This window comes from Caloenas nicobarica, chromosome 11, assembly GCF_036013445.1.
Source record: "Caloenas nicobarica isolate bCalNic1 chromosome 11, bCalNic1.hap1, whole genome shotgun sequence".
Taxonomy (NCBI): Eukaryota; Metazoa; Chordata; class Aves; order Columbiformes; family Columbidae; genus Caloenas; species Caloenas nicobarica.
Window position 1 is genome coordinate 12,626,939 of NC_088255.1, and position 71,235 is coordinate 12,698,173.

Genomic DNA, 71,235 nt, shown 5'->3' on the forward strand with positions numbered 1-71,235 from the left:
ATCATCCTCACACAAACACAGGATTATTATTTTTTTTTTTTAATGACACACCAGTAAACAACATTCAGAAACTTTAGGACAGGCTTTCTCTTCACCGGGTGATCTCTTGATTTCTGCCTACTCTATTAGCGCTGTGATGACTGCCTAAAATTAACTTGGACTTCACAGCTTCCCTGTGCCCTTGCAAGACTAGCTTTGAACTTGAAAGCCTCCTACACAAAGTGCTTTGCGCTATCAACCTGGTCACGGTAGAGGTGAAAAATGTGGCACTGAGAAAGTGGCTTTCCGATAAATACATCCACAGTACAACCATGCATGACTCAAAAGATCAAAGACAGAGAGCAAGAACTGAGGTCATTAAACATGAATAGAAATACAGAAATGCAACAGCTTGCATTAAAGGCTTAGCTTGACTTTAAAGCTAAGTGATGAAAGCTTATGTAGTCAGCAATTGTTCACTCGTGATAATGCTCTGCTCTTGCCACCAGTAGTTCTGTGCTTTACAAAGGTAAGAATAATTAATCATTTTTCAGATAAAGTACAGGGGTGTGGGGCAGTTAATGACTTGTAACAAGTGAAAATAGGCCCAGAGATGCTCGGTATCATCAGCTCTAGGGAAAGTTAGAGTGCCGCAGATGTCAGGCCTGTTGGTAAATCAGCTCTTGGTCACCAGTTCTAGAGCTGATGGGTGAGTAAGGATTTACCCCATACAAGATCCTTAATGAATTAAATAGCATCGGAGGTCAGCAGCATAAAAGGAGGTTTGGGGTAAGACTTCCATCAGAACAGCCTCAGCTTTTAAGAGACCGTCCTCATTGTCGATCTTTCTGTGATGGCTTCATTCCTTCAAGATGTCCTATACTTTATAATACTTTGAAGCTTAAGGACACCATAGCAGGGGAGATGTTTTCTGATTCATATCACAATAGAGTTAATTGTAGCCTGTGCAGTGATTGAGGATTTTAGGGGACCTCTATTAGAAAACAGCACCCCTGCCGTGTTTCTAATAATTTTTTTATTTGCAGCATAACTATCTAATAAAGTTTCTGGGGCATTCTGATACTGTGCAGAATCATCTAATCTTCAACCTTAGTTAATGAAGTGCCTCGAAATACTTAATATCGTGTTCTGTCAAGATGTGTTTATTACTCTGACCAGAGTCACTTCTCTCGGGGTGCTTTGTTGGCAATTCTGAGCAAGCGCAGGTGGTACAAAGGAGCAAGGTGCTGTACTTTATGGTGTAGGGCAAGTGGCAGAGGTCCAGCCAAACTCCACACATCCTTTGCTGGGAAGGGTGGGGAAATGCCAGCTTTGCTCTCCTCTGAGCTCAGCACGACATGTCCCAGGGCAGTCCAGCAGCATGTGGCAGAGCAGCCTTCTGGAGGTGTAGCTGTAACACATCCAGGTAGACCCCCAGGAAAGAATTGTTGCTGTCAAACTAGGCTAAATCCCTGCCCTTTTCCTCAAGGCTACTGGCTTCACACCATTCTGAGGGGCAGCTTTGTCTCCCCTGGTGCAGACCTGGTACTGGAAAAGCAAATGATGACAGCTTGTGGGCTATGCATCCCCTTGCTCATCCTCCACCTCTAGCACGACCACCGAATGAGACCTCTACCCAATGAGATAATTTGTCTGGGACGAAATATTTCAGTCCCTTTCCTAGAAAACTCTTTCCAAATCTAACAGCAGAGCTAGAAGCACCCCACAGTACTCCAAGCATTGAATGTTGTAAATCAGAGATCACCCCAGCCACTACTTCTTGAGATTTCAGACCAGTGTCATTTTTCAAGCTGGTGTGACACTTAAGTTTATGCTAAAACTCCTCACAGACTTCTAGATTTTGACTGGGGAAGTTTGCAAGGAATGTGTTAAATACCTGATGAGTGAGTAAAGATGCCAGCAGCAATCAAGATTTTTTTCCAGAGCAGCTATCAGTGCAACTGCAATTCTTCACCACAACTATGCAAAAGCAAGCACACTGTGACCTCTGAGCCAGATGGCAGAGAATCTCTGGGGGAGATGATGTTGGTATTTCCTGTGACACTCAGCACTCCTGTTGCCCAGAATATGGAAAATTTTCAGACATCTGCCTGGAGGGGTATAGAGAAGACTGAATCTATATTCTAGTCAAGCACAGGTAGATGGAAGAGCTGGGAGAGCCCCGCTACCATGCGGCTCATCAAACCCTCCAAGTACTTTGCATTTTGGTCAGTGGGGATGGGGAGAGGGGTTCAGATCATCTGAGTTTTCCCAAGTGAGTCCAGGACTTGCACAACAAGCTGCAATAGCTGCTCACATGGATGTGGGAGGTAATTATTAACACCCAGCTCTCAGTGAGTCTCAGCCATTAGCACTTTTGAGTGAGACCAGCTGCACTCTGGTTTTGGATGGGCACTGGGAGCATGGAGGCTTATAGCCACCCCTCACAGGTCCCAGCGGCATCAGGGATGGCTCCCCATTCTCCCTAACGTTATTTCTCTAATTTTGTTATCCAGAGCAGGTTTTCATCCTCTCTGACACCCCTTCTCTGATCTTGGTCAAAGCATTTAATCTCTGTGACCTATTTTCCCCATATGCAGACTAAAGGATGCTGTGAGAACATGTTAATACTGTGCTTTGGAAATGCTTTTTTTTTTTTTTCCAACATTATCTTTTCTCAGATTTCAGAAGGAATATTTATCCTCTAGTGCCTCTCCAGCCCCTTCTGGTTTTTCATACTTTCTTGGTGCACTCTCAGCCAACAGGACAGACTTGCAAAGGGCCATTTCTTGGTGTGCCACCACCAAGTACTGGTTCATTTTCTGCCATGTGTCTGTCCTTGATACTTAGTTCCATGTTTTCTGGAATAAAGCCCTATTGTTCAACACCCATCTTAACCCTGAATTAAAGCTACTGGAGTTCCTTCTCTTTTGTACTAGCGTGGCCAGGATTATAATCTGCCTGATAATACAAGTACCTAAAATACAAAATTAACTTCAAACAGTGCTGATTCTGCCCTCAGAGGACATCAGAAGTCCCAAACAGTCCTGAAAGCTACATGCAAGCAAAAGGCACAGTACACAGATAACCATTTTTAACTTTTTTGGTATTCTTTTGCTGTAGCAAGGCCAGAACTGGTTGCCACTGATGGGTGATAGCAAAGCATCCATTATTTTCAGTGGGTAAGAACCAGACTCTCCCATCTAGCGAGGGCATCCCTGAGATGGTAGATGCCTATGCACAAAGACTGGCATTCAATGCAGTAGTGCAGCTTGACAAGTCTAAATAAAACCATCAGGTCACTCAAAGGTGATTTTTCATCCCTCTTCTATATGATTGACTATACAACTTGTGCTTCATTTTTCTAGAAGTGAAAAATCTGGTCCTTGCAGCTTTTAAGGAGGTTTTAAAATAACTATTCTCCCATCTCTGTGGTTTAAATAGAATCATAACCATACTACTTATAGCCTGGAAGAGAGATAGGATGCCAAAATATCAGGCATTTTTAATAGACTAAAAGAAAACATTGGCTTGGGTACCAGCAGGATTAGGAAAAAGAAGGCAAGATTTGAGTTCTAGGCCTCTACATAGAAAGCTTCTTAAGCTTTAAGGAAATAGGATTCTGCAACAGTTGGAACCCTGCTGAAAAGACCTAATAGTAAACCAGGCTTGTAAGGTATACTTGGAACACAAATCCCAGCAACAGCATTGACATCTTGCCCCTAAGTTTTTGTATCACAACTCTATTATTCTCTAAGATGCATTAAGCTATGATCTGATATTCCAGGATGAATACATAATTAACACTGATAACCAACTTCTGCTGTGATCTGAAGTTCTTGACAGCTTTCCTTCTGTACCCGGATGTATTTTCAAACAGCTTGGGAAATTACAATCAAGTCTCGCTTTGTTTTCAGGGTACTCCATGGTCATATTTCTTAGTCCAGCTCTGGCAGTGCCAGCACAGCTCCATCCTCCTCCTGCCCACCTTCTCTGCACCTATACCCAAATTGCAAACTTCTCCTTGTGCACTCCAGAAATGTTGCCTCTCTGGTGTTCAAACCTGAGTTGGGGGTGGAAAGCAAGACATAAAACCAAACCAGAAGACTCCCCTAGTTTTATTCCCTGTCTAAATCTAGAGCTGCCACCTCAGCCCCCTTCTAATCTAACTGTCCAACATTTCTATGCTCACTTCAGTCAGGACAACTATTTCTCAATTCATGTCTAACAACTTTGGACTACTCTCTACAGAATTACTTTTAACAGACAGATTTCTTCATGGAAACTGAGCTTATTTCTCTCATTTTGTGTGCGACACTCTCCAGCACTGCGATGACCAATGTTTTTTAAATGTTATATGATACATCAGAAAGAAAGTGCATCAGGGACAGCTTCCTCTGAAAAGGCTAAAAAGTTGTGTCAGGATCTTGCCATCAGGCTGCCATTCAAGATACTTTCAGAGTAGTTTTTGTAGAACAACAAAGCAGGCTAAAATGCCATGCTTCATAAATGTAAATTACCCATTAAGAATAGTTTACAAATGAGTACAGTATTAACCAAGCCACCATGTTAAAAAACTGCCAACTAAAATTAGCGATCCATGATTACTCACTCTTTTCTATCATTAACAGAGGGGCAATTAGCTAAAGCAGAAATTTGGTTACAGTAGACACAAAAATTGTGCTATTTAAACCTGTTGCCCATCATGAACTTAAGTCTTCTTAAAAATCGCTTTAGTCACTTTTATTGGTATAAACACCTAAATTGAGAGCTAACAGCAAATAAGGATTGTGCTTGTCCATAATAACCTCAGCTGTGAAATCTACTCAGACACAAGACATACAACCTTCCACATACATGAGTTATTTGTCAGCAAAGCAGAATGGTGCCATTCTGAAACAATTACATACAGTGAAAGTTTTCAATATTTTATTAAAGAAAACAGTCAAAGTGTACAAGTATTACCCAGGTTTGTAGATAACTTCCTAGAAAGGCAGTAAAATATGAATTTCAATCTAGGTTTTAAAAACTGCTATAGTTGATAATTTTTAAAGTTGATATTTTAAAACCACATTTCACAAATAGTTCTGAAATATTACCAAATGAATAGTGCAACAAGAAAATTGAAATTAGTTCTACACTGTTTGCATGTCAAGCAAAAGTTATAAGTAACTGCTTCAAATACTCAAACCATTTGAGAATGAATGAACCCAACAGCTCCCACCAAAAACTGACTTCTGACCACATTAGGAACGTCCTCTTCTTGTTCTTCACTTAAAATCAAATGATAATAAAACAACACCTCTTGAGGTCATCAAAAATAACTTTAGTATAAAATTGTCTTGGCCCTTATCAAATATTACATGAGTAAAACTGTTAAGCCTTTATCAAAACAGACAGGAATAGGGAAACAAAAAAATGTCATGGCCTTAATCCGTATCTGTTGGAATCATGTTTAGAAACGTTAGAAGCAAGACCAGAAACTTGGAGCCCTGTTTTGTTTTTAAAAACCACACAATCACAAAGAAAACCAGCTTCTTACTGCCTAAGGTTTAGGGGTGTTCTGCTCAAGTACCTGTTCCCATAGACAGCAACTTCTTATGTTCTGAAGAGAGCATACGCAAAATATAGAAAAATAAATAAAATAGCTTCTTACAGCCTAAGGTTTGGGTGCTGGGTGGTGGTTTAGTATGTCCCCCACAGGTCACACTCTCGAGATCATATGCAGAAACATGGAAAATTATATCCATCTTTCTTTTTTAGAAAGAGAAAAGCCCCCCTACATCCCAAAGCTCTTGAGATCGCAAAGGATGGTGCCCTGGGTGCTCTGGATACTTTGGCAGCATGGGAAGTGGGCTCGGAGACAGACCCTGAGCTCCTTGTTGAAGATGAAGCAGAGGATGGGGTTGACCCCTGCCTGGGCAAACGTCATCCACACTGAGGTGGTCAGGTAGACCTGGGGGATGGAGCTGGCCTTAATGAAGACCCGCAGGTAGCAGGCCACAATGTAGGGGGACCAGAGGAGCAGGAAGAGCAAGGTGATCATGTAGAACATCTTGCAGAGCCTTTTCTCCATCTTAAACTCCTCCAGCACCAGCAGCCTCTTGATCTGGCTGTGGGTGGCCTGCCTTATGCCCACGAGGGTGGGCGGCGTGGGCCCCCTGCCAAAGCCAGCCGTCCAGTTTGCAGCTGCTTGGCCGGTGGCTCCTGGCCCGTGGAAAGTCCAGTTTTGGCTGATGGCCGGTACCAGCTGAGCTGGCTTCATCTTGCGGTGGCCGTGGATGAAGAAGAGCAGCTTGATGTAGACCAGGTGGGTGGCGGCGATGACAGCCGCCAGCATAAGCATGAAGCCCAGCGTGTCATTGGCCTTGACATAGCGGTGCTCAAAGATGCACTGCTCCTCTTCCCGGATGAACTTGTAGGTGCCCACATCGAAGACCGGGGGGAAGGCCATGGCCATGGAGAGAGTCCACACCATGCACACCACAGCCAGGCAGGTCCAGCCCGTCATGCGCTTGGCATAGAAGCGGTGGTGAGCGATAGCCATGTAGCGCGTGACCCCGACGCAGAAGAGCAGGAAGGCGGCGTGGAAGCAGAAAAGCACGGCCAGGAAGGCCAGCACCTTGCAGCTGAGGGGGCCGTGGGGCCAGGCAGCCCCGCTGCGCACCGACAGCATGACGAAGGGGAAGCAGGCCAGCGAGCGGAGCCCATCAGCCAGGCAGAGGTCCAGCAGCAGGTAGTACGGGGCGCGGTGCAGGTGCCGGTCCTTGAGGATGAGCCAGGCGAAGAGCACGTTCCCCGCCAGGCTCACGCAGAGGATCAAGCCCAGGGTGGCCAGCTTCAGCCCGGAGGCGCTCAGCAGGCCGCCGGCGCTGGGCAGGTGCGGGCTGCTGCTGCTCCCCAGCTCGCTGCTGTTCGCCATCGGGTCCTTCCTCCTCCTCCTTCTTCTCCTCCTCCTCCTCGGCGGCGCCGCGCAGGCAGGTTCGGGGGCTCAGCGCCGGGGCAGCGCGCCGGGGCCGAGGGCCGCACCGCCCGGCGCCCCCATGCCCGCCGCCGCCGACCTCCCCCCGCCGCCAACGCCGCCGCCGCCCCGGCCGCCCCGGCGACGCGGGGCGCTGCCGCCGCGCTCCCCGCGGGCCATGAGGCTCTCCCGCCCCGCGGCCGCGCTAGGGCCGCGCCCGGCGCCGCCGCCGCCCCATGGGGCTGGGGGATGCGCTGGGGGCGAGGCGCGGCGCGGAGCCACCCCCTTACCGCCGGCGAGCTGCTCCTCCGCGCCGGGCGAGGGGCCGGCCGAGCCTGCGCACAGCGGCGGCGGCGCTGCCCAGCTCCCGCCGAGGACAATGGGGTAAATCCCCCTCCCTCCTTCTTCCCGTCCTTCCCTCCTCCTCCTTCTTCCCTCCGCCCTGCCTCCGCCCCCCGCGCAGCCCGGCCCCTGCGGAGCGCGGGGCTGAGTCAGGCGCGCAGCGGCGCGGAGGTTCCGCTGCCGCAGCGGGGCTGGGAGCGGAGCCGAGCCGCCCGCAGCCGGGGGCCCCGCCGGCCCCCGCCCTTCTCCCGCTGCCTCCGCGGGGCGGGGCGGAGCGGGGGGGATGCAGCGGCGGGAGCGGGTGTCGCGATGGGGCTCGGAGGCACCCGGGATGAGCGCGGGGTCCCCGCGGCGCCGCTGCGGGGTGGGCTGACCGTCCGCTGCTGCTGTCCCGCTGCCGTGTGGCCTCGGAGAGCCCCCGCGTCCCCTTCTGGAGGAGGAGGGGTGAAGCCGTTTATAGCTTATGCAGGCGATGTGTGTATGTGCATGACAGAGGTGTGTATATGCCCATATGCACATGCATTGATACCTGCTGCATGTATGTATCAATCCAATATATCCATGCGTTAGTGATATACCTGTGTCGCATTCACCAGTGTACTTCTGTTTATAGTCATACCAAATAGCTATTTAACTCTGCACACAGGAGGCAAGTCCAGTAGTGCCTGTTGCAGCGGAGCGTCCAGGCACACGGTTCCTTGCTGGGTACGGAGGTTTGCAGGGGAAGGAGGTTTGCAGCAAGCTCGCGTGGTGAAACAGTGTGAACATCAAGGAAAAGCTACCTCTGCAAGTCAGGAGCCTGAGGTCTGAGGCCTGACATAGGGTTCCTAACAAGACAGAAGGAAAGGGGAGATGGCAAAATGTCCCTGAACCACATTGATGCTTTCTGCATTTCTGCATCATGCAGGTGCTTACCAGTCTCTAGACTCAGTTATATGAGGTCTGTGGAGGGCTGAGCAGGTTTTTGTGAGCTGGGTAAAATGCCTTTGGTCTGACTAGCACAGAGCTTCTGCTGATGGCACCCACACTGTTGGTGCAGGCTTATAAAATACAGTTTAATTAATGTAGGACAGTGGCATGCAGAGACTTGTCCTTTCTCTCTCCCACTTTGCCGTCCTGTATGTAGACTAAGGCCTCTCTCTGTGCCTTGTAAAGCACGCACCACCGTGCAGCCCTGGGCTTGCTGGAGATGCTAATGCAATTATCGTACTGTTACTGAGTTTCCTTCATGTCCTCTTGTGAAGGACACATCTGAAATCCTTTTTGAGCATTCTATTAAAAGACATCAGTAAATTCAGCATTATTGCAGAAACTATAGCAATTAAATGGTCCGCACCAGCCGCAAAAGTGGATGTCAGTGGACCAGATTTTTAGCGGATCTTTCTGGCTGGTTTCAGAAAGCGCCACCGCATCTGACAGGGACCAGGCACAAACCTCGGTTGTGCCACCAGACACCCAGAGCAGCTCTGCTGAACTCCTGGCATTTGAACAGTGGTGGCAGCAAAATCAGACTTTGTCCCAAAGATGTGTTGGGGGCAATCTGTATTACACACAGGATTTCATTTGCCTGTGGGTCTGGTTTGTATTTGTTATTTATTACTAGCGTTAGGAAAGCAAAGAAATCCAGAGAGGAAAAAAAAAAAAAAAAGTGGCAGATAATTGAGGCTGCTTTTTGCTTCCTACCAGTACATCTGAGCTGATTTCAGTTGTTAGGTTTCTCATTTGCACTGAAGTTTTACTGTGACAGAGAATTGCCCATGGGTTGTTCAGTGCTTTGTGCAATTTTCAAGGCGTTTCTCACATCTGTGCAGTGACCTGAGTGACGGGTGCGTGATGTCCCCTCGGCAGCCCCTGCACCGGCGTCAGGAGCGGTGCCTTTCTGGAGGAGCTGGGGATGTCACGTGCCTCGCTTACCCCCGGTGCAACACGGGACCCTGTTCAGGGACTGTCCCACGGCAGGGTGCCAGCAGCCAAAGCGCTTTGCCAAGCACAAGTACGAGAATCTGTTGTCCTTGGGGGCACCCAGCTTCTCAGAGGAGCAGAGGAGACCTTATGGCCCATGTTAGCTCTGTGATCTCTGCCATCAAGTGAGCAAAAGGGAATAACACACCTGCTTCCCTCCTCCGTGCCTGTGGGTAGGGTTTCTCCTCTCCCTGAATGCTCGCCAGCGCAGCTGAGCTGGCTCAGGAGCTGCCGTAATTCACTGCTATCTTGCCAGGCCAGCAGCAAATTGCTAGCTCATCTTTCTCCCACCTGTAGCAAGGGGAGAGCTGGCAGGGAATGGTGTTTCTTCCATCTTCCTGGGCCTGCTCCCCTGATGAGACTGCTATATAGTGCTGTAGGTGGTGTGAGCCAGGAATTTGAGGACAGCTTTACTTGCGGGGCTTGCTGAGAGGTGCATTGCTAAAGGAACAACTAGAGGCAACAGGGAAATAAAAGGCAGGTGTTGGCTTAACAGGCTTCAAACAAACTGGCTCCTTGCCTCCAACGTGGCTGACATGAGGTTAGACCCACCAGTGTAGTTCTCCCTGTAAGTGACACCCCAGCCCTTGTTCTGATCTCCCTGCCAGAGGAAGAGCCCTCCCTGCCCCAGCCGGGTGCCCCCGCGCCCGCACTTCGGGGTGCTGCACCTCCTCTTTGCGTCAGCCCCGTCGGGTTCAACCAAGATCCTTGCCCAGGCTCAGACTCAGTTTGGACATTAGAGCAGTGCCACATTTACAGTATTTGACTAAAAAATAAGAAATAGGATATTTAGTAACCCCTCTGCTGTCATGGAGCTGCTCAAGAAGCTTTTCTAGCCCGCCGACAGTGGTACCCTGGGGAGGGGTCCACCATGAATAGTCAAAAGGAGCTGCAGGGACTGCCCTGACAGCCCCACACCGAAGCTTTTACCCTTGGTGCTGCTTGGTTGTGCAGCATGCTACCGGGCATCCAGCCCACAGCATGGGTGTACCCCCGGGCACGGCACCAAAACACCAGGCTCCAACCTCCAGTGCCCAGGCAGGGGCTGGAAACGCTGGGTGTGCATGGATTTGGGCATAGCCAGACAAAAGCCAGATCCATCGCAGCAGTTGTGTGGAGCAGGTAATTTCCAGAGATCCTAATGAGTGTGTTAAGCTATTAATATTTCCCTTTCTCACTTCAATCACTTTCAGAAAATGAGTTTAATGAAGAGCTATTCTCTGCTTACAAAATGGTGCTGCAGCAGCTAGATGGATTCCTCTGACCTTTCAATGTGCTTTACTTGAATTGCCTGCCTCTTTGTGTTCTCCACTCGCTGCCTAGAATGGGAAAGACAGCTGAAATACGAATTCTTACAGCAAATACTGTGGTGTATTGCTTTCTTTCCACCAGCCAGCAGTATTCTTCCCAAAGCCTTAGCTATTTATTATTGGTGATGTTATTTGTGTTCTTGTGTCTGAGAGCTATGCATAACGTTTCATGAAAGAGAAGTATCTTGTATCCCATGGCACTACTGCAGTAGAAATCAACGTGTTATCCCCAATGTGACAGAAGAGAAGAAGAAGAAGTAGAAAATGTCTGGACGTGCCTGAAGGACAAACTCGGAGCCTCTCCATGGCAGAGACACCACCGAGAAGCAGGACGGGTGAGAGCAGTCAGCCCAAACAATTTTGCCATCGCACATAATTCAGGCAAGGAAAGGTTTTCAGGCTTACTTATCAAGGAGATGGAAATGTCAGTCTGGAGCAGAAAGGGATAACGGGGCCTTGAGTCGGATGCTGGCACAAAAAAGATTTGGATCCTCCTTCCCAGCTTCCTGTAATTCCCAGACAGCTCTCCGGATGACAGTCATTATTTGTGTTATCTTTGCACCTAACAGAGTGAGTCAGGGACCAGGGTGCTACATAAGCAAAACAAAAAGCTGTCCCTTTTCCAAGGGAACTTGAAATCCAACTGTGAGATGGGAGAGAGAGCCGATATGAACTCTAGAGAAGGGGGAGGAGGAGTGAACAGTCAGGCTGCAGCCTGGGGAATGGCATCGGTGTAACTCATCCCTGCAAAGGAGGGAGTGCAAGGAGATAATGAGGTAGGTTTGTGGGTGTTTACAAGGATCACAATAATACTTCGTGACAATGACAGAAGATGGCACATTAAGGTAATGTTTGAGCACTGGCTAACATGAATGTCCTTGCAGGGACAGGAGTTGGATTGGATGATCCTTGTGAGTGCCTTCCAATTCAGGACATTCTATGATTCCATGAAAACAGTGTGAGAAGTTTTAAGTCTGCAAAATTTACAGTACTACCCAAAATAACTGCATTGCACAGGACTCATGCTTGCCCTCTGTAACGGGGGCACAGTGCTGGTACATGTCAGTGAAATGAAGACAGGTTTAAACCAATGCTGGAAAATTCCCACCCTACCTCTCACTTCCAGAGGGTCCAGACATCAGGTCAGGGATGGGGCACTGGGGGCTGCCATCGGGCTGGGAAGAACATAAGCAAGCAGAGGCTGGATTTGTGCTCAGCAAAACGCTCATGAAGCATTTTGTATGTGGTTTTGTTCACAGAACTATTAGCACAGTTGTGAAAATGTACAGATGACACCGAAGTGGGTGAGAGTATTAATGTTGCTGTTGAATCCCGGTTTCCTGGATGGCAGCAGAGGATCTGCAGGCAAACAGTCACATAGCTGTATCTTTCTGCCAGAGAGGTATCTGACAGCTAGCTATCACATTTTCCAAGGGCTTGTTCCTAGCTGTTTAATACTTCATGTGCTCTCTTGGGGAGGGAGGAGGGAAGAACGGAGGAGTATATTTGGCACAGCAGGGAAGTGGACTCGGGTCTTTTCCATCCCTTAGTGCTGTGCTGTTGCAGAGGGAGAGAAAGCCTCCTTCCACAGCGGTACTAATCCTCCTCCACAGCAAGCTGAACGTTTTGAACTTGAACAACTCCTCTCATTTTTCCCCCATGTGATTGTGAGTCAGGCTGAGCTTCTCTATTCTTCTCCATAATTGAGTAGGAGATTATTTTGACTGGAAATAACCAGACACAGGTATCATGGCTGTGAATGCCTCCATGCACAGCGCTTGCTAAAAGTTCTGTAGCCTTCTGCAAAGGGAACTGGTCTTTAAAGACTTTGCTCAATGGAGAAGGAAGAAAAGCAGAGGGGAAGAATAGCTCCTTGTGCTCGCTTCTATCACTGGCTCTGCTAAACTAAACCAGCTGAATTGTTGGTGACATGCTGTTCTTCAGAAGCAGCTCTTTTGTGGAAGAGTTCCCCTGTGACATGGGGAATAGCCACAGTGAGACAGGAAATATCCCTGACAATGGCTTTCCACAGGAGCTGTAGCTGTGATCCAGTCCCACGGAGAAAGTTAGGAAAAGCCAGTTCTCTAAAAATCTCCAGGGGACCCTCCCTTGGCACGGATTTTCCTGTTTCTTCTCTTCCTTTCTCTGTAGCTCTCTCTCATGGGACACAGACCATCTGCTTGCCTTGCACTTCCCACCCCTCTGTCCTGGAGGCAGTGAGTGACTGGAGGAGTGCAGGGCAAGAGAGAAGTGGATGTGATTTTAGGCCACATCTGGACATGTGGCTTCCTCCGCTGCCGTGGCAGCTGATGCTGCAAGACACGGTGCCCTGCCAGGTCCCACTCCCATTGGGTACCAGAGAGGCAGGTGCAGCCCCTCCTCAGGGCTAAATTTTACCTACTTGCTCTCCTGCTAGCGAAGCTGGATACTAAGGAGCATTTCGCAAGATCAAGCTTTCTCCAGTTTATATGTAAGTGGGCTTGCTTCAGGCTATTGAACCAGCCTGCTACAGACTAGCCAACCCCAGAAGTGTTATCTGTACTGTAGCATCCTCAAGCCACTGCTGTTCTGCTTGTGCATCTAATGTCTCAGCTGCTTACTGAGGAGCTAATGAGCTTTTGGAGATCCATGGGTGCTATAAACTCTTTAGGCTGGAGATAAGCAGCTTATTGCCTTTAGGAGCACTGCCAGCCCTTGGCTCTGCCACTGTGGTGCTTCTCAGGCCCCAGGTTCTTCATTAGCAGGAAGGGTTATAACATCTTGCAATGAGCAAGCGTATTCCTAATTACCTGCATTCACGTGTGCGCTGCAGCCATCTCCACGGGCTGAGGTCAACCCTGGCAGCAGGACAAACAGGCAACAACAGGCTTTACATGCTGTGTTGTCATGTCTTGCTGCGTGACTTCAACCCTCGCGAACTGCCGTCCCTGCGCAGGGACTGCGCCCTGTCCCCGGGGTGAAACTACCACCCTCATCATGGTGAAACAGCCTTTGGCACCCAACAGCGAATTCACCGTGGGCAGATTTAGAACATAAGGTGGCTGGTTTGATTATGAAACAACTTATTTCCATTGCTATCCTTTCTCTGCTTTCGGATAGACCCATTATGAATGCCTGTTTAGAAAACTGGGGAAAAAAAAAAAAGAGGTAGTGCACAACTGAAAGCTCACTTTCAAAGTCACTGGGAAGCAGGTTTTTACTTCTTTAGTGTGAATTCAGCCCTTACTGTTCTCTACTTGCTCTCTGCAGTGTCTGCCATCGATCCTGGTCAACAGAATTTTTCATTTATTTCAATCCTGGTCAACAGTTGCTGCTCTTACTAAATGCTAAAGAGCCTTCGAATAAAATCTGCTTGGCTAGTCAAAACATCTTCATCTTTATTGTGTATTTTACTTTTTCTGTCACTTTTACATATTACCCTGGCATAAATTAGCCCAACAGCACTCTTTCAAGGTGTAACCAGGAACATAATTTGGTATGCAACTCGTAAATTTTTGTTTAGTTGCTCTCCTTGTAGCAGTTTTGGAATTCATCTAATCATCATGGAGAGTTATTTGAGATGCTCGAAGTACCTTCTGATACCATCTTTTAACTTGAGTCATTAAAATCTGAAATCTGGTTTCTTTGCTGCTCTATTGTCCTTATATATTAGCTTTCCTGTTGGTTTATACCTGTGCACAGCTTAGACTGAAGCCAGAATGACTCTGATTTTGGTGCTCTGTGCTAACAGATATCCCCTCGTTGCCTACAGCCCCTTTCCCTCCTCCACAGCTGGTTGAAATGAAGGGATGAGCAATGTAAAAACCTTCAATATGACTAAAACTCCAAGATTTAACAATATCAGAGTCCGTGAACTTGAATGCTAAATTCTTAATTAAATGGGTGTTTTCTGTTTGATAAAGCCCTTGCCAGGGTGTTGGAGCGGGATGATAATCCAGATAAACCGAGAGCAGTGGTTTGGAGGTCAGCTCGAGGCTCTGCACCGCTGAACAGTACAGACTGTTCAGTGCCATGTCTGGAACTCAAATCGAGCATCACCAGATTCATGTTCAAGGGCTGAAAGTCTCTAACTAACCCTTCTGTATTTAAATTACTTCTTCAACAAAGGCATTCTCTCGTCATTTAATTTTGAACTATAGAAACAGCACGTAAAAAGGTTTTGTAATTTAGAAGTGTTCATGGGTCTCAACCAACTTTGTAGGCTAAGTAAAGCATGATAAACGTTTTTTACCGTAGTATCCTATCAACTGAGCTTTTAAAGCAGGCTGATGAAAAAGAATCTATTATTTTAATAGCACTTTCTTTCTGGTAAAAGGTCTTGCTAACTTCCTGAAGCAGAGCTTGAAATAACAGATATAAACTGTCAGAAAATCTGTGATGTAGTCTGGAGTTGAGTGAAAATTGTGACCAAAATCCAAGCCTGCCCAAACCCTGAGTTAAATACCGAAATGCTCTGGGATCCCTCAGGTCATCATGCAAGCTATTGAGAGTAACAAACAGCTTATTTGTTTGGGTTGAGTTTTTTTTCCTAGTTGTTCCTTTTGTGCAAAGGGTTTTTCTTTGAGACAAGTGGCTGGTTTCATTTTTTATTTATTTGGCCTTTTGCTCTTGTATTTTATCTAATAAAGTTCACATCAATGATGCAGGGCTGATGAGGGAAAACCTCCCAGAGCTATGTTAAACCTAAAGTTTTCTTACCTGAGAGGAGCAGGCTTTTGGGAAGATCCAATAGGATTACACATTTTTTTGTGATCTTGAAAAACATATTGTGGTTAAATAAAAACAAACTTTAGGAAAAAACAAAACAAAACAAAACAAAACAAAAACCCAAAAAAGGACACTGGTCAGATGCATAGATGCATAGTACAAAAGCCTTGTAGAAAGCCTTTGAATATCATTTGGATGCCAGTTGAATTACGTTTACATTAAAGACACGATGACTGGGAGGATCGTGGAGAGCTCTATAAATTTCATCCGTGTAATCCTTGAGTCCAGCCTGGGGAACAAACCTCATGTACCAAGTTCTGTAGGGCCATTTCCAGCTTTTCTTCTCAAAGGAGGGACCTGGCTCGGCTGCCCATAAACTGGGAATTTTGACATTGATTTCAAAGGGAGCTAAACTGAGCTCCATGAAAAGGGAGCGCTAGTGTGCAATGCTGCTTTTCTTTTTTTTCTTATTAAAATGACTAATTAAATGTTTGTATTTTTAAAGCACTAACTGGTTTTTGATGGTTGTTTAGAGATTTTGAGAAAAGTCAATAATTTTGATGAAATAAGACTGTAGACTCCAGAACAAAGTCCACATGGAATCCGTGATGTTGCTAGGATACAGCTATTAGTATTTTCAGTGGCTAGGGTATTTTTCTTGGTGTGTGGTTGGTTTTTTTTTCAGTAGAGTTGCCCTAACCTCTCTTACAAACAGTAGAATACGTGACTGCCGCATCCCATTTACATGACGCTCCCTCAATTTACAGTAACAAAGCCAAACTTGACCCATTAGTTTCAGCCACTTTTATTTGTGAAGAAGAAACACAAAGAGTAATTTTGACCTGAGCTATAGGAAGCACATTTTATCTGAATCTTGATTTTTTTTTTTCAAATGCTCTGTAGGGTTTTCTCCCCGTGGATGTTACATTGCTGAAGTCAGTCTCCCTCTAGTGGTGTATTTCCAGAGGGGGCCTTGGCTTTACTGGCTTGGACGGGTACCGAATTTGATAGTATGATGCAGAAAGCTGAATGATCCTTATGAGCTGAACTGTAGAGCAGTGTTGAACTCGTAATTTGCAAGAGGTGAGCATAAAACAAATAAAAATACTATTTTGTGTGTGTTTTATACTTTAGAATTTTTCTGCTTTTTACAAGTAGATGAGGCTTTCCATCCCAGACTTGCTCTGCAGTACAGGCTAACATGGTTTGCTCAGTGTGTAGGATGTGATTCTTGCATATTGTTTCCTTCAGCTGTATACTGGGATGTCAGTAAAAAAAAAAAATCAGTATTTAAGCTCATATTCCACATCAAAGCTGATGCCAGATGCAGTGCCAATAACATTCTTTTTGCTTTAATGTAACACTGAATAGCACTGTGGATGATGCTATTTTGGGATTCCCATGTTTGGGGAAGCGATATCTAAGTGTAACACACTGCAGATATTTTTTTTCTGGGAAATAAGGAAAAGAAAGCTGTTTGGAGTTTGTTTCTAACATATAATTTAGATTTGAGGTCCATCAGGTTTCCTGTGTTTATGCCTCTGACCCTCACCTTTGCTGGGCATCTCTTTCTTTAGCACTTAATATAGCTGCAGTGCTTGCAAGCATGGGGAACGGGAAGGGGAAAGGATGAATGCAGAAGCCTTGTGTCCAAAGCTAAGTAAGAAATTCAAGTCTCCCAATACCTGATGCATGAATTGGATACTGAGTTATTTCAGCTCCCCGAAGATGCCTGGGTAAAGAATAAAGATCTAATCTAAAGCTTATTGCAGCCTATACATGCCTTTACTTAACTGTGAAGGGCTTGGCTGAGGCTCAGCCTTCCTTTCCAAGCGATGGTAACCAAAGGGAGCTGTTATTCTGACATGCATCAAGGATCCTGGAAAGACTGATGTCTTCACAGCTTGTACACTAATCTGAGGTAGGTAAAGGACTGGTACTGCCTTCTTCATGTTCACATCTGGCAAAAGTCCATCCTATTATTTGCTTTTTCGTATACTGGAGGAACTATTTGGCCTTGTTTTTTCCTTTATAAACTGTACTAGAGAGAAAGCTTAGAAAAAATTGAGATTACCTGCCCCAGAAGTGAGAAAGCTCCCATTCTGTTTTCACAGGACCCTGGACCCGAAGGTTATTAGATGCCATCACCTTGCCGTGAATCATTTTACAGTATGTTCAGTAATGTAACAACTTTAAGGGTAAGGTTTTACTTTCATTTGACTTTTACTAAGTGCTTGGCTTTTATTTGGCAATCAGGAATTTTGATGCTTTGGGAGACTGCTTAAAACACTTTCCTTTGGATGCTGCTCCATAAAAGCTGCACAGCGGTTCCCATGATAGTGATTTTGGAGCCAATTTTGTCTTTCATTTTTGTTTTCACTTTTCTGAAGTTTCTACAGTGTCCTGGCCCAAGCTGATTTGATTTGGGTTTATAACTTGAGCAAGAACTATTCCATTAATTTTATTTATATAAAAATAGGCATTTACTCCTGGCATGTGGAACAAAATTCCTGCACTTTTTAATGGCTACACAGCTGAAAAAGCAGATGTACAGATTCAGTATGCACATGGTCCACTCTGAGATTTGTTCTAGCATCACTCACAGGCAGTAAGTTAATAGGAGTCCTATGTTTACAAGGAGGTCATGGACACTTACATGATACCCATGGACGCATGAACTGGCTTTACTTTTAAGTCATTGTATCGATTTTTTTTTTAGACTTACACAAGGCAATGTAGGAGCTTTTTTTAGTAAGGAAGGAAAGGATCTAGTTGAACTGCACTTCTCTGTTGGACCAGTGAATGGTTGTGTCAGTTGTACAAGCTAAGGAACGGTTCCTTTGCTTGTCTGACTTTGGTAGGTTCGTGTATTTGAAGGCAGACTTCTCTGCACGGGAGCTTGCGGGACCCCACTGTGTGAGGAGCCTGTCCCACCGAGCGGTGCTCAGTGTTGTGCGCGGAACTTTCCGTCCCAGGCAGAGCTGGATGCAAGCCTGCCAGAAAAACAGGGGCAGCAAGCCAGTTTGTTTTTAACAAAACAAAGTTATGCAATATTATTTAGCTCTAACATGTTCCCAGTATGCAGCAAATGAAGAACTCACTAAATACAGTATATCTCTGGCCATATCATTTGAATATAACTTGTTTCCATGACAACCTCTGCTTAACAGCTTGGCTGATATGAAATCATTCCTGGATGAGGGAGCTTCTGCCAAAAGTATTGGGATTCAACACTTTAATATCATGTTTTATGTTTTAAAAACCATTTATTTAAGCCTCTGGAAGCAAATGTCAAATAAAATCCCTTCATCCTCACCTCTGCTTTGGCTTTCGGTTGATCAGTTTATCTTCCTGGGAACCTATCAGGAGCAGCTCTTGTGTTACTTAATATGCTTCTGAAGTCCCAGGCAGTGTTTCAAGAGCAAGTGATCGTGACACCAGCATTTGGTAGAGAAGTTACATTCCGTGGCTATTGGCTCAGCCTGCGAGGCAGTGGGGCAGCAGCTGGGCACAGCAGCCAAGGCTTGTGCTCGAGCCATCCCTCAAGTCTGTGACAGTTTATGCTCCAACTAGCTGTGCCTTGGAGTAAAAAAGCAGAGCTTTGGCTGGAGAGAGGTCTAGCCCAACATTTCACACAGTTTATTTTTTACCAGGAGCACTGAACAAACAAACCCAGCTTATCTAGTAGATGTTTTCTGAGGTGTGGTACCTGTCATCTCAGAAATAGCTGTGGAACACTTCCAAGGTGGAAATGCAATGTGACTGCTCATATGGTGCTTGTTCCCTTCCTCCCTTCCAGATGCTACATTGCATTAGAAAATTGCTAAAATAAGCCTAATGGTTTTCTCATATTTCTCATGTACACAGGCATTGCAGTTGCTACAGTGATGGTACACAACTGTCAGAGGGAGAAAGGATGCGCCTGGTGGTTTTAAGAAGCAGTGTGCCCCCTCAAACCACCATTGCTTTATATCCTGGGGATTCCCTGCACTACCACAACAGGCAAACCATAGTTCAAACACATGCAAGCTACCCATCGCTGTCAAGATTTTGGGGTCAGCAAGGATTGTAAAAAGTAGGGATTTAAATCTCAAGTAAAACCATGTTGTGAAGTATTCATTGCTTCTTCCCCCTATGCTGTGCCTACTTCAACTCTAATTAGCCACAATATGGAGTTACTTGAGCCTTTGCTGTGGCAAAGAGTTTCAGGTGCTTGAAACTGGGTGCAGGAAAGCAGTGCTAGGAGCACAGAGAATAGGGCTGAGCAGTATTTCCCCTCCACTTGCCCCCAGCCAAGTTGTTACCTGGGAAATTTTCAGCTGTTACCCATCTGAAATCAGCTGAGCTGATCTACCAGCTGATCCTGTTCTCGGCCACCCAGCCCTGCTTTATAAGGCCTTGGCAGAAAATTACCTGTTTACCTGGAGAATTCTGCAAGCAAAAGGAGGATGTGGCTGGGAAAGGGTGTATGGATAAAGCCAGGAGTCCCTTCTATCATGATGAGCTTTAAGAAACTCATCTCACCTTTGTACCATCTTGTAGCACTGGACTGCACCATAACACAGTTTCCTTATTGTAAATCTGCTTGAGAAGGTACAAAAGCACAGGAGGTGGCATCACTAGGATTTCTTTAAAAGGGAGCCTTCCAGATGTATAGCAAACATCAGTGAAATACATTCTTAATTAAAGCCCTATAAATATCTCTCTAAAAGTGCTAATAACTTCCTGGGATTTTTTTTAATCTCTGAATTTATTTTATTCAAGGTATGCTGGCAGTATGAGGCAGCTAAGCAGAATAAGGATGCTTTTCTCATGATCATTTTTCCTTGTGAGATCTATCTCAGGAGACTCAATTTTGCTTCTATGTCACGACTTCTTAGAAATCTCTGTAGGCAAAGGATGTGCTAATTTAATGCATCCTGTGATTGCCCTTCTTCCACAACCAGATTAATTTACTGTTACTTGAGATTCCCACAACGTACCTTGTGCCACTGTGAAGCCTGGTATTAACTGATGTAAACAAGAAATAAGCAGAGGCTTTGCTTGTCTCATTTGGAATAATGATACAGGCTCTGCTGCCTGGTGCTTGCTCCATGTCTCGGAGGCGTGGGGGTTGTACTTCTATATCGTTCCCTGCAGCTCAGGTTGTTTATAAGAGAATAATTTGTTTTCAACCTGACCTATCATGTTTTAAACGATGAGCAGCTCTCTGATAGTGGAATCTGGAGGTTTTCACTGAAGCACGTGTCTCCTGTCAGAGGCAGGTGCTGGATTCAGAGGAAGTTAGTTTTTGTAATATATTCTATTGATTTTAGCCTTTTTTCCAGACTGATGCTGCTGCCTGTCCAAAAATCAGCACTTCTCTGGCAACCTCAGCAGGAGGACACCCAAACGTAGTAAGTGTGGAGGCTGCCAATGGCAGTCATGGACAAGATGTGGCCCTTCAGGGTCGTAACAAATTAGTGCTCTCCTCCTGTCTTCTTCAGCTCTTCTGAGAAAATCGGTGCCTAGATACAGCCATTTTTTGTGGGTTGGGTTTTTTGGAGGGTTTGGGTTTGGTTTGGTTTAGTTTTGTTGGGTGGGCTCACCATTAAAATAGAGACAGAAATCTTGGAGTAGGCACACCAGTGAATTTTCAGATGCCAAGCTCTCCCAAACGGTCATTATCTTGCCTTCTATTTAAAGAGGAGTAAATTAAATTGCAAGAGAAGGTGCAACTGGTTTTCCAGATCTTATTTAATTTGGCTTAGCAGTTAACATTTTCCATCTGCACAACATAATCATTAACTTTTTTTGTTTCTTCATTATCACTGTACAGACTGCTTTTTATGGGTGATCTCTGCCCTTTCTTACTGTTGGATTTTTATTTCTTTATAGGAGTGTGTCTTTATTGATTTTTCTTTTAGGACGAAGTAGATATAAAATTATTCATCCTCCTAAATGTGCTTGCAAGGAAACCTATGTGATTCATGGTCCTTGATCCTGCTATCACTTATGTAGGTGTTTAACTTTACTACTGTGCATAGTCCCTCTGGGGAGAATCTTCATTTTTAAAATATTATTATAAAAATAATGTGAGGTTTTTAGCACATGTCCGTGCTGCATTATGAGGAACGTCTCCCTGTAAAATCAAGCATGTAAATTAAATAGGTTGTAGAAAATATGAGAAGACAGATAAATTTCCCACCCCCCACCCATTCTGTAAAGGTTCATTGTTGCATTATTGTCGCCATCTAGAAGACAGGATGTGTGACAACGGGACAAGGGGCAAAGGTTTTAAACTAGAAGAGAGGAGATTCAGGTTAGACATGAGGAAGAAATTTTTTACAATGAGGTTGGGAAAGTACTGGAACAGTTTGCCCAGGGAGGTGGTAGATGCCCCGTCCCTGGAGACATCGAAGGCCAGGCTGGATGAGACTGAGCAACCTGATTTAGTTGAAGATGTCCCTGCTCATGGCGGGGGGTTGGACCAGGTGACCTTTGAAGGTCCCTTCCAACCCTAAGTATTTTATGATTCTACGATTCTATGATCTATGGTCAGTTTACATGATACTCATCCTTCCACTTTGTGAATGTGCAAGAGTTTTGTGTCCTAAAACTTGGATTTTTAGGGAGATTTAGCTTTTTTGGCCAGCATTGCTAAGCCAAACTGGACACAAAGATTATTGCCTTCAGAAAGGCAGCTCCGGAGACTCATTAGCTGTCGTGCGATCTGTGGATGGGCAGAGAAGGGGCTGCTGGCAGCATGCTCTCTGCAGGACGGTGGCCTCAGGTACCCTGCCCGCCCAGCCGCCTGGAGGTGGTGGGTCCCTGGAAAGGTCCAAGGAAGCAGGTCAGCCCTTCCCCTTGCTGTGCCCCCCAGAAGGGGCTGAGATGTGGATGGGAGTGAGCACATGTGATGGGCCTGGCCCAGGGCCGCTTTCTGGTGCCCTCAGGTGGGCCCTTGGCCATGTCCATCGCTGTCACCATCGCTGCGGCTCCCTCCTCCCCTCACCCATCCGTCTGTCCTTCCCGCCGCCCCGTTGGCCCAATGGCCCCTTGTCGCCGCGTATCTGCCCTTCGCCGTGCCCGCGGGTGTGTCCCTCCCCTGTCCCCTTGCCCGGCTCGTCGTCTCCGTCCTCTCCGCCCCCCCACCCCGCAGAGTCCCTTGTCCCCTCCCTGCGTCCCGGCCCGCCCCCCCGGCCCGGCCAGGGCGATGGCGCTCAGCCCTCCCCAGCGCCGCGGCGGGCGGGCGGCGGCGGGCGGGCGGGCGGCCGGACCGGCGGGGCTGCCGCTCCACTCGCCCTGGACCTTCTGGCTGGACAAGTGAGTGGGCTCCGGGGGGTGGCGGGCGGGACGCAGCGAGCCGGGCGGGGAGCTTGAAGAGCGGGGAGGAACCCCAAAATCCGGCTGTGGGAAGCATCTCTGCTCTTCATCGGTTTCTCTCGTCGAACAGATTGGAGAACGGGAAATTAGTCTTGTGCTGCCTGTGGGAAAACTGCCGATGTGAGGGACCTCGGCAGCAACAGCCAGTGACGGCTCTTCCATCTGACGGGAGCGTTCGCGTTTTCTGGGAGTTAGTTCATTAAATCGTTCCGGAAACGGTTTCGGTTTTGTAATTCAGCAGACGGACATTGATTCAGGCAACATCGGTGGTTTTTTAAACTCTAAATTTAGACATGACTCTGGCCAGCCCCAGAAATAGAAGGGGAAAGGTTACACTTTGCTGCTGCGGGGTTTGTACGTGGCTGGGCGGTCCGTGATGCCCCAAACGAACCGAGGCCCAGCGAACCGGCTGTGGCATGTCAAATTTGTTAAGTCTTTAATAGTCAGGTTTGACTCCTGTGGATGATCAGTTCCTAAAATCTGAAGCGATCTGCTTCGAAGGATTAGCTAAAATTTATTAATTAACTGCAATGTTCATGCCACATGTCATGTGCTTGAAGTTTTAGTCTCTAATGGCCATGGCAAGCTGCTGCAAAGGGAGCTCACCCCCACGATGCATACAGCTAGGCAGTGGGAAAACGTACCAATGTCAAAACTGAAATAGAAAGTTTAAGACCAGAATTTAGTATTGTTTTTCAAGTGTGTATTTTCTGGCATCTTGCTTTTAATCATCTTCTACATCTCCCTTTTCTCAATTTTCTGTTGTATTTCTCCTCTCCCCCCACTCCAAAAGCAAAGCTCTTTCTGCCACTGAACGTACTGCCTCGTACAATTTGTAAAATTCTCCTTTTTTTTTTTTGGTAACTTTTCAACTCATGACAGAAATAGCAACAAAGCACACAAATATTCTAAGGTCCTGCAAATCAAATCTTAGAAATAACCCACAAATTATTTCTGGTTAATCCTTTTGAACTCATGATGTAGTTATGATCAGGATCTGAGTTGTGTTTTCTGTTTGTTTGTTTTTAAAAAGCACCATTTGTACTGCTGTTTAAGCAAGCTACAACCCAGATCTGTTTGTTTACATGAGCCAGGTGGAGATAAGCATGTCTATCTTTTATAATCAACATTGGAAGTTAAAATCCGTTTCAAGTTCCTGAGTTGCATCATGATTTTTTTTTCTCTCCTTGGTTCATTGCAATTTAGACTCTAAAAATTCAGTTATTCTATAGATTTTTTTATTATTATGTTTCTTCTTTCCCATTATGTATAAGTGCATTTAGGTGGTATTGCTGTTCCTTAGCTTACAAATGCATATATACACAAAACCGTGTGCTTTGTTTACCAGCAACAGGGATGGAATAATGGCAGGGAACAAGAATGACAGCAAACAAGGCATGCTGCATCCATTTAGAAGCCATTTAAGGCATTAAAAAGCACACAGGACATGCAACCATGAACTTCACTGCGCTGTGTGGAGGTTCATGTCTCTCTACAGAGTCCTGCAAAGTGGCTGTGACATTTGTGGATACACCCATGCAGGTTTGCTGGAAGGTATAGGATGGACTTTCTATAGACAATAACTGTGGGCACTTTTTAAACTTACTTTAGTAACACCTTGTGTGGAACAGTGATGTTTCCTCATGAGATAGGATTTTTTACTGCTACTACATTTTACCCTGTACTTGGACTCAGAAGCAGGAAGAAGTGATGATTAAGGATAAATAGATGTTGAGATGGATATGTACTTATCTTTTTCTATTAAATTACTGTGAGAGAGATCCATGTCACACATTTTAACATCTCCAAAATTTATCTTTTTATTAAGTCACACTGTTAAATTAAATATCCATCAGCTAAGCAGACTTTATGTAGCAACTAGTGATATGCTATTGAGTAATTCCCTTGGGGTTCATGACCTTGCTTTTATCATAGTGTCACTCAATACATCTCCTGCTTTAGAAGTAAATGTCTTTTATTTATTTATTTTTTTTTCTGTCTACATCAGCACTTGTTTCTGTGAATGCCTTGGCACAGGCTTAACATCTGGAGACTGAGATCCTGTGACCAGGTTCTGGTTCATTGCCATTACCTCACACACGTGTCACAGGGCATCTGCGTTTCCCGTAAGCGCTAAGCCTTTCTTGGTATGCGTGTCTGAAATAGTAACCATCTGATATCGCTCTTATATCTTACCCTGTATATGCTTTAGGAAAGTGAGCATGATGAAAGCGTTTGGGAGAATATTATTCACCAGTTTGACGAATAAGATCCCATCTATGGTCTTCAAATGCTTGCAGGTCAGCAGTTTCATAGACAAAGGCAGAGAAGCTGTCAGATGTTTTTTCTTTTAAGAGAAATGTGATTTCTGTTTTAACTGTTAAAATGCTTTAAGATCATGTGCTAAAAGTTTTGAAACCAGGAATTTAGATCTGCAATTTCATTTGTCCATTCTGCAGGTTTCGAAGTTCATACCTACCTGTCTTATTTGTAGTACGTTTGCATGCAGTGATGTTATGGGGCATGGGGAATTTCAGCAAGTCTTGCAGATGCCTTTGGTGCCACCTTGGGAAGCTGATTCATGCTGGTGGCTCTTCACACTTGTGTTTACCTTGGTGAAGCTCTGGCTTGGTGCAGGGTTCTGCTTATAGTGGCCTCAGGCTTTGAAATGAAATGTTGCCTTTCTAGATTTTCTACACTGTGTAGTATTTCAATTTTTTTTACAACAAACTGTCAATATGTATCACTGGATATAACAAATTGAAAACGAACATTACAAATCTGGTCACTATATTTCTGTTGTGTAGCACATTCAACACAGGGATTGCACAAAAGGAGAAGTAAAGGGAAATTACTATCAAAGGCTGGATGTCCTGGATCCACGTTAGGCACTTGAAACCATCCCTCAATGGGATTCAGGGTTGTGGATCTGGGTGCCATCTTTGTGTAAATACGAAGCTGTGAAGCTGATTATGCTTTTTGATATACATATGGACATGATGCAAATGTCCTGCTTTGTAAACCTTGCAAATCATGGCTGTTGTTTAGCCTGGGTATTGTATGTCATCTTATGTTTAATGCTACACCGAGTATGCCTTTCTCTACCAAAATAATGGGGAACGTACTAGTAGCTGTCCGATTTTTCAGCCTCACAATGAGCAGCTGTTTTTGTCAGTGGTAACAATTTTTGGTCCAATGTGCGTGCACATGCAATAATGAAGGTGTTGTACATCCCTGCAAAAAGCCATCTTTTGAAGACCTAACTGCATCCAAGCTGCCAGTGTTGCTGACGGACCACTTCCAGTCAACAGCGAGGAAAATCCCAGTACCCTTCTATACAAATCAGCGCTCTCAGAAATTGAGCACACATGAGACAAAAGCCTCATACAAAAGTCGCATTCCTACATAAACCTCATCAAAGATGGGCTCGCTTCCGTGAAAGTCTGAGTGTGCAGCAGGGCAGATGGCGTTGCAGGATCGTGGCCCGCCTGCCTGGTCTTCTTGCCTGGCTTCTAACAGTGCTTTTTAGGTAATTTTGTTTCTATTGCAAGAACAGTTTTAACTCATCTGTGTCTTTGCGAGAGGAACAATATGCTTATAAATATTGTCAAAAGTAATGCAATGTTGTGAGTCTACTCCAGGACAGTGAAAATATTCTTACAGAAATTTATTATCCTCTTGTGCTGATTTTTCTCTCTGCATGCTATATTAATGACTTATATATGAATAAAGTTTAGTAAATAAATTCTGATAACTGAACCATTTTCATAATAATGTGATTTTTCATAATAATGCAAATCTTCATAACTGAACACATCAGATATTTGAAATTAAACTTAATTTCCCTTCTTCCCTATAGCAAAATCTTATTTATCCAGGATCATCTATTTCATCTATTAAAGCTTATGAGTAGGTGGCTTACAAAGAAAAATGATGGTTAATATTATAAGAATGTTCAGCCCGGTAAATGCATTTTGACAGGCTTTGATGGCTTGAAATCAGTCTTTGTATTCAGAATGGATTACCAGATGTATTGAGTTGCCGCAGCATGTTTTTGAGTTTATACTTTGTAAGTAAATATTTTGCTTGTTTATACCAAAAGCAGTTGTAGCAAAGTACTTACAGGGGTATTTTCAGTAGCGCTTGACAGCTTTTAAAGCTCCCGCTAAAGCTGTGATGAGATTCCCACTGGGAAACAAAGGCCAGTGTGAGCACATATGAAAAAAACTTCTATCCTTAATTCTTTGCAGGAAAACAGAAGAGCTACAGTTCAGCATCAGACATTAACATAAGTGCAACCACCTGGAGGTTTATTCATGAATAAAACAATGGAATTTATCTTTGTATCCTTTGTTCTTTATTCGTGCTGGAATAATGAAGGAGTAGTGAAGCCAGCTGGCATTAGGATTCAGTTCGCGTAGATTATTCCTGTTTCCATGTTGCCCTTTTAGCTGACGCCCGTGCGGTTTGCCATGAGATGCTGTACAGTGGGTCTGGCCTGATCAGGCAACTTGATTATTCCTGATATTGCACTAAAATTTCTCCCATAAAGAATCCGAAGATGCAGAGAATTGGCATCACAAGACGCAGAACAGGCAGACCAGAAGAACTGTTGACTGTTTTATGTGCAGGGTCTCCATGGGGAACCCAGATGTGCATTTATTTATAGCTGGTGTGGTGACAGACCAACTATCTCTATGCCCAGAAGAGCTGTCGGTGCCTGACTGGTGCTGTGCCCCATGTCCCCTACTCTTAGTGTGCTCATGGGGATTTGCAGGGCCTGTTGAGTTATTAATACTTGGAAATGAGCTGTTCATCATGGCAATAACTGACAGTTCGGTATGGCATATCAGATTAATTTTACTGTTGACGATATTAAAATTATCTGAAGGAGAGGAATCCTGTAATAGCTTCATTTTAAGGGTCAGTATTTGCAGGGTTCCTGTTTTGTAATAGGATGTGTATTGTGTTTTTTAAGCAAAGTACACAACCATTTTACTACTCCTAGCTTAGAGTGTGTTTGCTGGAAGAGTTACAGAAGTAGGAATTTCTACAGATTCCTTCACTTAGAAGTCATCTGCCATTTCTGTTAATTTAAACTTATTCTGTTTACTGAGTTAAAAAAAAATAACCACAATTTCATGGGTTTCAAGGCACAAAATGTCCTCAGTTGTCATCTTTGCTGATCTGCTGGGTTTATGGGTGGCTATTGCAGAAACACTGAGGTTCAGATTTGTCAGCAGCAGTAATTTTACAGGAAAATCTGGGCTTTTTCCTTCTGTCTGTCTGTGATTAAAATATTGCCTCTACTTTATACTCATCCATTAAATCAAATTTATGCAGGTGTAACTTCTGCAGCAAATGATCCTGAGCTTTTAGATTGACGGATGTCATCATTTTTGCACTTGCAGTCTCTTCAATAGTTTATTGTTGTTTTGGGGGTGGTTTTGTGGGGTGGTGGTTGTTGGTTTGGTTTGGGGGTTTTGCTTTGTTTGGTTTTGTCTATTTTAAATAAAATGTTTGGGGCTTCGTGCTCACCTGTAAATCACTGACACTTTCCAGAGCTGGGTGAAAGGCTCAACTAATACTGTGTAATCTCGTGGGCATGGAGCACTTGCCAGGCAGGTTACCAGAAATAAACGTTCACTTACCTTAACTTTTAAAACAGATAATTTGCTGGTTGGTTGGTGTTTTCTGCCAGCTGGTCACATAGCTTCTCTGGAAAATGTTACTTGCAACTATCAAAATGAACCATTTTATAACCTCGGAGTGGAAAATTCTGTCTATTTGTTGTAGCTGCTCTTTTAAATGGCATTGAATTTGCTAAATGGCTACCATGATTATCTAAATGACCTTTGGAGGCTGTCATTAGAGAACAATTTTTAATCTTTTATTTCAATAGACCTTACCATTGCAGCATCTCCATGGTAATATCAGTGTGAGTATAGGGAGCAATGATACTATATGTTGTACAACACGTTTAATCCCATATGCATTGGTGACTGCTGAGTTAGCAAACTGGCAGAAGTGCCTAAGACAAGTGATTCTTGGACAGTGGTGTGAGACAAGAGGCAAAGTTATCTCAGGTTTTGCCTGTTTGTGCTCTATTATACATGAGACAAACCGTTAGTAAGAGGTGCTACTTCTGTCAGCAACAAGGGAAAAACAACGGGTAGTTTGTAAATCCACTGTTCCCTGCTGTCAAACACAGTTAAATCACCTGTGAAGTTTTCTGTCTGTTTTAACTTACTACTCTTTTTTTTGTACATTCAAAAGTTACCTGACTCTGTTTCCATTAAACACTGCGAATTTCTCTTTTTGCTCCTTAATGCTGAGATGCGGAGTGTAGAGTGTTTAAAAAATAATTTTAAAAAAAAAAAAAAAAACAACACAAAAACCCCAAAAAACAACTTGCTATGATAACTCCTTTTAAGCACATTGATGAAAATTTTGTCTGCTGTTGTTTTGAAGTCATCAGTTTTTTCATGGGAGTTTTCATAGTTTGTGAGCTAAAGGAGTAGAACCTGTGCCGTAGTGATTTATTGGGATTTTTTTGTTTGTTTTTATAACCTTTAAAGTGATTTTTGAGATTTGGACATGTAACACTGTTTTCTCATAATTTCCACTGTTGCATTATGCTCATGTCTAGTGATTAACAGGCAAATAGTTAAGTAGATGCTAGTTTGTCTGTTCTATGCTGAAAAAACTGGGAGGGATTTCTCTATGTGTTTTGTGTGTATTTATAAAGTAACTTATTTTGATAGGAGTCTTCAAACCTTGGAGCTATTATTAAAGTTTTGAAGATGTGATGCTGTTTCAGTAGTTTTGCCTATTAAACTTCATCCATTACATGAGTTTCTAGGTTTTACCCCAGAGCCTAAATTATATCTGTAACAACTGAGAGTAACTTTGGTGTTTTCCCGGACGTAGTTCATGCTGATGTGATGTATCAGGGCAAACACCACACTGGTGGGAAGGCTACTGAGATCCAGTTTGCTCTTGTCCTTTTTTCAGCAGGTACCAGAGCAACAACTGTGTTTTCTTCTCTTTCCTTAAATCTGCCCTGTTGCTTCTGTTTCCAGACTTAGCCATTTTACACATTTTTCTTTCCTCTTCTGAGATGCAATGGGAAGTTGCTTTGTCTTCGATATTCAGTTTTCATTAGAAATTCTACTGCAGCTTCTGGGAGGGGCCGGGGGGGAATGTTTCCAGTTCTAACAAATCGAATGTGCCTTAGCGATTTTGACCTCATTCCCCCCCAAATTGTGCCTGTGGGGGCGCGTGCTGGGAGTTGCAGGATGGGTGTTAATGTGCTGGTGGTGCGGTGACAGTGATGTCCAAGGGCACGGACGCCCTGTCCCACGTCACGTGTGGTGAAGGTTATAAACCGAACCATGGAGTCCTTTAGGTTGGAAAAGACCTTTAAGATGCGGGGCGGGGGGGGGCAGCCGGTGATGTGTTGCGCCTAAAGGGAGCGGCTCCGGACGGGAATTGGGAACAGGAGCTTGTCGCAGGTGCGACCGGTCCTGTCCCCGCCGTGCTGGGGCGGGGAGGGAGGGGACGCGCCGGCGCTGCCCGGCGCTGCCACCGTGCGGCCGGTGCTCGGGGCGGCCGCTGGGGAAATAGTTACAGCTCGTTATAGAAACTCTGCGGATGGCTTCTCGTCTTACACGCGTGAAATACCGAGAGTAGCTTAAAACGCTCAGGGAGGGTTGTGGGTTATAGTAAACAGAATTAGGAGGAAGCCCGGGCTCGTTCTGCTGGCAGCCCGGCGCTTGGGAGCGCAGAGCTGGTGTCGGTGTGGGGTGGCTGTGAAAAGAAGCACCGTTATTCATGGTTTAAAACGCCTAATTCACCTGTTTAATCAAAATATTTTACAAAACACCTGGTGAATCTTAATTTATTCAAAAATATGAAAGCACTTGAATTCCTATCTTTGAATCAGAGAGTGGTTTGGGTTGGAAGTGACCTTCAAAGGTCATGTAGTCCAACCCCGCTGCCACGGCATCCACCACCTCTCTGGGCAACCTGGGCCAGTGTTTCACCACCCTCATTGTAAAAAAATTCTTCCTCATGTCTAGCCTGAATCTCCCCTCTCCCAGTTTAAAACATCACCTCCTGTCCTGTCGTAACAGGTCCTCCTGAAAAGTCTGTCCTCATTGTTCTTATAGGCTCCTTTTAAGTATGGAAAGGTGGCAACAAGGTCTCCCTGGAGCCTTTTTTTCTCCAGGCTCGACACCCCCAACTCTCTCAGCCTGTCCTCCCAGCAGAGCTGGTCGAGCCCGCCGATCATTGTTGTGGCCCTTCTCTGGACCCTCTCTGACAGGTCCATGTCTGTCCTGAATGCTTCACAAGAACTGGAATTGGAGTTTATTATGCAACTTTGACATGTCACTATTTCAACCTGACACTTGTATGATTCACTTTCTTCATCCATCTGCCTTCTCTCACCTCGCTAAGATAAATATTTTTATTAATCTCTACTTTGTTTTCAAGGTCACTTCCTGGTACGACAGCAGCTGAATGTGCATCAAATTTGAAGAAGATCTATACCGTACAAACAGTGCAGGTAGAGTGTCTGGCTGTGCTATAGCAGTTGCCATACTTGGAAAATGAAACTGAAGGTGTGAAGTAACATTAGTGCTGGTACAGATGAGTCACAGTTGCGGCTTTGCTTACCTGTGGTATGAAACTTGTTATTGGTTGTGTGTGGTATTACTTAGTCATTGTTTGAATTTCATTTGGCTTTTCAGACCAGGAAAGGAGGAAGCATATTGGATTCATCAGGCAAGTCCCCTCTTAAACTTTCCTGAGCTTCCGCTTGTGCCTCCATTGGAATTACACTTTATGTATCTTAAATATTTTTCCTGCCTTTTCTCCATTTTTTTTTCCGGTAAGGATAATCACTACACAAAGACTAAAAATAACAGCTTGTGGGTTTTTTTGTTTCTTCTTTCTCTGCTTAAGCATGAATATATAAAACAAAAAAAATCCAGCCAACTGACTGGAATTAAAGTTCTTTTAAATCACGCAATACTTGCAGCAACAAGAATTCTGCATGTGTCTGAATTGTCTGCCAGTGCCAAGCAGCGGGAATCTATTGCAAGTAAAATTACATTTTTGTTTCAATACCAGAGTTAGCATAAAATATAGTGAATTGGTATTTGGCTCACCTTAATGCTAAGCTGACTCTAGTTCACTAAATCTCTGAAATTCTAAGGTAAAGCAAACACCGTCTATTTGAAGGAGCCCAGCCGTAGTGATCTACTGAAGTTTTAAATACGGCTTTCTCATTTACATCCGCACTATTTGGTACATTGCGTGGAATGGAAGTACTTTGGCATAAAGGATGCAAGTGTCCTGCAGACCCCTGGAAGAGGTTCCCTCTCACCTCTCCCTGTTAGCAAAATGTCCCTATCGATCATGCAATGAAGTGACACTTTAAATGTAAAGTTGACAACAGAAGTTCATTTGTTTCAAAATGGGCTGCAATGGTTCTTTTTGAAAAAAGGACAGCTTAAGATCGTGTCTGGTGTACAGAGTATCTGGTGGTGTTTGTTTTCCCACTCTGAATCTAGGTTTCATTATTTAAATTACTAGGTTTTATTGGCTGAAAAACTTGAGGTTTTCTTCTCATTGATTTGGGGTTTAAAATACAAAAATCTCCTTCAGGTCCTCTGGGAAGAATCTTGAGCTGGATGAAGTTATCAGAAGCTAGCAGCATGGCCCATAATGTGTTTTACTGTGCTATCTGTGCTGTCATATGTATAATATGACCTTCCTTTGGGCAAGCAAAACCAGAATCTGCATTGACCATCCTTCATGGGCAGGAGCTAGTCAATAGGAATGCCAGTCTGCACTGCCTGAAGGATGGTTCAAAACCAGAACCTTCCAAACTAAGTCCCTGGTCCAGGATATAAGAGCTCTCAAATCTTTCCACAGTCATCTGCTGGCATTGCTGTGCTGCTTCTGCTTCTGTAGGTAGCTTTAGAGTTTGGGCACACAGCCACATAAGAGTAAGATGAAAGTTGAAACAGGTGTTTCATACCAATTTTTTTACATTTTTTAATAGCCTTCCATCTCTTCTTGTGATTGGGTAATGGTAATGGCTGGCAGGTAGAATTGCCAAGGGCCATAAAATTTTATCACAGAGTGTTGCAATCTTTGTTTCTTAAGTTGTGGTAATGATAAAGTATTAGGTAATACTTAATGAATTTTACTAATGCTTAATAGTGCATCACTGCATACTGATGCAACATAAGTCTTTTAAAATCTTTTCTTATTCCCAGCTGTTGGAAAAAGAAGAAAGGGGATTGGGATCTTTTCAGTCATCCCTCCCCATTGTTCACCTCTGCTTTTGAGTGAACAAACATGCATGACAGCTTTTGCTTTTACCAGCAGAAAACGCTGGGAAGGAATCCGATGGCTCCTGGTAACCCGGATCTTCTGATTTCTCCTGCATTTCTGTATTAATATGTGCATCTCAGGCTTTTTGCATCTGGTTCAAACTTTTCACTGGAATCTAGAAAAAGCAGTTGGCTTGCTAGTTAGGCATTTAGTTCCACAGTATTATTTTTGTGGTGTTTTTGTAGCTCAGGATATTCATATTGAAGTTTTAGACCAGTCTTAAGTGAAACAAGGCAGATATTTGATATAAATATGTATTTTTAATATGCTAAGAAAGTTTTATGTACTGGTTTGTTCTGACATACTTGGTGTGACTCTGATTTTGACGATTTTTTTTCTCTGTTCCTCAGGACCTTGATTCTAAAGTAATCCACAGTTCAACTGCTTCTCTTCTTTTTACCTCCAGCTTATGCAGAAATGTCATCTAAAAAAAAGTAGAAGTGATACTGCAACATGTTCTTTTCAGAGTGTTTTTTTATAATGTAGAAGGTGACAGTTCTCTAGGAGGAGAACATGTAATAGTTTTAGAGAAAATTAACAAGGAAGTAAATCTGCATGAAACTCTCTTCTGTTAATGCAACTGGTATTTTTTCTTTTTTAAGGATTTCTGGAGTGTCTACAACAACATTCCTCCTGTGACAAAATTGCCTCTGAGATGCAGTTACCATTTAATGCGGGGAGAAAGACGGCCGCTTTGGTATGTGTGTTATCATTAGACATTTCTGGGAATGGGCAGTGAAAAAACCTGAGGTGCTGAAAGGAGGCAGGTGTGGGACGGGAATGTCTTGTTTCTGTTGCCTCCAAACACCTGAACTTGAGACCCACTAAAGTAATATCCTAAGGATCTTGTTAAGCTTACAAATTACTTGTACTAAAGAGTGTCTATTAAAAACACAGACTGTCATTTAATTGTCCACCTGTGAACATAAATGTAAGAAAGAAATTCAATTATGAAATAGTAATTAAGAAATTAAAATATGTTTTTGAATTTCAATTCAAGAATACAAAGAATATATTACTTTATTTGAATTATTTTTAACTTGCAAATTTTTTTCTTTCCACTAAAGCTATTGTAATAGTGATACAGATGACTGATGGCCACAAAACTGAAATGAAGTGCTGTCATGTTCTTTTGTTAGACTGGCTAAACTCGAGAGTAATAAGCTGCTTATGTGAAAATATGGAAGAGTTTTTCCAAAATAGAAAGTTACCATAGTAAAACATGAAATTGCTTTGTGGCTCGTTCTCATATAGTGCACAGCCACTTCAAAGATGGCCTGTAGTCAGGGAAATTGTAAGTATTTTCCAACACACAAAACTTAGGAAAAGGGATTAAGTGTTGAGAGATACACTTCAGGTGAACAATGAAAGAATTATCTCTGATGTCAGAAGTCATAGCTTGAGTCATGCTACCTGGAGTTCATAATTGCCTTCCAAATGGGATTTTTCCGGGAAAATTAAACCCCAAACATAGGTTTATCTAGATCTGGATTTGAATGTTTCTTTTACTGATCTATTTCCCATAACCAGGGAAGACGAAAGCAATGCCAAAGGAGGTATATGGAAGATGAAGGTCCCTAAAGAAAGTACGGTATGTTACATTGACTTTTTACTTAGACATTGTTCAGTAAGGGAGTTTCTTTAAACTCTATCTAATAAAGCTGTTGTAAAACTTCTTAGTTCTGACATCACCCAACACAACAACCGGACATAATTTTGAAGTCTATAATCTTTTATTTTAAGACAATGAGCAAAAGTTTCTTTTCAGGTAATTCCAACTCTCTTGCTTTTGATAACACTTGCTGCCGTGTTATCAAACAAACGAAGGTTGCAGTATTATACTCGATTTCCCTTTGGAAACACGGTATTTTATAATCATGTTTGTTGTCAAGACTGTTTACTTCCAGGCATGCAAAGAAAAATATAAAAATGTTTTCCTGATAACATTAGATGCAAGCTATAGGCTAGAACCTCAGTGATGCTCTTCAAAGGTCCACACACAGAGTCCAGCACGACTTTCAGAGTTTCGCTGAAATGCTCCTGAACTCTCTGTCAGACTTGGCAGGACTATTTCTGCCTGGCACGGCTTGTTTGCACCTCTGTGTGGCTGTGAGTAGGGCTGGGATTCTCTGTAGCTCAACGCGGACTGAGGCGTTGGTTCCACCGATAGCTAATCCTGTCCCACGGCTTGCTCCCACTGGGAGGGGGAAGATCTTGGTCGTTCTTTCCTAATCCCTCTTGCACCGGCTGTGGAGATCATTGGTCTGTTTTGTGAGCCAACTTGTCAGAAAAAGCCTCCTATTTATTTTATTTTTGAGTGTATGGCCAGGAGAGGGTTTTTTTGATGGGTATAAGGAGTAAAAAGTAAAAAGTGGGACTGTCCCCTTTGGCGACAGTGAGTTGTCAGATCACCTTGTGCGCATCTTGTGAAACTGTAGTGCTGCTCAGTTTTTTTCCTCTCTTTTTCTGAGTTTAAAAAAGTGAAAGATAAAATGTGTTCAGGCACGTCGTTGTTCTAGCACTGCTGAAACAACTGGGTCTCTCTTTGTACCCCTAATCAAATGCACGTGAGCAACTTCTCCTGTGAACTGTCATGGCGAGGAGATTTGACCTTTTCGCATGTGGTGTTTATGTGTGTAAGTGTGTTCTGGATCAGGCCTTAAACACGAGAAGTGAAGTGTCAGAAAAATGTGACAGCCTTGCAGAACACACGAAATGCTGAAAGATGGTACTTGAAATCTCAGCCAAAAGTTAATTGATTTTTGCCTGTGGGCTTTTTTTCCCTGTATGTGAATTGCAGCTTTCCTGCAGTCCCAAGGATCACAAAAGAGTGAAATTTTCCTTTTCCTCTTGCAATCAAGGTGTGAAGATTGTCAGAAGTGACAAGTGGTTTGGGGAGCCTGAATTACTGGGTGGTGACTTTAGGGACCTCAGAGGCGTTGTTTTCAGAGGCCGAATGACAGCCCCTTTTTGAAATTAAGATAGGTTTTGATCTCTCGAACTACATACCGCACATCTCAGGTTACTTCAGTCAGATTTTAGTGCTTCTGTAAATAGCATAAATAATACCTTCATGTTTGTTTCTCATTTTTTGACTACATTCTTTGTCATACGTGCACACTGCATCTCCTTTGCTAAGAACCATCTTGTACAGATGTATCTCAAAAAGATATTATGCTGTAGCAGTGCTTGGTAGGGTGTGGAGGGAGGAAAATGTAGTTGTTTTTTTCTAAAGATATCAGTCTTTCACGTGGTATGAAAAACCGACTGACAGAATACTGACACTTAAATGTTGTTGCATGTGTACAGTGCCTTCTGTATGCCAATTCTTAATATGAAAGTTAATACCTTTTAGATCATCATAAGGCTGATCCTGAAACTGCTTACTACTGGATGAAATGCTCCCTGCTCATTAGATGATAATGAGTCATAGAAATCCTTTGTATTCTGAAATATTGCTTAGGAGTACTCAAAAATGCCATCAAAGCAGTTTATTAGTTTGTCTCTTCGTGGGTACTTGCTTTTTGTTTTAACCCAGTGCATTTGATTTGCTGGGGTTTTTAATAGTACTAAAATTCAAGCTAACTTCATACAGCAGGGAAGACATTCCTTAAAAGTAATATATGAAAAACTCCTTATGGTGATATAGACAAATATAGATGTATTCTTTTTAAAAAAAAAAAAAAAAGTTCCTGTAAGCCCACACCTTGGAGCATTATGTTGGTTCAGACACATTTAAAATTTTGTGTTGGCTTTGGCTTAGGTCAAAAGGAAATAATAGTGTAATTAGTGTGACAGCCAAAGAAGAGCATCAGCTTTTCCCTGTTTTAATTCTCTAGTTAGCATTTGAATTTGTTGAAAGACGGACTTATTTCATAGTCGAGGCAAATCAGAGATGATGTTTAAATAAAAATCCATTTAATTTACCACTAGGATTTTCAGGTACTTTTCTTAAAATGGATAGTAGTTCTTTTCTGTAGAAACAAATTATCGCAAGTGGAGCCTTATGGTCTTTTATCATGGGAAATTCTCAGGAGAAACCTGCTTTCAGGCTTTACGTTAGCCACTGCATTTGGGATGAGTTGTGGACACAGAAACAGAGAAGGTAAACTTATTGTTAAATATTTAAAATATTTATTAGGACAATTCTGTGTTAATAGTATGTATTTTCAGGGTCTAAATTATTGCTTCAACTGTATTGAAGAAATTAATTATATAACACAGCATGTACTGACAGTAAATATTCTTTTGTCTAGACAACATCAGAAAGAGAATGCACTCAAACTGAGCTAGCAAACTTAACTTTTAAATTAAAAAATAATAACGTAAATGTAACTCTCCTTTTTTTTCCCCTCTCCTTAGGCTGCAGTTTGGAAAGAGCTACTGTTAGCAACTATTGGAGAGCAGTTTGCAGACTGTTGTGCAGCAGGTAACTTAAAAATGATTGAGGCTAGCATGACAAACACTGGGTTTGAATGTAGGACATGGAAACACTGCTAAAAATAGGGTACAGGGCTGGAAATCAGATTCATACCTGTTGTGATTAAGAGGGGGACAAGGTATTCTGACTGTGTTAGCTCAGGACTCCAGACCAACAGCTTGCAGCCCTGGGAGTCCAGCAGGTTTTCCAGTTATCGAATGTCTATCTGTTAGCTAGCATTTAAATGATTAATATTAGTTCTACAATGCCAGGATTCTGGAACCCCAAATTACATTTCTGTACTAGATTGTACTATCGCGGTTTGAAGCAACGAAATTAGATGCCCACCATTGGACCTCCTGGTACCTTCTGGTTCTCGTGCCAGGATCAGGAGCTGGCAGGGAAGCTGCGTGGGTTGCTCGTGGTGACATTAAAAGCCCATAGCAGGGCCATGACACAAACCTGGCTCACCTGAACCCCAGGAGATACCTAGAGGCAGTATTTTCATTATCACTTAAAAGTACCGCTTAGGTCAAAGTGATCTTTAGTGTAATTGAATTTACATAAATAATCTTAAAATACCTTGCTGGTTTACTGGAAAACAGGCATAAATCATCAAGAAGCTCACCTGTGATTTTGGTCAGAGGTAATAATGTAACAAAGTCACTTTCAGAATAAATATCTTCCCTGGGATTGCACGTTTCATTTGGAAATGGACTCTGGGAAGGATCTGGGAGCAGTAGCTGTCTTAGGGTAGATCATCAGGTGCTGCTTCCTAGTCATAAAAAGTGAGTACAAGTCCATGGCCATTTAATTTGTTAAGGTTTGGTTACAGAACTGTTTCTTGCCTCTGGGTGAAGCAAATGATGAACCTGCTGATCCATCGGCCTAGAGGGAAGGCGTTCTGGGAGCTGGTTACTAAACTAACTCTTCAGTTCAAATGACACTTCTCCATCACATTTTGACCATGTTTACTTCTTCTAAGCACGAAAATCTGATTAAACTGGCTGTTGCAGTGATGGTGACTATTCTGTTAGGATGTTCCTTCATTGCTTTAGCATTCCAGAGAAAAGGATTGCATTTCTTGGGTTCTCAGAGCAGGTCAGCAAAAACCTTTGAAACAGTTTCTCTTATACTTAAATAATATGCTGGAGCAGGCATACTGCAGTAGGCAGCTGCTGGTATATTCACCTCGGTGGCTTTGTTTTTCTACAAAAGTTTTGTTAAACTGGTTTTTCAAATAGTGTATTTCTCTTGAAATCCCGAGTTTTCAGAGCTGGAAGATACAGAATACGAGCCTCAAATTCTTTGGCTGCGAGAGACATTCTAATAGTCAGTTTTCAAAATCCTTAATATATGTAATTGAGTTGGCAGCAAGAAGGGAGTGGTCCTGCCCTTTATAGTGCTAGGGTGGACTTGAGGTCAGTTTAAGCAAATACGTGATATTCTGCTGCCTACAGAGGTGGTTTCCCCCCCTGGCCTCATGCCTTTGACGCCACCTTTGCATTATCATTACTGACCCTTTCCTTGGGGTTAGTGATGCCCAGGTCACCGCAGCCGCCCCGTGAAGGTCAATGCGGGAGGCAGAGGCACGGCCTTAGGCTGAGCTCTCTACAAAGCTGCATCCTGAGAATTTCACACCAAAAAGCGCTTCTTCAGTGGAGTGTGGAGTTACCAACACTGGCAGCAGCAGCCTGACTAGAGTGCTTTTTTTCCCCCCCTTCCTGCTGCTGCCTTCACAAAATGTAAAGGAAAAAGAGCAAAGTCTAGAAATGCTGGTATCTGATCTCCACCAAGTACTATCTGGGATTTTAGTTGTTTCACCCTCACCCCAATTTTTTGCTTATAGATATTAGTGTGAGTAAATTGCCTATACTAGTTCATATTGCTAACCTTACTGAAGGGAGTCTTGTGATTCCCTTCTAATCAGGGACAAGAGTGCAAATAGCAAAGATGAATAATCCTATGGCACTTTACTAAAACCACTATGAGGTATTATTTCCAAAAGCTTCTATAAATACAGTGTTTGTTTCTTTCTGGTAACTATTTTGTCTAGTTTGAACATTGGTATTTTCCTCACCGGAGGTTGCTCTTTTTCATTTCTTCAGTTTGGTCAGCTTTTGGGCACTATTTCATAATATGTAACTATCGAATTAGACATGTCTCACTTTTAAAGTATTCATTAATGATGCTTCCTCTTCTCTGCAGATGATGAAGTAATAGGGGTTAGCGTCAGCGTTCGTGACCGTGAAGATGTTGTGCAAGTCTGGAACGTGAACGCCTCCTTAGCAAGCGAAGCAAAAGTTTTAGAAAAGATACATAAACTTCTGCCACACACATCTTTTAAAGCAGTCTTTTACAAATGTAAGTATTTTGTACTGTTAATTTCCACCTTCATCAGAGAAATTATATGCTGTGGGAATAACATGTCTGTTTCATCGTTAACCATTTAGAAACGCAGCATCTCTTATTGCATTAAAATTATTGCTTAAAAAATATACATGGTTTTGTCCCTTCAATGTAAAAGCTAGCTATCATTCAAAATGTAAAGATACCAGCTTAATCATAGAATATGTTTAGTTTCATGTTTAATATGCCTAATTTGTAAAATGAGTGAGAGAAATCTCTTGATAACTCTCAAGACTACACGCTGTTCAATGTAAGTATTCATTTAGAGGAACCATTTACAATCAGGATTTTAAGGGATCTCTTATTTTAGGTTCTATGTAAATGTATTATCAGAATAGTGTATTCCCAAAGATCACTCATTGGCATGTTGTGTCCTCTTTATACATCGTTGTCTTCTCTTTTTTAAAACTCTTCAACTCCTTCACAGAGTTTACGTGTTCTTTTTGTTCTTTTTTCCTTCTTTCTTCCTTAGCACACAGAGAACATCATGCTTTTGAAGGACAACGGGGAAAACATTAAGAGCAGTCAGTGCCAAGCTCATTCATTGTTATTTGGTGGTTTGAGGTGGTCTGGACAAGGAGAAGGGTGGTAGAAGCCCTGCAGAAGCACTACCTTTGAGTTTCTAACATTTCAAAATGGGAAAATGAGGAAAAACAGTTGCCTTAACCTCTAAATGCACAATTCATTACTTCTTGTTTGGTTGGGGTTTTTTAATTCATCATCATTTCTTTAAAAAGATATTTTGGCCACTTATTTTTTCAATCAGATTACATTTGTTTCTCTTTCGTTAAGATAGACTTTCATTTCTTCTGTACTGTACTTAGTGAAATGTGAACAAGCACAAAGATCGTATGCTGCTTTTTCTAGATGTAGAGGAATACTGGCTTGGTGAAATCTGTTTTTAATTTTCATTTTAAAACATTCCTATCATGTTAAGATTTACTCACTGGTTTTGCGCCAAGAGAGAAAGAAGTTGCACCGCATTTATTCTAATATTCAGTGTCATCTGGTCTTGCACTGACAGTGGCACACATACTGTAAAAGTAAATAGTAAAGTGTTCACTAAATGAACAACTAAAGAGAATACATTTATATTGGCACTAACCCTGCATGGGATGATGTTAATGAGTGTTTTAATTGTAGTGATTTCAGAAGAGCCCCTGTTCAGACCAGAATGAGAGATCTTTCAGTAGGAAACCCTCTAAACTCCGCACCTCTCTTATTTAAGAGGGGATGGGTTATTTTAATGTTTTTATATGATATGTGTTCTTACGATATTTTTCTGTAGATTCATGATGGAGTGTCATGAATAATTTCTAAGGCATTCAACTAACTGGATCCATCGCTCACACTTCTGTGAGTACTTTAGGCCTATGCGTGCACCCAGACATCCAGATCAGAACTGCTGCTGACTTCGGTGCAAAGGAAGAGATCCCATCGTGTGTGGTTTCAAGCCATCATGACTTCCTAAGTGACCTTTTTTTAAAAAAAAATACAGAAAATAAATTGATTTTGTGTTGCAGCATGAGTATTAATGCAAAATGTGTTTGATTATTTGTCTATATTAATTATTTGAGGTGTTAGTTTATTTTAATATACTACCAAAGATTGCTGTAGTTCCTTTTACAAGAAGAAGCTGCCAGGTAGAGAAGAGCGTGTGCTCTGCTGAGCATTATTTCATTGTTAAGAGGTTTGTGTTTGGCGACTGTTCATGTTGCACTGATTTCACATCTGTAGTATATTAAGAGGCAGCCATTAAGATCAAATAAATTTAGAAATAAGAATCACACATTTGTGACGTTTTTTACAGTTTTATCTGTATTTATGAATTAAAACTGTGCAGTTAATGAGCACTATGAATTAAACAAATTTTCTAAAATCCAAATGTCTTGCTTTTTTAATTGCTTTCTGAGATTAAATATTGCTAGCCCTGCTTTTTTAAACCTGTGTATTTTTCAGTAAAACTTACATTCTCAGAAGCTCTCTCTGTTTTGTTCCTAGATTAATTTTTGTTGTTGTTGTTAAATCAGAAAGGAGGCCTCAAATTTATTAGTAGTATCTCTTGTATGTATTCAGTTAATATTCAAGGTATTTTTGAGTTGCAGTTAAACTGAGGTTTCAAAGTAAGAAGCAGAGACTATTACCAGTTTCATTATATTATGTTTTTCAATTCACACTGCTGCAGTCACAGTTAATTTTTACTACTATGACTTTCCAAGATGTCTCTAATGCTGCATGGATTTCTTTTTATAATATTACTCCCATTAAATTATCTACAAATTGTCTGAGATAGATATAGATATATATTTTTTTAAAAATTTTAAACATATGTTTAACTACAAACAGGGTTGAAGCTCAGTGCAGTTTCTCTTGTAGGTACACCGTCACCCATCGACTCCCATATGGAAACACTGAACCTCCTTGAGAAATAAGGGAATGCAGGAAGGTGCTTTCCCTGCAAGGTGGAATGAGCTCATTGCGTGGCCCCCATTTTTATCTGCAATGAGTGGGATTCTCCTTTTTCCAGGGAATGAGTCGAGGGAGGTCTCGGGACACCGGGTATCCGTGAGGTGCCAGCTGGTGTCTGCAGGTGTGACGGGTACCCACAGCCTCCAGGCCTGTGCGAGAGAGTCAGAAAGTGACTTTGGAGAAACGAGGGGTAGAAAACTTTGAGAAAAATGTTTTCAACAGCTTGACGAGCAAAATTTCTCACTTGCAATGCTTTCCTGTCTTTGGAAGAAATGTGACTGGAATACTAATGGGGAATTAATCACATACCGTGTCCTTCACTTACTTTAACCCTTAGAAACGAGCCAGTGCCTCTCACTTCTGCTCCTGGTTCATTTTGAGCACAGATGTTGACTCTGGCAGAGCTGGATCTGCAGCAGAAGTGGCTGATCTGGTAATGTCACTGGAACTTGCTAATTTAAGATATTACTTTAAGATATTACTTATATTCCTATTGAAGGAAAGTGTTTTTACGCTCGAACATGGGATAGAGATTGAGACTTCAGCCTAGCCATAAGATAGGGTAGCGGCACGTTGGTCACTGAATTCCACTTTATGAACTGTTGTCAATTTTTTTCATTGTTCTAAATGCCTAGTCTATAAAACTTGGGATTTCTTTTTCTGTATGACTTAATTCTGATTATAATTATTATTACTTAGAATCTGGGTTGATGCATATCATCTGACTAAAATTCATGATATTGTATGTCACAATCCAAAACTGGGCTTGGATCAAAATGGGTAATGCAAGTTTACAGGAACATGACAAAACTGCATATTGGAATTTTGCAACCATTACATTAAATACTGTAGAATTTTTGAACTGTCCTTCCATTTCTACTGATCTCCATAGCACAGATGTACTTATACCAAATAATCTTGAATAGTTAATTTTTTGTAGTCTTTAAAATATTTAGTATTTTCACCTGGAGATGCAATTTATCAAACTTGATTAAATGGACTTCCCCACTACTTCAAAATCATTTAAATTGTTTCAATGCGTATCAAAGAAGAGCCTACAACTTCCTATAAAAATGCACTTCTGCTGGCCTTTCAACATAGAATTAAAACATTTAACTTCCATGGTGACAGACAACAAAGAAACTCCAGATTGCTGCATTAGCTGAATTAAAGAAACCTGCTTCGCTCTGGGGGTGGTAAGGAGACCTGGCTGCTCCCTGCCCACACGGGGACAGTGTCCTGGGGCTTTATCTGGTGTCTGCTGGTGGGGCAGGTCACGCTGAAGCCTTTCATGTAGCTGGAGCACTTGTCTCGTTTACCCAGGCTGTTTTTATGAATTTTGAAGGAACGTCATATCCTTGATGCACCTGTCCTGCCACCCGGGTGTCCTGGGTGCAGAGTCACTGTTGTGTGGGGATTGTCCTTCATCCTGGGAAGCCAGGTGAGATGAAAGGTGGGGAGAGAGCTCTGGCTGGCTTTAGAAATGTTCATAGCACTTTGTAAAAGGTGCTCACAGCATCTTCCTGGGGAAAGCTTTGATGCTACGTGGTGTTAAGCGGAGGATGGTGTTGAGCTGGCTGAAGGAGGGCTGCTGGGCTCTTCCCTGGGCACAAGCACAGACCGTGCAGATGGAGGTTTGCAGCACGGGGATGCAGCGGCAGCACCGGCCCTGGGGGAAGAGGAGATGCTGGCCAGGCTGTGGCTGGAGCTCCGGGGGCAAATGGAGCCAGGGAGCACAGCTGAGAAATGGTAAGAGGAATGAAGGCCTTTTTATTTCTGAGTATGATACTTTTTGCGCTGGTTTGCACCTTCTCAAGGATCCCCAGGCTGTGACATAACTGCTGCAGGGATTAGTTGGGAATTTCACTTAAGAGGGATGAAGGGCTGCCTTTTGGGGCTGGCTAATTAGCAGGATTCTACTCTGGTAATTAAATAGCAGTTTGTTGAACACAACTTAGTTGATGAAATCTTTGGAAAACATAACAATTAACAGGCAAGGAATGGCAGCTTTGCCTCCAAAGCATAGCTCCAACCAGTGTGGTTTTAACCTGTCATGTTCCAGCAAAGATGGTATTGACTCTCAATTTATTTGGGTTTGCTGCTGTCATTGGACAGCTTGTTCTTTCAGCAGCTGGTTCCTCTAGGGCTTCATATCAGGGGCTTGAGATATCCCACTTCACTTGTTGCTTTTTCAGAAGACTCGGTGTTGTCTTCTTAAAAGCCAACACTGGAAGACAGAAGTGTTTTCCACCCCGGGAATAAATCCTTTGCCTTCCTGCTGAATGGCAATGCTGGGGCTGCTAGCTCAGCTGCATGTACCTTTGCACAACCCAGTTGTGCTTCCTCTGCCGGGAGGAGGCTTTCCACCATGGTTACTCCCTGCACAGCAGCATCTCCCTTACCTCTGCATGTGTTGGAGAGATTGCGCAAAGTTCATGGGGTTTCCTCACTGGGCACTCGCACCATTCGCGTGCACTGAAATGCGCTGCAGCTTCGTATTAAGATTTCTCTGGGCTGGGCACTCTCACTTTGTACTGCTGGGGTTTTTTTAACTGCCTTTGCCAAGTGGTCCTGGAAATGAAAGACATACCAGAACGAATTATTTTGGTCTATGGCTTATTGCACTGTGGAGATGCTTGTGGAGTTTTATTTTGGAGAGGAGTGTTGAAGAAGAGCCTGGGGGAAGCAGGAGCAAGTGGAGGAGAAGGTGCTTTTACGCTGGGTGATGTGCCTTGGCAATGCTGCTTGGTTGCTGTGGAGTGCATCAAAGCGTCTTTGATTTAAAACCATTTCATGCTATGGGATTTGCTTGGTCTTCTGTGTGCTTTTATTTTAGTGTGGCAGGTTCAGGACAGGTTGCCACACTCTTCTCAGTAAAAATTAACTAACTTAATACTACAGAGTGAGGAACACAAAACCTCTGCAGATCAGAAGGGGCTCAGTCAATGCTCTGCCTTTGCCAGTTGATGGGAGTACAAAAGAAATAATTTTCTGTATTCTTCCTATGGCAAGATAGACCAGAGGGGATGAAGCTTAAGAGTTGTCTTAACACACAAACGTGATTATGACAGAGGAAAATTGCTGATCCCAAGCAGCTTATATAAACCCCCTCATCCGCACCCGCACACGGAAGGCAGGTGCTTTCAACTGGAAACTGTTCACGTCTTCATCTCTCTGCTTCTCCCTCTCTTGTAATGATTCTCGTAGGACAACAATGATGAGGAAATTAGATTAGACAAACAGTGGGAGATCCCACGTCTTGCTATAAAAACTACCTCCAATCTTCACTACACTTTGACAGCTCTCGATTTCCTAGTTTGACAAGTTAATGAAGACTGGATTATTTCCGAAGCTGTATGTACCGTGCTGCTGGAGAAGGGGGAGCTGCGCTCTGCACTGGGACTGCCCACCCAGCACCTTGCTCCCACCTGGGCTGCAAAATCCTCATCTCTGGGGGGAGGGAGCTTGTGCTGGAGCCCGGGGTCGGGAGCCAGCGTTTGTGGCTGTGGTGTTAGCACGGGGCTCTGCGAGATGCTCCTGTGCCAGGAGACAAGCGGACTTGCGTCGGGTGCGTGTGTCATCTCCGAGAAGCCGTGCTGCAGCGTTTGACCTCCCGGTGTTTGGCTTGGCTGGCCGGTACTTTGTTTCCTTCCACTCTCCCCTGAGCTGCGTGCAGACAGTGGAATGGGCTGGCTGAGCCAGCCAAGCAAAAATACAGCAGGAGACATCCCGCTCGCACCTCCCAGGCGCAGCATCCCCAGGGTGGGGATGGGGCCACCCATGCATCTGTGTGGCCCTGCGTCCAGCGTGGTGCTCTGCTCCGAGACACGGGGTGGGAGAAAGGACTTTAAATGTGGTGGATAAGCTACCAGCTGGTGGGAAGAGTGTCGGTGGGAAGCACAGCAGATCTGGAGCTGGGGGTGCCAAGTTGTCTTTGCCCCATGGTGAGGCCAGGAGCAGTGTTTTCAGCCTTAGTGCTCCCCCTCCGAACTGCCTGTTGCAAGCCCAGTTCCCGTGATGTGCTCTGGCTCATGGAGAAACCGGGAGAGAAGGGTTTCCATCAGCACACTGAGGTTCCATAAATAAGCAAATTGGAGCAAGCTGGAAGCGAAGAGCAAAGTAGGTATCATTTATCATGCACGGGGGCCTGGAGTATGTTTCAACTCATAATGCATAAGGGAGAGCAGTGTTATGAATAGGCATGGGTTGAATCCCCTTCTTTTTGGATCATGATTCTGTGTAATAAACATGCAAGACAATTTGTATAAAATAGTGAGGATTCTTTCCTAGAGAAGTCATTTAAAGCTATATTTGCACATCAGGGAGCAGTTCGTAGGAACGTTTTGTAGTTCAATTTCCATACAAGTGTGCAAAGAGAAAACAACATGGTCAGCAAGTGACGGATGGTGCATGTAAACCTGTGCAATGCTCTGCTCTCCCTGGGCTGGTAATTGCATTGCACAGCCTCCCATCATGCTGGGGCAGCATCCAGCCTGGCACCCTGTATCCCTGCCTCCTGCCTCTCCCCACTGCAGCCGTCGAATGTGTGGGGTGGATCACATCATAAATACAACCTAAGGTAGAAGGGATTTTTCCTAAGTGCCTTTTGCTCACGAAACAGCTGGTTTGGAGTAGGAAAATCCTGACCCAAATGCATTAGCACCACAGACTCTCAGCAACCTTTAAAATAATATTTGCCTGTAAAAGGAGAGAGTGGCTTGCCAGGTAAAATGCAAAATGACCCCACAATGGGTGGTGCAGGCACAGTCAGCACAGAAAGTTTGCTGTCTTTTTTTTTTTTTTTTTTTTTTTTTTTTCCTTCGGAATAATTTTTTGGGGACTCTTGTTTGCTTTTGCTTTCAGTATTTCCCAACTAGTTTGTTAGTCACTCCCTACAGCCTGCAGCAGTGGCTGCAACACTCTTCTGGCTTCATGTCTCGGATCCCCCACCCTCTCGCTGTGGCTGCGTGGTGGGGGTTACCCGGTGGCTCCCCCTGGGTTTCTCCCAGCAGGACAATGGAAAGGAGGGCCCCAGGGCTGTGTTTTCAGAAGCATCAGAGTCATGTTTCTCCCTCCAGAGCAAATCCAATGACAAAAGTGATGTCATTGCCTTTGCCTCCATCCTTCCTGCTGCTTTTTCACCCTTTCTAGATGCTCACAGCCTTTGTCCCCCTGAGCACCCCTCAGCCCCTCTCTCCCTACTTCACACGTTCCTGGAGTCAGCCGAGGGTCTGTGGGGAGCATGAGCACTGCTCCTCCTCTGCCTTTTCCAGCATCTTCACATAAACCAGGTGAGCACCAAACCCCCTGCTGACAACCAAGTCACATTGTCGCGCTTCTAGTAAACCTCTTGGCTTTTTATGGAGATCCAAATCCCACCAGACCTGCAGCCTCGAGAGAGTCAATCCCAAACCAGAGGGATGGATGCGGTCCTGGGGCTGAGCCCTTCCTCTGCAGTGTGCAGAATATCTGGTGGGGAGCTCTGATGGCAAGGCAGGTGCTGCACCTCTTCCTCTGTGGCTATTTTTTTTCAGATGTAGACCCTGGGTTTTTCTGAGGAGGGACCCGTTGACCTGGCTCTGACAGCCCATCTCCCACCCTGGCATTGACCTTTGCAAATGGAGTCCTGAGTTGGTCCGAAGAAATATGTGATTTTCCTGGGTTTTGCCTGCTAAAGCAGAATCCCTTCCAAGCTGGTGCTGTGTGTGCTGCTGCTCCAAGGAGCAGAAAGGTGTTTTCTGCTACTCGCATCCAGACCTTATTCTTCAGGATTAGGCCTCCCCTCTGGTCCTCCTGCAAGCACAGGATGAGCTGAATCCTTGAAGAAAAGTTCTTTTGAAAGCATGGCTTTCCCAGCACACATAATTGGCTTGCTGGCATGCCACAAGACAGGAAGAAATCTCTCATTCTGCTTCTCCTTCTCTGCAAAGGAGCCATCCACCACTGCCACATAGAGATGCTCCGGCTGCGCACCTGAGGGTGCCAGATGGAGCCGGGGTTGCTCTTCGTGTTTGGTACCCCCTGGGCTTTTACTTCTCAGAGCTGTGAGGAGGTGGGAGTGGAAGTTCAACATTTGCAATAGTTTTACAGTTCGAAGCCTGCAACGGCTTCCAGATTTAAGTACAGTTTTTATCTTCTTGTCGTTTTTTTCTCTCCTGAAATAAAAGAGCCATTAGAGATGGTCTATAATATGCAAGGCACATGTTTGTATAGTGTTACCATTTATACAGCAGCAGTCTGGACTGGAAAGCTGACCATCTTCTAGGAAAACATATTCTCTCTTTGCTCTTGTACTCCTTTAAAGGCTCTTAAGATTTGGACATAGAGGTTTTCGGTAATTTAAAACTTATTCTATCTTTGGAGATTTTGGGGGGGAGCGGTTCTAAATCTAAATCCTGAACAGTTCCACGAGAAAATACCTGCAAAAAGTTGAAAGACAAGGATCCCCCGTGGAAGGCAGGCGCTGGAGCTGCCGTAAGATGGCACTGCAACATCGAGCATGGAGCGACCTGGCCCGGCTGCAGCGCCGGGGCTGAGCTGCTCCCACCCCGGCGGGGTGCAGGGCAGCACCCTTCCCGCTGGGAAAAATAATGCCAAGGAAGAGAAAGGACTTGTGTAAGGATAATTCTGCTATTAGTCAGGGGAAGCTGTCATGGAGCCGTGTCTGGACTGGACTTTCCCTGCTTACACAAAGCGCATAATGCTGTAGGAATTCATGTATAAACAGTGCAAATAAGATGGGGGGAGGCTATCTAAATTATGAACAGCAGTAAGGAAATGGAATTATTTTTTTTTTAACTGTTGCTGGCAAATTCAGAGAATCTTTTATTTCTGGGGGATTTCTAAGCATAACTGCGTGTTTAAAAAAAGCCATGGTATAACTTTCTACTAGACTCGTGTGTTTCTCCCTTTGAGCACACACAAACCTTGGAAAAAGCTGTAGGAAAAGGGGAGAAGCTACCGTGGCTGGGCAGGCTTGCAGCCGAGGCAGGGGCTGGCTGTGCCACCCAGGCATTGCTCCTTGGGAATGGGACAGGGTCCCTGTCCATGGGTCTGTGCTCCTGGTAGCCCATGGGAAAAGCGCTTTGTGTCCACACCAGGGCAAAAAAGCCTTCTTGACATATAGTGCCACGGAACACGTTGCTAGCAAAGCTCCATTGCGTTGGTGATGTCTTTGACACAGTAAATGAAACAAACTTGAAAAAACCTTTTGCCAACTGTTTTGCCCAAAGCCAGACAGAAAGCATGGAGTGGGGCATGCTCCAATTTCTAATTAATTGTAACTAGAAATACTAAACCATGGAGGGGGCCTCTGCAAGTGGCTGCTTCTCTCTCTTGAGCTGAATTGAATAGCTGCCTTTCCCCCGCTTCTCCTCACCTAGAAATATGGGGGTTTTGGCGTTCAAACAGAGCCTTGGCTGAGTTTAACTCTTGGAAAGTAAACAAGAGCACATCAAATGCATTTCTGCAGTCAGAGAGTAACAGTGGGCTGCGTCTCCACAACTTCCTAGGTCAGGAGCAATTCTGGAAGAAACCAACAAATCCCATACATGTGAATGGGCTGGGGGTGGTGATGCCCTTTTCCTGCCCCATGGCACGAGGAGGATTTGGTGACTGGGGCTAGCAGCGGGATTTTTCCCTGCTGGTGTGTTAAGCTGCCATCGTTAGCTGGTGGTGTTAACAACCTGCTGTGCTGCCCAGGCAGCAACAGTGCCAGGATGTGGGCAGCACTGAGGGGCAACCAGACGTGTCGCGTGAGTGTTTTTTAATGTGGTTACAACTTCAGCATCACCCAAAACACCACTGAGGGGTGCTCATGCAGACCACCTCAAGGACCTGCATTTTCCTTGGCCACTGGTAAGAAAAGGGCTTTGGTAAGGAGGAGCCGGGTACTGGGGCCAGCTTGTCAGCAGAGAAGGTATTGAATGGCTGTGACAAGTCATAGGAATCCGCCCGAGCTCAGAGACTTTGTTGCCGTAACTGCTGACTGAGGTCTGCTTTTCACGGGCACCGTGACCTGTGTTATCCGTGCCTATTACATAAAATACAACAAGTAAAAGCAGCCTCTTGAACTTGACCCACATTTTCCAAGGTCTCTTTTTCTTTCCTTCTTCCCCGTCCCCCCCCGCCCCACCCAATACCTGCATTTCAGTACAGACAAGGAGCAGAGAAAGGACATTTTTCCACCCTGCACAGCTCCAAGCTCAGCCCGGCAGTCAGTGCTGCTCTGGGCCCTGCAGGTGCTGCTCTGAAGAGCAGACAGCTACTGCATAGGCAGGGGCCTTTTTTTTTTTTTTTTTTTTTTCCCCTCTCCAAAGGCATAAAACTTAGTTTTTAAGGGTGTTTTTCAAATAGGACTTTGGGGAATAATTACCCTTTATGTTGCTTCAAAGAAGTCCCCAGCACACTTAGCGCTACCCTCAGAGGACCATGCCTGTTAGGAAAATACGCTGGCTTAAGCATCCTGTAAGTAATACGAATTTTGACTGATGATACTTAGTGCAAATGGGCCAACGGTCACGTGGCTGACTCTCCTAATGCCATTCAGGATATTTTTGCACCAATTGCAGCCTATTCATCAAAATAAAATGCCAATAAGTGAAGCATTACAATGCTTTCAGAGGGGAGTGTGCAAATGAAAGTAGGTGAATTCTGCCCCCAAATGGATATTCAATCTTATAACAAGTATTGTGTATTAAAAGGCGAGCGCTTTGGCTCCTTGCCATGCTGTGATCATAGGGCTAATGCTTTATCTCCATTATCTTTCTGCTGCACTCCTGCCTCTGTTGCATGTGGGCACTGAAACAAAGTAACTCACATCCAGCTAATCAGGATCTATTTCATTAGGTTATCATCTAAAAACGGTAGCCTGCATCCAGTGCCCAGATAAGAGCAGGGCAGGATGCTGCAAGGACAGGTGCTGGGGCTGCAAGGACTGAAGGAGCACCCTGAGGCTTTTAAATTTCCCTGGGAGGTTGCTTGCCTTAGATATTTTTATTTAGGGATTGTAAGGACCAGGGTGGAAGAAGCCAAAGGTGCGCAGGGAGTACCTCCCACCCGCATGGCTGTAAGCAGCATCACCCAGGCTGCTCTTTCCCAGGATGTGCTGGAGCTGTACCGTGCTCAGCCCCTCTGGTGAATGGATTAGTTGAATATTTCTCCCCTCCTTTCCAGAGAGTCAGCCATGGTCCTGACCTGGGCTTGTGGTGTTTGTTTGTGCAGGGTATCCCGAGATGCCTGGTGGGGCTTCGTGATGCTGCAGGGAGCTGAGGGTTTCACCTGAGGATGAGGGGACCCACAGCTCAGATCTGTTACAGCCAACCCCACTAGTAAACTGTTTTTCAGACAGAGCATTTCTTGCTGTCTATATCCTGAGCTCCTGAGTTCACATTTTCCAGCTTTGTCTCCATGACTCCAAGGATGCAGCAGGTACCCCTCCTATTTTCACCACCTCTCCCCAGGTCTTTTTAAGGGGCAGCTAAGAGCCTTGGCTGTCTGACCACAAGACATGATGTTTTTAAGAAGCCAGTTACCTGCAGTGAAGCCTGTGGGACCTGGCAGCACCATGGTGGCAAGTTGTGAGATTGGGACTCACCAGCGGGGAGCAGTTGCTGCACACAAGAGACCTTTGGCTTCACAGTTGATCTGCCTGTGTGTACCTGGCAGAAATGCCCCAGAAGTTGGCATGGCGATTTCTGTCCACCATGGCCATCCCATGGAGGAGCTTGCACCACTGTACAAAGGACAGCTGTTGAAGGGCCACCGAGAGGACAGGTCTGGGATGGTGGGGGGCACAGGCATCCACAGGTACCAATGGCAGGGAGATGTCATGCAGCCCGTGGTTGCAGGGATGCACAGGGGACACCAAAATCAAAGACCGCAAGGCTTTGGGATGGGAGGGCAGGAGTACAGAGAAGCTCTCCCCTGGCCCGGACCATTTCCATCCTTGTCAGTCCTGTCCCTGCCACCACCACCACAGGAGGGCCCTGGCTCCTCACACTCATATCGGTGTGTATGTTTTTTCATTTAAACCATTACAAATTTAAATGATCCTTCTCAATTACAAAAGCCTGTGTGAACTGGCATCTTTAAAGGAAACTCTGAAAGAGCTCCTGGCATGGTGCTTCTTCAAATATTTGGGCGCTTTGCTAAGTCTCCTGAAACAAGGGCAGGCGCAACCTCCCGCTCCTCCACCACCCTCCCTCTTGCCAAGCCAAGGACTCTACGTGTGCACACCGAGAGGCTGTCACTGCTTGAGGAGTAAGTGGGGGACACGAGGGGTGGCAAGGGATGGAGAAGCCACCTGCCTGGGACAAGAGCAAGAGCTGTGATGGCCCCACTGCAGCCAGTTCCCCAGCTGCCACCCTCACACCTCCTGAGTTTTCATCCTTTCTTCAGAACTCAAGCTTCTCTCCTGATTTTCATGCTTTTGCCCTGATGTGGTGGCCTAAAATTCTTCCCCCTCTTCCCTCCCCCGCCCTTTGTTCTCCAACACAGCCTCTCTCAGGTAGCTAATTCTGCACTAAAGATGCCTCAGGATGATGAGGTGCAGTCGTGCTGCTCCCCTGTGCTCAGGCTGAGCTGATGGTGGCCAGGCGGTCATGCTGAAAGGATGCGCGTGAGCCGTTTGGACGGCACATCGCCCGGACAGATTGGACCAGATGGAAGTGAAATGAATGGTTAAATAAATGTGGTGGCTGCCTGTACACAATGTGATAGTACTTCCAAAACAATGAAACATATTATTTCAAATTTGATATCTGCTATCAATTGAGATTGAAGGTATTGATCCAGGCTGATTGCTGGGGACAATCAGAAAGTGGAAGGGTAATTGACTGTCATGTTGCTCATTGATCGGCCACCACAGTTCATAGCAGGCAGCGTTATTTTCAAGTCCTTTGCAGCATCTCCTCTAATAAAGAAATACAGACTTTAAGTAACCAAGTGACTGACATGTGCTGCCATTTAGAGGGTGGGTGAGGCCATTCTCAGCCAACATGTCATTGCCGTAACCAAACTGAAAGGTTGTCAGCAGGAGAGTGCCAGGGCAGGAAAGCGTGGATTTCTGTTGGCACGTGTGCCACTGTGAGCCAACACAGAGCTGTAGGACCATCTCCCTCCTTGCTGCTCAGCTGCAGCAGGTATTAAAGGAGGGCCTCCGAGATGACGAAGGCACTGCACATGTGCCAGCAGAGTGTGACCTCCTCTCTCTAGGTTGTTTTAAATGTTAAAGCAACAAATGTTTAATACCATGTGTTCCACCAGGGCTCGCTAGCAGCTGATCCAGAAAAACTGTCCTGAGAGAGAAGCAAATTGGGAACCATCCCGAGTTGCTGCAATCAAATCCACAAAAACCTCATATAAAATTTTTACATATAATCAGAAGGATGGAAAAATTACCTTATTCCCTGCTGTGCACTTCAGATTAATATAGCCAAACATTGTTCAACCCTAATAGTTACGGTGACCATGAAATATCTTCCTGTACTTACTAGGAACAGGCAGATAAAATGGCTTTTCTCCTAGAGGACGTTTCTGCTGCCGGTTTTTGATAATCTGCTGTATGTGCTGTTGGGTTTTAATAATCTGTACTACCTGACATTGCTGCTCTTCACCCGCAAGCTCTTTTGGGTAGGGACTGCTCCCTGTGAACAGAGGTCCAGTGAAATGAATGAGATTCAGTTGTCCAATGAGGCTCCTGTGCCTAAATACCCTAGTGAGCCTGGCAGTAGAGTGGGTTCAGGGATAAAGGTCCTAATTTTGACTCCACAAAAGCCCAAGCCTTGGTCCTCTTCCCCAGCTGTGATGCAGAGGGATGTCTCAGGTGCTGCTTGTCCTGGATGTGCTGTGCAGTTTCTTCAGGGATACTCTCTCCAAAGAAAACCAAGCCTGAGCTCTGAAGTAGGACCTGGAGGGAACATTTTTAACAAGCAATGACTGTACTAATGTCAAGCATCGCAGAACTGGTTGCATTTCAGTCGTGGCTAAAGCAAAGCAGGCTGCAGAGCAGAAGGTTACCATCCATGAAGGTTTTCCCAGGCATTTTCCACCTGAATGTTGTGTACAGGCAGATTTGGAGGCTGTCGTGTATTTGTCTCAGATTTCCCAATGTCTGGCAGCCTGTCGGGAGCTGCCAGATGTCCAGAGACACTGACCTCGCCCTCCAAGCATGCACAAGCTCTTCCACGGCAGGCTCGGAGCAAGTCCAGCACCTCCGGCACCACGGGGCTGGCCATGCACGTGCTGTCTGCTCCTTTTAAGAGCATGTAGGAAGCCCAAGAGATGTCAGGCTTTCTGCCCACGCCCCGTGCCAGCGGTACAACTGGCTTTGGTCGGTGTGATGCATTCTGAAGTCCTTGTCCTAGTGTGCAGCACTATTTGTTCAAGTCATTTTAGCAGTGTTTCAGGAGCAATAGATTGGTGGAAAACTGTATGCAGGACGAAGCTGATGGATTTTGAGCACATGCATAAAGCATTGCCTCCGAGACATCTGTGTCTGTGTAGCCTCTGCTCCTTGAGCATTTGCTCTAAGCCCCAAGGTTGAGTTCTTGCTTATAAATGGGACTCATTGAGCTGTCCTTGACTGTAGCCAGATTTCTGATTTCCTTCCCAGCTTTCAGATGGTCAAACTCCATTTCAGTGAGTTTTGGGCACTTCTCACCCAGTGCAGTCGCTAAGCTGAGCCAAGCCACGTTCCTCGCCTTGGGTTTCGGTCTGTTAAACACCTCAGCCCAACCTGCTTTTGATTTGCTTCATCTTTACTTTTCGGTGCTGCTGATAACTGAAACACCCATCTCTTGCTCACATCTCCGGGCGCAAGCAGGGCAGCCTGGGGGAAGGCGGCTGAGCTACCGAACTTTCACAGCGATAGGCAGCCGCCCCGTGAGCACCACTCGTGAGTCAGCCGCTGCCACGCTGGGCAGCGAAGGCGCCTGAAGAGGTTTCTCATCCCACCCGAGTTTCCTTTCCTGGGAAGCGAGGTGGTTGCGCTGGGGCGTGTGGGCTGCGCGAGCTCCCGGGGAGTCAAACCCAAACTGAGCTGACGGAATAGCTGTAGTCTCAAGCAGCCAGAGCAAAAACCTCCTGTGTTTGAGGGTTAAAATGCTGATTAAACAGAGCCAGCTGGCCCCGGGTCACAGCCAAGGTGCTGGCTCAGGCCACAGTTAAACGTGCAAGAGAAGGAGAAAAAGTGCTATACTAGATCAGGCCAATAGAGCAGTCACTTCAGAGAGAGTAAGTCCTATGAACAGCACCCATGCACTGCTTACCCCCACCCCAAATTTTGCTGCTAATCCCAACAGTCCTATACTGGTGGGTTTATGGAAGTCTAAGACTGGGATCCTCTCTGAGCCCTCTTAAAATAATTTCTGTGAGGGCTTCATACATGCTTCTGAGTGAAGAGCAACTGCTCTCTTCCCGTTACATCTGCTGGAGAGAGGATGAAGAGAAGGAGGAAGAGGAAGGTTGGCAGAACTGGCAATTAGTGCTTAAGGACAAAAAAACCCAAAACAAAACAAAAAAACCAAACAAAAAAAAATTAAAATGTCACAGCATTAATTTACACAAAATAAGATGCATTTACCCTTAGCGAGCGGATATATTTCAGGAATATATTGCAGAACAAGCAGGACAAACGCATGCCACAGCTTAGTGAAACAAGAGTTAAACAACATCAAATCATTCCCTGTGATGGATCATTAAGAATGTGGAGTCTAAATGTGCAGTAAGATTACAGCATCTTGCAGATGTTCCTATACCAGCAGCTTATTTTGCATATTGCAAAGTATATAGATAATTCCTAGTAGCAAACACATGCAAAGACTAGCCCATCCTATGGTGAATGCACATTTGGACTGTTGTGCAAGGTGAATTTTGTGGGCTGGAGAAGGACTGACCTAAACTGCTGCCTGGGATTACAGCTGCCGGGATGTGTCTGCCTGCAACCTCTGCACCTTTGCCCAGGTGCAGTTTACAGGAGGGAGAGATGAACAGGGAGTGAGATGAGTTAAATAAACAAGAGAGGGGGACTAAGTAAGTAAATGCTGAGGATTTATATTTTTTTACATGTATATATTGTAACAAAATTTAAGGCGACATTCCTCCTGCTAATTAGTGTTTCCACGGCACTGCAAAATCACAGCTGTAGGAAGAATTCAGGAAAAGTAATCAGCAGCACAATTAAGCAATCTGCCATAACGACAGAACACAACATTAGGGTAGAATAATCAGAAACATATACATTTTTCCTTCTTGATTTTCATTTCCCACCCAACAATTTGCTTTTGCAGGGTGTATATAAAGCTCCCTTAACTGGAAGGTGTTGGTCCAGACAAGAATGCCTGGAGCTGAGGACCCTGTATTTCTGCCAGCCACCCCACCTGAGGAAGGAGAGTAGGGAGATGGTTCACACAGTGTTTCTGCAGCCTTTGGCACCTGCTCAGGAGAGGAAAGTGTTTACACCTGTGAGCAGATGAGGGGATGGGCCTGACCTGTGTTCTCTGCACAAGCTGTTTTCCTAGAGCTCCCCAAGGGTATAAGAGCCCATGAGGATGGTTAAGTCCCTCCTAGAGAGGGTGGTTTAGGAAGGAGAAAGGGAAATATGCCTCCTGACGAAGGGGATCCCACACATTTCAGCATTCTGCCAGTTATGCATCAAAGCTGTTTGGACTGAAGCTGAGGAAGAATCCCTTGTGTTGTCGTGGAGAGGTAGGTCTTCTCTTTGGGCTCTGCTCAGAGGGGCTTACTGGCTGCTGGGAAGGAACTGCTATGAGATACTGGGAAAGAAGCAGTTTTGGCAGGGTCAGGAGTGATCTGTATGCCCTGGGAGGCTGCGGCATTTAGTAGTGGGACTGGGTGAGTTTTGTGGTGGTACTTCCCGGATGACTGGTTGATGGTGGTTGTGCAACTGGAGATGACCATCAGCCTTTCCCTGGGAGGTGGGAGCACTCTGGTGCTGCTGCAGGGCCCCAGAGATCTGCTCCATGGGCATCAGGGGATGTGGTTGGTATGTGGAATCTGTTCTTCCAGGATGGTGCAACATGTGGGATTGCTGCTGAAGGTGTCTGGATGGAGTGGTGACCATGTGCTTTGTTCAGCAGGGCCATGTTGATGTTCTGTTATCCTCCCGCAGTCGTGTTTCCTCCCTCCCATTCACAGATGAAGCTTTTGCTTGTTAAAGCAAAGTTTACTGGCCCTAGAGTTTCTTGGGAGAAGTGGCTCAAGTTTGTAACCTCTAGTGCGTGGGAGGGCCTTAGGTGTTTGAATTTACATATGGCTGCTAAAAACTTGGTTTCCATCAGAAATAAGCTAAAAAATGTAAATATGTTCCATTGATGAATCTTTATAAATACAGTCTTCTGTTTTGTATTCTACACAACCTAACAAAATGACAGCTATGAAGTTAGGTATTTTGAGAATTAAAATCTTGCAATAATTAGAAAAAAGCAGCTGGGAGCATTGTTACCTTTGTAACCTGAAATTTTTGTTTGTTTGTTTTTCCCTCAAGGAACAAGCTTAGGAAAAACACTTTCCAAATCACTTAAGACAGAGGAGTCCAACACTCCCTGATGTGCAGGAAGATGTGGGTTCCAGTTCCTCCAGTCACCAATGAAAATTCTTAGTGCCACTTAAATCAATTTCTGAGATTTGCTTTTGCATGGCCAAATAAAGATCAGGTATCTTGGTGGCCAGATTCTGCTGGGAAAAGCCACGTTACCACCACCCTTTCCAGACCTCTTGTGAGTTCAGAGCTGCTGTTATTCTGCATGTTCCCTGTTCACCTGGGAGACTGTCTTACCAGTGTGTGCACACACACACGCAGAGCTGTTCTTCCTTTTCCCATGTGCACACGCAAGTGGAAATCATTGACGGCACCAGGTCCGGGGAGCAGAGATGTGTCTGCAAAACTTGCTCATGAAATTCCAAACCGTGGAGGAATGCTGGGTTAATTTTTTATCTGAATATCAGCTGAAAGTAATGTATACCCCAAATTAATGCAGACAATGCCTAGTCTGGTCTGCAGGCCCTCTGTATTTTTGAATTCTTTTCTACTAAAACTCAATAAAAACATGGGGGCGGAAGGTGCTGCTGGGAATTTGCTTTTTGTTCTGCTTAAGTGCTGTATTTCTCAGCAGTCTTCAAGTTTCTCAGCATGAAGATATTGTTACATCAGAACTACCGTGGGTTTAACACAATTCTCAATTTGCAGGCAAATGGATGTATTGTGTTGGGGCTTATCCATGGAGGACTGTGAAACTACAAATTACAACCCAGCTGCATTCTCTTATCTGGATTTTTTTTTTCCCCTCCATGTGCTTGTGAGTTCCTCCCCTGTTCACAAGTAAAGGTGCAACTTGAGTGAGAAAAACAGACACAGGCCCAAAGTCAAAAGGGACCCTGACAGTGCAGAAGATTCTGCCCGTGTCTGTGGATGCTGCATTTGGATGGGATGGGGTAGCTGGTGCCTTTTCTGAGCTGGATGGAGCTACAATGTTTTCCATTAGCAGAGGATGTGATGCCTCTGGTTTTAGTGTTTTTTATGATTGCCTGGGGACCCTGCCTCTGTAACTCTCCCTAGAAAACCAAGGCAGGGGGAGTAATTGTCTGTTGACTGAAGGTTTCTCTGCCAAGGAGGAAGGAGAAGCAGGCTACCCTTTCTCTCAGATTATTAAATATTAATATTCTCTCAGAATATTAAATATCCCCCTAAATAGGGGGATCACCTGTTTAACTTTCTCAGCTGTTCTTCATCCTCATTCCTCCTCCTTGAAGGGAATGATGAACCACCAACGGGTCCCTATGAGAGAGGCAGGAGGCACTTGCACTCTACAGTACTTTGAGATGTGGCTTTACCACCTCTTGCTAGCTCTGGACAGGTCTTGCCTACCTTGTCACAGTTACACACCCAAGGCTGGGTTATACACCAGAGCCCTGTGCCTGCAGGTGTGGACACCGCGCTTGGGGACAGCACTGGGACAAACCAAGTGCTGGGCAGAGGTGCTGCACCAGCGATAGCTGGCACAAGCTCTTGGCCTCCGTTCTTCAAAGCAAAGGGCTGTATTACCTGATTTTAGTGACACTCTGGACACTTGCTAGCCAGTAATAGGGCGAAAACTCAATGATCACATGATAACTTTGTTATGTTTGCTTCCTTTCAAATGGCCCTGGATGTGCAGGATGCTGACAAATGGGACCTGAACTCATGCATTTAGTTGACCAGGAAATAAATATATCAGAATGACAGTACTTCTTTGGACTCTTTTGAGACTTGGGAGTTGCTGGCTGTTCTGTTTGCTGGCTCAGTTTAAGCAGTAGAAATATCCATGTGTTCTGTCAAAGCACTTTACTTGTGACAGGCAAAGTGCTGCCCTGAACTGGAAAACCATTCAGAGCAAATAAATGCATTAGTTCAATGCAGAGTATCTTATATTTGATACACACCACTTCCTAATCACTTTACTGAACATCTGGATTGCCTTGAAATGAAACCATTGCTGGCGTCATCTTCAATTTGGACGTGGGATCCGTTTCTGAGGCCTTTTTCCAGGAGAGCACCTCATGGATCTCCGTATCATTTAGGTTGGGTTCTACAGTTCTAATCTAGAGTAAATAAAATTAAGAGTTGCTTCAGGATTAAGGGAGGACAGAAACTAGTGCATGGAAGCCAGCTGAGCCCTTTGGTAGTTGTAGTCCAAATTGCAGGATCATATTAAAATGTGCAGGTGTTACTAAGGAGTGGGGATTTTTCATGTATCTCTGAAATGGAGTCTGTGGCTCTTTCTCTCTGGGAAGTACCCAGTACAGGTATGTTCTTGCAGAAAAAATGAGAATAATTGCCACTGTTAACATGGTGTACAAGAGACTGAAATTAAACCCATTGTATTGGTGAAAGACATGAAAGAACACACAGTGTGCAAAGACACTGGCTGCTCTGTGTGAGTGAAAAGCGAGAGCAAAGGGGGTGACACAGTGAACGAGAGATGCATTTGCATCGCTGCAACTCGGGTTGGGCTGAACAACAGCAAGAACTGTTTGCAACATCTTTTTGTCAACATCTGTTTGTCTTTGAGTTCATGAAAGTGGAACAAATCTCATTAATTTTTTTTCTTGTGTTGAAATTTTGCACAATTGTTTCTGTTGTTTTGGCAGCCAAAATTATGCTGGAATGTTTCACCTTCTTTTTCCAAGTTTTTGAGCTGAGTTGTCCAGTTGAGGTTTGTCAAATCATGATGCTTTACTTCTGCTGCTAGCCAAATCATAATCCCTATATCATAAGCCTTTTGGTTTTTATTGTTTGGGTTTTTTGTTCTGTTTTGTTTGTCTGGGTTTTTTTTCCTTAAAGATCCAACTTCTGGAATTGTAAGGATGTGTGAAAATCTCAGCTTCTGCTTTCTGCCATATATTTGTTTTTCCCTGAGTTTCTAGCACTGAGGACTGTGCAGAAACTTTTGTGTGTCATCTGAAAGATCATGAAAAAAACATAATTTTTTTTTTAAATACTAGTTAGATAATTTTTGGAAACTGTGACTCACGATTTTGAATGCTTAGATTTGGCAAGGCTGTAGTTCTCCATGCCGCTCCCCGATGACCAGGACTGTTGGAAGAAGCCATGCAGGGTTTGTCTCCATGGACAAGTTGTAGCACAGAGAGCTGGGGTGTGAATTCCCAGTGCCCTAGTTACATTGCACAGATTCCCCATGTGGATGCAAAGTGTGCAGTACCTGCCCTTTGGAAGCGTTCTCAGGGCATGACTCTATGTGAGTAACGATGGCATGTGGTTCGGAAGCCCTAGAGCTGACAGCAACGTGCTCCAGCTCATGGACTGAAGGTAGCACAGCCGTTTCGTGCTTCAAACCACACTTATTAGCGTGGCCACAGCTCCGAGGTGATGTCACAGTGTGGATATCGAGCACCTCTGGGCTGTGCTGTGCCGTGCAGTTGTAGTGGGTTGGATGTCTTCTGGGTGCCCTGAGCTATGCTGAGCCTTCTCAGGTGCTGAGGCTTCTCATAGCACCCATCTCCTGCATCTCAAGGGAGAGCTGGGTGGCTGGTTCATTTTCTGAGCCTGTTGAAGGGGAAGAGGGTGAGGACCTGCGGCTCTGGAGCCGGCCTTTCTGCTCAGCGGAGTGGCAGGTGTGCTTGGCAGTACCCGAGGACCACGTAGGGCAAGCGATGATACCTGTGTGACTTCTGGAGGACTTCCCGAGGCTTGGGTTACTTGGTTTAACATTGAAACTTGCCTGTGGGTTCCATATCTCCAGATTGCTATGTGCATGTCTTGGCTCCTTGGAGCCACAGGGTAGGCATCGGTGGGATGGAGAAACTTTTGGGCGCCCAGTGGGGTACACATTGGATGAGCCTGGGACAACCTTGAGGTAGCACTTTCAAGTCCCTTATGATCGTGCCCATCAACTGTAGAGAGAAAAGTGAAAATGAGCCATTGGGGTTGACCTGATAAGGGTGACAAGGGGGAAAAAAAAAAACCACTTAGGAATTATTCAGTCTGTTATTGAGGAAGAGCTGTGGTAGCTGCAGGATATTTGCTGCATCCAAGGCCAAGTTCTATAATAGCACCTGGCCAGGGTGAGCAGCTGCTGGGGTAACACCCAGGAGATCGAGCTGGTGCTGCTAGAGCAGCTCCTCCGGCCAGGCAGGAGGGAGGGAAGGAGCTGCTGTGGCACAGAGCCCCCCGGGAAGGACATTCTGCCATGCGGAAGCCAGGATGCTGCAGGGTCCACCGGGATGGAGGGAGGTTGGGAGTGGGCTGAGGTCTCTGCCCCTCAGGAAGCTGTAAGGGATTTGTGTGTTTTCCAAGGCAACAGAGACAGGATGCTGAGGGGGGAGAGAGAGACAGATTTCCTTCTGCTGTGAATAGACTGGGGGTGGGGGATGGCAGCTCTGATTTAACCCTTGCCTGTTCCTTTCATCTCCAAATTGAAACAATTCCAAGAAACTGCAGAAATTAGAGGCAAAAAAGCACAGGGTTGTTGGCACCAGGGTGATGCTGTGAGTTTTATTATCCCAGTTCTCTCACCTCCACGTGTGCCTCCCTGGCTCTGGCATTGCTTTTTGCTTTGAAGTCTGTTTGTTCAGTGGCGTTGCTATGACCAAAATGAACACTGGCAATGCCAAGGGAGAGGCTGACGGGACATTACGTTCAGTCAGGTAGAAGCAGCTTGTGGGAGACAGCTGCAGATTCGGGTCCTGTAACAAATTTCTCTCAGAAGCCTGAAAAACATAAGATTTAATTTATCTCTTACATCAAGGAGGAGGGTTAAATCTTAGGAGTAACTCCTGAAATGGGTCCTGTTCTTGTTCAACAGTGAAGTTTCTCATGCATCCATTGGAAAGTCGTTAACAGGATGACCTAGAGGAAGTGAAGGAAAACCCAACTACCATCAACACCCACCACTGCCACCCAATCCAAGCCCTTGGAAATGCTACGGAAACAGGACTTGCATGAAGACCTTTAGGGCGAGAGTACGTAAACACATCTGGGAGAGGTACCTGGTACAAGGGAAGCCAGGGAAAAATGCTTTGTTTACTGCACCAGTGTCTCCCAGAGCAGTGGAGAGTCCACATGGCTGAAAGTTGGCAGCCGGGCTGCAGGTGTGGTGAAAGAGCCGTGTTTTCTAAACACACTAAATACTTACTGCTCCGGCCTTTTGTAGATAAAGATCAGCTTTGACTTTAAAAGAAATTATAGCAAAAGTGCTTGTATCTGGGAGGATGAATACCTGTTTCCAGGTTGGGCTTTGTAGAACTGAACTTCATAAACAAATTATTTGATGTGATTAACCAAGTCAGAGGGTTGATGGAAATGTGTCTCTGACTCTCATGGTATCGGGGTGGAAGCTGTAATGTGTTAGTCTGAGAATTACCCTGCGTAGGAATAAACAGCCAGAAGGTTCTTGGGTGTGAGGTTTCCCATTGAAATATTTATTTCTCTCCAAAAAACCCACAGCAGAAATAATAGCCCTCCTGAAAGTCTGAAATTTTGCTGAGATTCAAAACACTGTCTTCACTCTGCAGACATCTGATGTGCAAAGATGGCAGAGAGCAGTTGTGAACCACCGAGAGCCAGAGAATTTGTAGCAAAACATCTGGTCTCTAGACCAACCAGATAAAGAAAGCTTTCGGTAGCTCTGACAATGTTTCTGCCCTACGATTGTGCTAATTTCACTACAAAAACTGGCCCCTTTACTGACCTCATTCAATTTTACGAAGTTCAAAGGTTGGAATATAGAGATATTAGCCTACTTGATCCTATGGTAAATGTGACTTAACAAACAATCAAACAAAAACCCCCCACAAAACAAAAACTTAAACCAAAAAACCTGAATGTGTTGATGCCGATACAGGCAAAAAATACCAAAACCAAAATGGAAAGCATTTGAAGTCTGAAACAGAGAGGACAGCAAGGCAAGCTGACTTCCTTGGAGCCTGCTGCAAGAGATGAGAACATTTCCTTGTGCCAAGTGTGCTCTTTGTGAGCTGATTTTTCTCGGTCTCAAGCTGATGACAGTAGCTTTTGCTGCTTTTGACAAAACAAGTAATGCAAAGAGGAGATTATTATATATTAGGAGATTTTTTTTTTTTTCCCTTCCAACTGGGTTATCAGATCCCTGGCTGGTATCAGAGTTCATTCTTAAACTGGGCAAGGCTGGACAAAGCCCCTTCACTCAGAATGAAAATGCTACCGCAGCTGGGGTGTGCAAGGGTTGAATGAAATGCTGTTTGGAAATTGTTTGCTTGGGACAAAATTGTATGTCTGGGGGGAAATTTGGGCCTTTCAAGTGGGATTAACTATGTTTTGGTGCTCCTAGCAGCTGATAAAGAGGCAACAATGGGAGAACATGAAATATGCTGTTGCCTAAAAGCAGGAAAGTAGGTGAGAGCCTTGCAGGCAGATTTTTGCCTGCAGTGCTCTTGGTTTTGCCTACATGGCCTACAGCAGGCAAACCTGGGCTGTCTCTGCCTGTCCTCCAGAAGCTGGGCAGCACGGTGCTGAGGTCTCAGCAGCCAGAAAACTTCATTACAGGGCTGCTGTGGGCTGGCAGCATGGGCAGAGGCAATGCCGTGGGGGTGGGCATGGGGGAGACGCGGCTGGGGACATCCCTGGGCACAGCTTGTGGGCTGTGCAGAGAGTGCAATAGGTGCGTGGGACCATCCGTCCAGGTGACATCCCTACCTCTGATGAGCGCTGCCCATCCCATCTGCTTCTGCCTCCGCTCCCAGGCTCGAGCCAAAGTTCCTACTCCATCCAATTGCTGCAATTAGTGCTGCGGTTTGTTTTTTCTTCATTAAGAAGGTTGCTTGAGACCTGCCTGTTTTTGAGTCCAGCTCCCTTTAATCTGTCCCTACCATCATTGAGGTTAACTGAGTTTCCTGCCCAGCAGCTCTGGCAAATTAGAGAGAACCGGTGAGACAATGCCAATAAGCTTTCCACCGTATAGATTTTGTTCAGTGGAGTCCAAATAAATTAGGTCATGCTGCCATATGTAATCCATGCACTTGAGGTTTGACCTAGCTCCTGTGACAACTAGTGGGCAGGGATGTGTCTGGAAGCTGGACTGGAGCTGTGGTTGAGGCAGCTGAATTTTGAAAGAGCTGGGGTGGAGCTGTGTCCTTCATTTTTGTGGATCAGTTTCATTTGTTCGGGAAGAAGACTGATGTCTTCCTGTGGGAGCTTTTGTCTGTGATAAACTGTTTCTTGAACGACATTGCAAAGATACCTTGGGGCTTGGCTAGGTAATTATTTTGTGATTAGATGCTGAAATCAAATAAATAAGTTAATCATTTTACAAGTTCAGAAGAAAATCCATGTATTTCATCTGAAACTTCTTCACAATGGCTGTGCATGACTCTGTCATCTTCTGCATGACGTTGGCCTTAGGTCTGACAATTTCCCACCAAATGACTCACTAACTTCCCATGGCCCTGATGATGTGAAGTCACCTGTTTAGGAGGAGGTAAGATTATTCTGCTTAGCTCTTTTGGGCAGCTGGATGTTGGCCCTGCAAGTGGTGGTGATGGGCCAACGCAGCTACTGCCATATCACAATTTATACTTGCAGCACAAAAAAGGTGATTAGTGCACTAGCAGGGAAGACTCCTCTTTTGAAAAGAGGCTTTAAATGATGTCAAGAACCACCACAATGATATGGTTTTTACATAAATAACAATTAACTACATGTAAATCAGACTTTTCCCCACCCCTTCCATTAGTATAGTCTTTGCTAAGCTCTCTGTCTTATTTCTGTCCACTCACTTTGAGTTGTTGAATGGCAGCAGACATCATTTGCAATGCTAACGTCAGATACGGGTCAAAATGGACAAGGAAAACACAACCCGGGGTTTTATCAATGCAATAACAACCAATTCTGTCTAGAGATGGCAGTGTACTGGGGTTTAACCTCTTCACTGCCACACAGCAAGAACCACCAGGAATTTACTTTTCTGGTCTCCTCTTCTGCTATTTCTAACTTATTTTCAACCCTTTCCTTCTCCTGGCGACTCTCTTCTTTTCCTCTCTCCCCTTTCTGGTGTTTACTAGAGCATCTGGTAGTGTTTATCTTCCAAGACACAGGAGACTGCTGTTTTCATAGATATGTAACTAGAGTAAAACCTTTCATCTTTGTTGATGTTGGACTTTTGGATTAAAATAAGAGTCATAATAGTGGAAAAATTAAGATGAAATAATATTTCAGCATAGTACACTCTTGAGACAGCATCAACAGAAAATCCTTCATGGGGAAACTTGCAATTACTGCATCTCCTTCACAGAAGATGCTTAACTCATGTGGAGAGGGGGGCAGGGAGTGAGGAGACCATCTCGCTGAGATGGGACTGGTTGTCCCACTACAAGCTGAAAGTGTGGCATGTCCTCGCAGGGATTTCTGTGTGTCCTCCACAGCAGGAGTACAAGCAGTCCCAGAAATGCCAGCAAGATCTGAGAAGCCTGTTTCTATCTCTGCTTGCTTCCATTACTGCCTTCTGGGAAGGGCAGGGAAGGAGCTGGTCCAGCTTTCAGCAGAGTCGGACTATGTATGACCAGGTTTTGGAGCTCCGGGGGAGTAAAGGCTGTCCTGGAAGTCAGACAAGGAGATGGTGTTTCAAATTTGATCTCTTGCTCTACAGAAGTACATTGGTTTTCTACAGAAGCTTCAAAGATGCTGAGACTGAGTTAATTAGAAGTTGTCAATATAGCGGTGCTGTCGAGAGATGTAGAAAGCGTTACAGAAATCTGGTAGCAAAAGGCAGGTAGGTGTCTGTTCTCCGCAGAACCGAATGCAGGACTATGGCGCTTACAGCAAAGATTTTTTTTTTTTTTTTTTTTCCTTTTCTGGGGACTAGGTACTGTCCTAAGCCTGCAGCAAAGGCAGCTATGCTGGAAGCATACATGCAAAATCTGGATGGCTGCTGGCTTCACAGCGAGAATATATTCAGTTGCTAATATTGCAAACGCCTTGTGGTAAATTTTTATAGCAATAGCATTTTATGTAAATCAGACATTTTCAAGTAAACGCATATTTCAGGTGCTATATACTTCTATTTTCACCCTTGCTCTCCTGCTAGGTAAGTTGTAAACCTGACTGAAACCTCTCCAAACTTCTAGGGAGGAAACACCTTTTGAAAACCCTCACTTTGGGAAGGCAGTAAGCTGATTAAAGGGAGCTTAACCTGCAACTTTGTCAAGGTTCTAATGAGCCAGGCTAATAAATTACCTAATATCACCTTAGAGCATGTCTGAGGCAGCCTGTCACACAGCAGCACATCAAGCCAGAGATACACAGTCCGCCTCTCTGAACCTTTGTACCCCTCCTGCCACTAGCCAGGGAACTAGCTCTGGAAAAGACCAGGCCTGTGAAGTCCTGCAAACTGGATGGGAAAATACTAATTAGCCAAAGAGGAGCCGAGAGGTGCCAGTGAGGCTGTGTCCCAGTATAGCTATCAGGAGAGATCGCTGCTGGCCTCTGCACAAAGGGAATGGCAATTCTGTGCAGAAAATTTCACCCAACCATTTTTTTTTTGCATGTAAAAATGCAGATTCAGCAGCACCAAAACGGTTTGTGCACACATGCCAAACTTGTCATTTATAAAAACTCAAAAAAGCTCTGACAAATGCTGAAGCTGTTAGTTTTGACACTTCTGACATGAAACACTTTGATTTTTCATTTTGAAACTACTTTGTGTTCAAAATGTCCTTTAATTTTATTTTCAAGCAAGGGGGTGTGTGTCTTTTTTCTTATTCCTCAAAAAAATCAAAATTGAAATGAAATCTTTGGATCAACTCAAAATTAAATTGTTCTTGGAATTTTTTTTCACAAATTTTTTTTCTTAGATGTTTGTGTTTGGCTTTGAGACACTTTTTTTTCCCCCCATATTTGCTAGTTGGTTTATCAAAAGCTGCAGCAAACATCAGCCCCTTTGAAGGGGCACAGCCTGCACAATATATATATTTATTTTTTTCTAGTTGTCGATTTCAAGGAAAAAAAAAAAAAAGAGGAGCCTTGCTTTTGCTTTCCAGGAGATTGAGTTCATTTTTTATTACTGGGATAAACAATAAACAGTATTTCTGTTTTTCTTGCTGTGAAGGATTTTGTTACGTTATCTGTTTAAACATTCCGTTATGTTTTAGTAATGTGAATAATGATTATTCCTGTGCTTCTGAGCTCGCTCTCTTGGCTCGGGCGCTGGAGGTTCAGGAGACACCTGGCATTGTTGACGGAGCACTGAACTTGAACGCCTCTCACTGTGACAGGGCAAGCCCAAATATTTTGGGAAGAGTCCTTGTTATGTTACGACAGGGGTTGGTAGCACTGATGCTGGGGACAGGTTTTGCTTCAATACTGAGCTGATTACTGCTTGATTGTTGGAGGAACAGCGTGAACCTTGGCAGGCAGGCTGCTGTGAGGAAGGAGGATTGGAGTTGGGCATTTCTTATTTGTAGGGTGTGCTGAAGGTCTTCCAAAAGATGCTGGGTCTCAAAAGAAGCCAGGAATAGGAGGCCCTGAAAGATGTTGTTTGTTGTGTTGTGGGTTTTTTTTTTCCTATGGGTGAGATGTGGAAAAAATAAAGCTCTTTTGCAAGAGTATACAAATGTTTAGTGTAGTCCCTATCTGTGGACAAATACCTGGGGAAGAGCTTGTATCAAAATACCTTTTAAATCATATTTCCCATCCCGTTGTTTGCTTCCTGCAGTGTATATCTTTCCTTTTATATTGGCTTGATCTCCAGCCCATCTCCTCTCCCGAAGTCAGGCTGCATCTTGGGTAGTGCTTTCTGCATCTTCAGCAATGGACGAGTGTCCAGCTCGCGCTATTTCAAATTAATTGGTCATAGACTTTCAACAAGATTGGATGTCTTGTGGTGTTCGCCAATTCACGTACGGCACGTAATTATACTCAGGAAGCAATAGGAATTAAATTACATTAATTCATATGAATATTCATTTAAGAATCTCTACCAAATTCAGGCAGATTAATAGTCCAACACAAATACAATGTCTCTTCATTGCCCCCACAGGAAAAGGAAATATGCATTGGCTGGCAGCTCAGGACAAAGGGAAATGTGCTATAGAAAAGTTATCTCTGGGTGTCTCCTGGTGCGGTGGCGGCTGGAGGGACACCTTGAGCAGAGAAGAGCATTAGCGTGGGTACAGACATGGGGAGCCTTTCCCATCCACTGAGGAACCTGGACAAGTCTGAAGCAAATCTGAAACTCAAGTTTCTGCACTACCCGTGCAAATCCAAAGCAACTCTGACTGCAGTGGAGCTCCCTGGGCTCACAACAGAGTAAAATGCAGTTTATTTTGTGCCTGACTCGCACTGCCCTGCGCGCGAAGCCACCCTGCTCTCCCTGGATCGCGCTGCCATGGGACAGAACAGCAACGTGCCTTCCTGGCGAGCAACATCGCGCTGCTCACCAGCTCCTCTGCTGCAGCAAGCCCGGCTCTGGTGCTCGGAGCGGTTACAGGGCAGCCCTGTCCTGCCAAGCACCACGTGCCTCCCAGTGCACGGAGCCTCAGTTCTGCTCCAGCTCATCCTCAGTGCAGGCTGGGACACGGCCTCCACCACGACCAGGGAAACTGGGGAAAGTCTAGTAACACAAGCAGATGAGGGGTGCAAATGTGTTTGCAGAGCAGGCACCGGAGTTTGGGATGCCAGTTTGTGTGGATTAGAAACTTTAACTTTAAAAATTATGCAGGTCTGGTTACAGTCCTCATTTGGGAGAACTTATTTATACATTTCCTTTTGTCAGACAAGCCAACTTGAGACTTTAGCTGTGTCACATTACTTCTATCTTTTTGTGGTATTTCTCCAGTTAGAGAATGGATCCTGCTTCCACTACAGTTCATGCAAGTGCTGCCGATAGCATTGGGTTCAGCCTCTAAGCTAGACGTTTATGCCTCTTAAAAATTCCCTCTCATCAGCAAGTCAGCCCTTTCCCATCTCTAAAGTTATCTGGGCAAAAGAAATGTCTGGTGTTATTCACCTCGCATGCATACTGTGTGATGGGCAGAGCTGCATCTTCTGCCTTTTGGAAGGGCATCTGTTGCCACCTCTACACACAGAGCCAGGGAACATGGAGAGCAGCAAACACTGACTTCCCCAGAACAGGTTTTGCTGCAAGCTGTGGTACGAGAGTACTCACAGGTTCTCTTCTCCTACTGAGCACTGTGAGAACATTGTGCTTATCTGAAACAATGTCAGAAAATCATAAAACCAGGTTGTGAAATATTTCTCTTTAATATGTCCACCAGCTTTTTGGGGCAGTACATAGTATTTACCTTTTCATGCCTGATGTAAAAGGTAGAATAACAGCTGAGTACTCACATGGGCTTTGCACCTACGCAGGAGCGCAAAGTGGCCTGGGAACCAGCCGTGCAGCCTGGTGATGTGTTCTGCAAAGCCTCATAAACCAGTGACTAAAGCGGAAAGGACTCCAAGGCCTGGCTCCTGGGACACAGGAGGTGTGGCATTACAGTAGCTTGGAAAACATTCTGACTTTAAAACAAGTAACACCTATAATTACACAGGCATCACCACCTTCATAATTTTTTTTTTAGCTAACGAGCTGTAGTTGTAGCCTGCGTATACCCTTGCCAAAATCTGCCAAACATTTGCTCTTGGGATGGTTCTGCTGGTGGTGGGAATATCAAGCATCTTTCTCCAGGCACTTGTAAAACAATACAGCAGTAAACAATTTGAGTACAATTAGCAGCTACATTGGCGGAGGGGGAGGGAGAAGTCCCATCGCTGGCATTGTCTATGGAATTAATCATGTTTTACAGAGTTGATGTACTGGTTTAGATTTGCAAAGTTAAAAACAGGAGATGAAGAAGTTTGCAATAAACCATGTTTATTCCAGGATGAAACATAAAACAAATATTTTTTAGAACAGCAAGGGAGGAGTGTTTAAAGAATTCTATTGTAATAGGTTTGTCTCCTTTTTCTTCCTACAGAACAAACACATGAACCCAAAAATCTAAACAATAGAAGCTTAAGATGACAGTATTTGTGTTTAAAGCTGGTGGCCCTCCCCAGCCACACCAATCCCGGTGTTATCTGCCGCACCTCGGCTGGGAAGACCGGGCTGCAGAAAACACACCGGTCCCGGCGCTTTTTTGCTCCCCCGTGCATCGCCGGCAGCACGACCGTGGAACCGGAGCGCTCCTCCGACGGACTGCGAGAATTAAAGTACGGCGCAAACATCATCTTCGCAAATATTTATTTGCAGCCATTTTCCCCTCTTAATTATTTAAAATATAATGAATTAGGCATAAGTACCTTGCTATTACTGTAATTTAAGGTGTTAATTGCTACCGGAGCTGCTCCCCGAGCCGATGGAGCGATTTTGCCAAGAGATGGCGCCGCGGTCCCGGCCCTGCTCACCGGAGCCCGC

General features: G+C 44.6%; 2 protein-coding genes across 3 annotated transcripts; one reads left to right on the plus strand and one right to left on the minus strand.

The window, feature by feature from the left end:
• Window positions 1–4,951: 4,951 nt before the first annotated feature.
• Window positions 4,952–6,937, minus strand: GPR27 (G protein-coupled receptor 27). The gene has a single exon (XM_065642784.1). It carries the CDS (start codon window positions 6,899–6,901, stop codon window positions 5,759–5,761), a length of 1,143 nt encoding a protein of 380 aa, XP_065498856.1. The 5' UTR covers window positions 6,902–6,937; the 3' UTR covers window positions 4,952–5,758.
• Window positions 6,938–22,456: 15,519 nt separating this feature from the next.
• EIF4E3 (eukaryotic translation initiation factor 4E family member 3) lies at window positions 22,457–41,710 on the plus strand. Of its 2 annotated transcripts, XM_065642565.1 has the most exons (7): window positions 22,457–22,566; window positions 31,123–31,195; window positions 33,636–33,730; window positions 34,564–34,624; window positions 37,396–37,462; window positions 39,662–39,817; window positions 40,335–41,710. In XM_065642565.1, the coding sequence occupies exons 1-7, from the start codon at window positions 22,457–22,459 to the stop codon at window positions 40,379–40,381; spliced, it is 609 nt and encodes a 202-aa protein (XP_065498637.1). In that variant the 3' UTR covers window positions 40,382–41,710. The 2 variants fall into 2 exon arrangements, with proteins under 2 accessions (XP_065498637.1, XP_065498639.1); XM_065642567.1 differs by lacking the exons at window positions 22,457–22,566; window positions 31,123–31,195 and adding an exon at window positions 31,445–31,519.
• The last annotated feature ends 29,525 nt before the right edge of the window (window positions 41,711–71,235 follow it).

Coding starts and splice junctions, on each gene's coding strand:
- EIF4E3 (XM_065642565.1), top strand. CDS start 22,457: ATGGCGCTCAGCCCTCCCCAGCGCCGCGGCGGGCGGGCGGCGGCGGGC. Junction 31,196..33,635: donor ATACCGTACAAACAGTGCAG/GTAGAGTGTCTG, acceptor TTCTTTTTTAAG/GATTTCTGGAGTGTCTACAA. Junction 33,731..34,563: donor GGAGAAAGACGGCCGCTTTG/GTATGTGTGTTA, acceptor TCCCATAACCAG/GGAAGACGAAAGCAATGCCA.
- GPR27 (XM_065642784.1), bottom strand. CDS start 6,901: ATGGCGAACAGCAGCGAGCTGGGGAGCAGCAGCAGCCCGCACCTGCCC.